Source organism: Scyliorhinus torazame, chromosome 6 (genome assembly GCF_047496885.1).
Source record: "Scyliorhinus torazame isolate Kashiwa2021f chromosome 6, sScyTor2.1, whole genome shotgun sequence".
Classification (NCBI taxonomy): domain Eukaryota; kingdom Metazoa; phylum Chordata; class Chondrichthyes; order Carcharhiniformes; family Scyliorhinidae; genus Scyliorhinus; species Scyliorhinus torazame.
Genome location: NC_092712.1, coordinates 110,766,807 through 110,838,895, shown reverse-complemented (window position 1 = coordinate 110,838,895; position 72,089 = coordinate 110,766,807).

Genomic DNA, 72,089 nt, shown 5'->3' with positions numbered 1-72,089 from the left:
GTGGAGGCGACAGAGAGGGGTGCGGGGAGCCCTGGTGGGGTCCCCTATCAGGAACAACCATAGGTTCGCCCCAGGAAGAATGGATGGAGGATTTCAGAGCTGGTACCAGTTGGGAATTAGGAAGGTGGGAGATTTATTCATAGATGGGACTTTTGCGAGCTTGGGAGCACTGGAGGAAAAGTATAAGTTACCCCGGGGGAATTTCTTGAGATATATGCAGGTGAGGGCGTTTACTAGACAACAGGTGAGGGAATTTCCGTGGCTCCCGACACAGGGGATACAGGACAGGGTGCTTTCAGGGGTGTGGGTCGGAGAGGGCAAGGTGTCAGAGATTTATAGAGAGATGAGGGAAGAGGGGGAGGAGTCGGTGGGCGAACTAAAAAGAAAGTGGGAAGAAGAATTATGGGAGGAGATAGAGGAGGGTATGTGGGCTGATGTCCTAAGCAGGGTAAATTCCTCTTCCTCATGCGCCAGGCTTAGCCTGATTCAATTTAAGGTGCTACATAGAGCACACATAACGGGGGCAAGATTGAGCAGGTTCTTTGGAGTGGAGGACAAATGTGGGAGGTGTGGCGGGAGCCCGGCAAACCACGCACATATGTTTTGGGCGTGCCCGGCACTGGAAGTGTATTGGAAGGGAGTGACGGGAGTGATTTCGCAGGTGGTGAAGGCCCGGGTCAAACCAGGCTGGGGGTTAGCTCTATTTGGAGTTGCGGAAGAGCCGGGAGTGCAGGAGGCGAAAGAGGCCGATGTCGTGGCCTTTGCGTCCCTCGTAGCCCGGCGCAGGATCCTACTCATGTGGAAGGAGGCGAAACCCCCCGGACTGGAGGCCTGGGTAAACGATATGGCGGGGTTTATTAAACTGGAGCAGATAATGTTTGCCCTGAGAGGATCGGCTCAAGGGTTCACCAGGCGGTGGCAGCCATTTCTCGACTACCTAGGGGAACGTTAGAGGGAAGACAGATGACCAGCAGCAGCAACCCCGGGGGGAGGGGGGGGGGGGGAGGGGGGGAGGAGGCCATGTTGAGTATAGGTCAATAGAGTATGAGGTTTTGTTACTTGTATTTTATTATTATTATTATTATTGTTAAAAAGTTTTTAAAAATTCTGTTTTGTTATTGTTATCGTTTCGTTTGTTTTGTAAGCGGGAAAAATGTTGCTCAGGAAAAAAAAAAATTTCAATAAAATATATTTAAAAAAAAAGAAAGCAAATGGAATTTTGACTTCATTGCTGGAGGGATGGAGTTTAAGACTAGGGATGTTATGCTGCAATTGTATAAGGTGTTAGTGAGGCCACACCTGGAGTATTGTGTTCAGTTTTGGTCTCCTTACTTGAGAAAGGACGTCCTGGCACTGGAGGGTGTGCAGAGGAGATTCACTAGGTTAATCCCAGAGCTGAAGGGGTTGGATTACGAGGAGAGGTTGAGTAGACTGGGACTGTACTCGTTGGAATTTAGAAGGATGAAGGGGGATCTTATAGAAACATATTAAATTATGAAGGGAATAGATAGGATAGATGCGGGAAAGTTGTTTCTACTGGCGGGTGAAAGCAGAACTAGGGAGCATAGCCTCAAAATAATGGGAAGTAGATTTAGGACTGAGTTTAGGAGGAACTTCTTCACCCAAAGGGTTGTGAATCTATGGAATTCCTTGCCCAGTGAAGCAGTAGAGGCTCCTTCATTAAATGTTTTTAAGATAAAGATAGATAGTTTTTTGAAGAATAAAGGGATTAAGGTGTTCGGGCCGGAAAGTAGAGCTGAGTCCACAAAAGATCAGCCATGATCTCATTGAATGGTGGAGCAGGCTCGAGGGTCCAGATGGCCTACTCCTGCTTCTAGTTCTTATGTTCTAAACTGACGCCGGCCCCGATTTCGGTGATGGAGCCTATTCTCCGCCCGATTGTCGAACATGATTTCGGCATCGGGCAACAGACAATCCTGCCTTGGGTCTTTTCCTGCTGTTTTAAAAGTAATTCATCACAAGGTTGCTGTAGCTTGGACTTTTTAATGCGTTTGATAAATTGCTAGATATCTGTGGTGGCTGGAGACATACACTGGAGGCACTGGAGGCTTCCAGTAGTTAACAAAGGAGTTTATTGGTCATGGCGCCGAGGAGCCAGGTTTGATCCCAGCTCTGGCTCACTGTTTGTGTCGAGTTTTCACATTCTCCCCGTGTTTGCGTGAGTTTCGTCCCTGTGGTATTATAGGTATTATGGTACCAGAGAGGCTAAAGTACCATTGGTAGAACCTTTATGCTTGCTATTGGCTAGAGTGTATAATAGGTCCGCCCTGATAGGCGGGGTATAAGAACCCGTGCCGCCCCAGCAGCCCTCATTCTGTACCTGAGCTGCTGGGGGAAACATCTAGCTTATTAAAGCCTTCAGTTGGATAACAACCTCGCTTTAGTGGTCATTGATCGTGCATCAATTTAATAAGCTAGATTTTTAAGAAGAAAGGATGGAGCTCTGAATCAAGCTGGAGTGTCTGCAACTCAGCCCCCACACGGCGAACTCAGTGGCAATCTTTAAGCACTGGCTGGCGTGTTTTAAAGGGTATCTAGAGACTGCCGAAAACGCACCCAAGGGAGAGCAGAAACTGCACGTCCTACACTCAAGGGTGAGCCCGGAGATTTACACCCTCATCGAGGAAGCGGAAGACTTCGATGCAGCAATTGAGCTGCTAAAAGGACACTATATTCGCCCGGTAAACCAGGTCTATGCCCGGCACCTGCTTGCAACAAGACGGCAAACTCCGGGGGAATCATTGGAGGTATTCTACCGCGCACTCCTGGTGCTGGGAAGAAGCTGCGGCTGTTCGCAAGTTTTGGCGAGCGAACACACGGACACTAGTCCGGGACACTTTCGTGGCAGGTATGCTTTCATCACAAATCCGCCAGCGCCTGTTAGAGAAGGACACCCTGGGTCTCAGGGAGGCACGGGCCCTTGCAGGCTTCCTGGACGTTGCCTCCAGGAACGCCCGCGCCTACATTCCCGACTGCGTGCCAGCCCCCTGGGCAGCGTGAAACCCCGCAGCGGCCGACTCCGAGACTTCCCCCGTTCCCCCGCAGGCCTGCGCTGCAAGGCGGCCTGGCAACCCCGAGGGGCCCCGCTGCTACTTTTGCTGGCAGGCCAAGCACCCCCGCCAGCGCTGCCCGGCCCGCACATCCACCTGCAAGGGATGCGGCAAAAAGGGCCATTTCGTGGGGGTATGTCAGGCCCGAGCGGTGGCCGCGGTCTCCAGCGGCAAATCCGGACTGCCACCACAAACGTCTCCATGGGCCCCGTGTGGCCAGTGGTCGCCGTCACCCCAATATCTCAGGGCCACGTGCGGACCCCAGGCGCCGCCATCTTGTTCCACGGACGCCACGCTTGAGGGATGGGCGCCGCCATTTTGTGCACCCCTGGCCATGTGCGACCTATGGGAGACGCCATCTTGGATGAACCCCCAGGACCCCAGCTCGGCCGACCACACACTGCCTGAACAGAATTCCCAACTACTGCGATTGGCCTCGGTCACTCTGGATCATTATCGACCTCGAACACTCTCAACCGCTACGACCACCGTTTTCATCAATGGGCACGAGACGTCCTGCCTAATTGACTCTGGGGGCACGGAGAGCTTCATACACCCCGACACGGTAAGGCGCTGTTCCCTCCTCATCCACCCTGTTCATCAAAAAATCTCACTGACCTATCGTTCCCACTCAGTGGAGATAAAGGGGTTTTGTGTAGCAAACCTCTCAGTCCAGGGAAGGGAATTCAAAAATTTCCATCTCTACGTCCTTCCCCACCTCTGCACGGCTACACTCCTGGGTTTAGACTTCCAGTGTAACCTTCAAAGTCTGACCTTCCAATTCGGCGGCCCTATACCCCCCCTTACTGTTTGCTTGCTATTGGCTAGAGTGTATAATAGCTTCGTCCTGATCGACGGGGTATAAGAACCCGTGCCGCCCCAGCAGCCCTCATTCTGTACCTGAGCTGCTGGGGGAAACATCTAGCTTATTAAAGCCTTCAGTTGGACTACAACCTCGCTTTAGTGGTCATTGATCGTGCATCAGCCCCCACAACCGAAAGATGTGCAGGGAGGTGGATTGGCCACGTTAAATTGCCCTTAATTGAAAAACATTAATTGAGCTCTCTAAATTTATTTTAAAAAAGATGTTTATTGGTCAAAGGCAATTAAATATCAGGCACAGAACGCAATACAACAGGTCTTAATTCTTCGGCTCCGGGATCCACACTGCCCGGGCTCTTTCTCCCAGGGCCCCATGCAAACTCCCTATTGAGAAACGTTCACATGCTCCTGTGTGATTGGCCGTCCATTGAGCCCGCCCCTTTAAAGGGGTCGTGCTGCCACAATAGCCTTTTACAATCTGAAGAGTTGAACACGAGGTTGTATTAATATGGCTTTTCTTAGTTTTTTAGACTGTAGATTGAATTATTAATGAAAAATATCTTCAAAGGAGTTGTGTACATTTCAATCAATAATTTGGACACCTAAAGGCAAATTTGATCAATTTCTTTGTCTCAGTTGTTCAGTTTCAGAATGAAGATGATTTCCAAAACCATTTTTATTTAGTAAGAAGGTAATTCTTACTGAAGCTGAAATATTTTCCGTGAAGTTGCTTTCTATGGTGCACTTGTAAAAACTGGTAAGAGTCACTGTGGACATATCGGATTTCCTTAATTTCCTGAGGCAGTATAGGTACTGTTGTGGTTTCTTGGTCGTAGCGCAACATGGATGGACCAGGACAGATTTTTGGTGATGTTCACACCTAGGAATTTGAAGCCATCAACCATCTTCACCTCGGCACCATTGATACGGACAGAGGTGTGTACGATACTTTGTTTCCCGAAGATAATGACCAGGTGCTTTGTTTTGCTGACGGTGAGGGAGGGATTGCTGTCGTTACACCATGCCAATAGGTTCTCTATCTCCCTCCTGTGCTCTAACTCATCATTGTTTGAGATTTGACCCACTATGATCGTGTCATCAGCAAACTTATAGATGGAGTTGGAGCCAAATTCTGCCACACAGTCGTGTGTGTGTATAGGGCGTATAGTAGCGGGCTAAGTACGCAGCCTTGCGGGTCCCAATGAGGACTATCGTGGAGGTGGTGTGTGGTAAACCACTGTATTGTATTGTATTGTTACATGCCTGTGCTTGTCCGTATTGGCTCCGCCTGTGGCTCCTCCCTCGGGCTCATGTATAAAGGTGGCCAACCTCCAGCCCTGCCCTCATTCTGGTACCGGCTGCCGGCAGGTGTCTTTAAGCTGATTAAAGCCACAGTTTTTCTCCCGACTCCTCGTCTGTCGTCAATTGATGGTACATCAATTTAATCAGCTTAAAATTTTCAGATGGATCCATCGCTAAAACCTGATTGCCTGGAGCTGGACCCCAAGCAGCCGACGCCACTATTACCTTTGAACACTGGCTACACTGCTTCGAATCGTACGTCAGGTCCTCCGCGATCGCCGTCGCCGAGACCCACAAGCTGCAAATCCTCAACTCCCAGGTGAGCCCGCAAGTATTCCTTATCATCAGGGACGCTGACTCGTACGGGGATGCGATAGCGCTGTTGAAAGGACAGCATGTTCACGGAGTCAATGAGGTGTATGCTAGGCATCTCCTTGCCATGAGGCGACAACGCCTCGGAGAATCGCAAGCCGAATTTCTGCGGGCATTGCGTATACTCAATCACCGCAGAGGTGGATCAGGAGCCGCCTGCACGTGGATAGGCAGGATCGCTGCCATCGCGGTGGTCGCATGGGCCGGCAGGATTGCTGGTAGATCGGTGGCCTCGTGGCAGGGCACGTCCGTAGGAAGCATTGTAGGCGGCGGGGCACTTCGGTCAGGTAGCGGGCATGCAGCTCTTTGCAGTGCCCGTCTGTTGCGCCGTAGCAGGGAGCCATCAGCCATGCGGACAAGGAACGATCTTGGGGACACTTGTTTGATCACAACAACTGTGGCTGAGCAGTCACCCTCAGGCAACTGAACACGAACATGATCAGTTGGGGCCAGCTCGGGTAGATCCGTGGCACGAGCATGCACTTTTTGTAGTACCGTGAGGTGGTCAAGGTCTGGAACATGGATGGCTGGAACTGTGGTCCTCAGAGTGCGATTCATGAGCAACTGCGCTGGAGACAACCCAGTGGACAGTGGGGTTGCTCTGTATGCCAGCATCGCCAAGTTGAAGTCGGAGCCCGAGTCTGCAGCTTTGCACAGCAACCGCTTTACAATATGGACCACTTTCTCGGCCTTCCCGTTTGACTGCGGTTTGTGGGGACTGGCGGTATCGTGACGGAAGTTGTAGGACTGTGCAAAATCAGACCATTCCTGGCTGTAAAAGCAAGGACCGTTGTCGCTCATTACCGTGAGTGGAATCCCATGCCTGCCGAACGTTTCCTTGCAGGCTTGGATTACCGCCTTCGACGTGAGGTCGGACAGTTTTACCACATCTGGGTGACTGAAGAAGTAGTCGACCAGGAGTACATAGTCACGCCCCTTGGCGTGGAAAAGGGCTACACCTACATTGGATCACGGAGAGGTTACGATCTCGTGCTGTTGCGGCGTTTCCTTGGGTTGAGCTGGTTGAAACTTCTGAAAGGTAGGGCAGTTGAGAACCGTGTTGGCAATGTCCTGGCTGATGCCCGGTCAATAGACCACCTCCCGAGCTCTGCGTCGGCATTTCTCGACCCCAAGGTGACCCTCATGGAGTTGGCCCAGCACCATAGCACGCATGCTCTGAGGAATTACGATCCTGTCGAGTTTCAGAAGGATTCCCTCTACCACTGTCAGGTCGTCTTTGACGTTATAGAACTGGGGACATTGTCCCTTCTGCCAGCCATTGGTAAGGTGCTGCATCACACGCTGCAGCAGAGGATCCTTGACCGTATCCTCACGAATTTGGACCACCCATTCGTCAGAGGCCGGAAGGTTGGTGGCACACAACTGCACTTGCGCTTCTATGTGGCAGACAAAGTCACTTTGTTCACACGGTGTGTAATGGACCTGGATAGGGCATCTGCAACGATCAGCTCTTTGCCTGGCGTGTAGACAAGTTCGAAGTCGTAATGGCGTACCTTAAGAAGAATTCGCTGTAACTGAGGTGCAATGTCATTTAAATCCTTCTGGATTTTATGGACTAGTGGCCTATGGTCCGTTTCTACCGTGAATTTTGGCAGGCCGTAAACGTAGTCGTGAAACTTGACTATCGCTGTCAGGAGGCCCAGACACACCTTCTCAATCTGAGCGTACCGTTGCTCAGTGGGCGTCATGGCCCTGGAGGCATACGCCACTGGAGCCCAGGACGAGGAGACATCTCGCTGAAGGAGCTCCACCCCAATGCCATCCTGGCTTGCATCAGTCGATATCTTGGTTTCCTTGGTTGGGTCGAAGAACGCTAGAACCGGGGCTGTGGTGAGCTTTGCTTTCAGCTCACACCATTCCTCTTCATGCGTGGGCAGCCACTGGAATTCCGTCGACTTCTTGACGAGATGGCGGAGGGCCGTGGTGTGGGATGCCATATTGGGAATGAATTTCCCGAGGAAGTTGACCATTCCGAGGAAGCGGAGGACCGCCTTCTTGTCCTCCGGGGTCTTCATGGCATTGATCGGCAAGACCTTGTCGGCATCTGGCCGCACACCCTGCCGCGAGATGTGGTCGCCTCGAAACTTAATATCCGATTGACCAAATGAGCACTTGGCCCTGTTGAGCTGGAGACCATGTTCATGAATTCTCTGGAATACCTTCTTGAGGCGAGCGATGTGTTCCTGGGGCGTTGTGGACCAGATAATTACGTCGTCAATGTATACTCGCACCCCCTCGATGCCCTCCATCATCTGCTCCATGATACTTCGGAGGCAGATATGATCCCAAAAGGCATCCGGTTGTAGCAGTAACGACCAAACGGGGTGTTGAACGTGCACAACTTGCGACTGGCCGCGTACAGTTGTATTTGCCAAAAACCCTTGGAGGCGTCGAGCTTAGTAAAGAATCTGGCATGAGCCATCTCACTGGTCAACTCCTCACGTTTTGGTATCGGGTAATGCTCCCGCATGATGTTGCGGTTTAGATCCTTGGGGTCAATGCAAATGCGAAGCTCCCCTGACGGCTTCTTTACGCAGACCATGGAGCTGACCCAGTCTGTTGGCTCTGTGGCCTTCGATATGCTGCCCTGGTCTTGGACGTCCTGTAATTGCTTCTTCAGACGATCCTTGAGGGGGGCCGGCACCCGGCGTGGTGCATGAATTATAGGGGTGGCGTTCGGCTTGAGCAGGATTTTATATCGGTATGGGAGCGTGCTCATTCATTCGAATACACTGTGGTACTGCGTGACAATGTCATCTATGTCGGCTTGCAAGTTTCCACCAGGCGAGGCCGTCGCCGGTGATGATGACAAGGTGTGGACTCGCTGAACCTGGTTCAGGAGCTTGCAGGCTCGAGCACAGAGCAGGGACGCTCTGTCAGGCCCGACGATTTCAAACCGCAGTGTTGCCTTAATCGCCTTGTTGGATACCCCTAGTTGACAGGAGCCACTGGCAGCTATGGCATTGCCATTGTAGTCAAGGAGCTGGCAGGCTGGTGGAAGAATGCTTGGTTTGGCGCGCATGGTGTCGAGGTCGGATTTTGAGATGAGGTTCGCTGATGTGCCGGTGTCCAGTTTGAACCGGATGCGAGCCTTGTTCACTGTGAGAACAGCAGACCACTCGTCGTCGGGATCCACACTGAGGATCGAGAGGCGTTTCGCCGTTGTGGTGGAAGGCAGCGCATGTGTAGTTATGATGCCCACCCGGTATGGGGACTTGAGGCACTCAGCATCAGGGTCTGTTGGGCTGTCGGGATCGGAATCTGGCATGCCTTGTTGTATTGAGCGGACACTTCTGCGCCGCAGCTGGGATCGCTGGCTGCTGAGCGGTGGAGCAGATCTGCAAAGGGCTGCATAGTGGCCAAGCTTGCCACACTGTAGACACCGGCGTCCTTTTGCCGGACATTGCCGCTTTAAATGGGCGGAGCCACAATTTGAACACGTCATGACGCCGACGTCAGCGCATTCCGTGCGCCATCGCGCATGCGCAGTCAGGTTGTCGGGCTCGTCGTCCACTCAGTCGTGGCGCATATGCGCAGAGACCCGTGAAAAGCGCGTGAAACGGCCACTCTCCTCGATGCTCAGGCCCTGCATTTGTGCAATGGCCTGCACCCATTCCGCCTTGTGGGAGGCCAGTTTTGCAGTTTCTGCCGCCCTGATGTGGGAGTAACGATTCTTAGCATGCTCATGGACAACGCATGTCTCGATAGTGACAGAGAGGGTTAACTGTTTGACTTTCAGGAGCTGCCGCCGAAGGGAGTCGGAGTGGACCCCGAAAACGATCTGATCGCGGATCATGGAATCAGCAGTCGGGTCATAGTTACACGACTGCGCTAGGATGCGGAGATGGGTCACGAAGGACTGAAAAGGTTCATCCTTACCCTGAAGCCTCTGCTGGAAAATGTACCGTTCAAAGCTCTCATTCACCTCAATGTCGCAGTGGCTGTCAAACTTCAGCAGGACGGCTTTGAATTTTGTTTTGTTTCGCCGTCAGCAAATGTAAGGGAGTTGTAGATGTGGCTGGCGTGGTCCCCCGCGGTGGAGAGAAATAGCACGATCTTCCTGGCATCCGATGTTGCTTTGAGGTCAGAGGCCTCTTTTGCTTGAAGATTTTCCAATTGGCGCCGAGGTTGCCGGAGATGGGGAGCTGCGGAGGAGGCTGGATGTCTTCCATTTCACCGGATGGCTGCTTGCTGGTCAATGCTGATTCACTCGAGGTAGGTCCATCAAGATCAGTATCATTCTGGTACCATGATGTGTTAGGCAGGTTGGTTTGATGTGGACTGCACTCGATGTAGGGAAGCGAGAAACAGACCTCTAACATTGTAGAAGATCCAACATGGTTTTATTGAACGATAGAACTAACATACATATTCAGCTGTGGGTCAACACTATACTGAACTGACTGGAGACCTTGTGCTAGCCTGACCAGACTTACTAGCTACCGCATGGTGTTTGCACTGTGCTAGCTCGTGGACTCTGACTGTCTCAGTGGCTGGGTCCCGAGAGAGCGGGAAACCTAGTGCCCTCTGGCTTTATAGTGGTAGTGTCCTGTCTGGTGATTGGCTGCACTGTGTTGTGTCCTTACTGGTCCTGGTCATCCTGTGTGTCAATCACTGCCTGTCTGCATCTCATTATATACATGAGTGGATATTATGACACTGCCTATTCGACTCCAGGAGCACAGAGAGTTTTATTCACCCAGATACGGTACGGCGCTGCTCCTCCCAATCTTACCCGTGAACCAGAAAATCTCCCTGGCTTCCGAATCTTATTCCGTGGAAGTCTGTGGGTACTATGTTGCAACCCTTACAGTACAGTGCGTTAAGTTCAAAGGGTTCAAACTCTATGTCCTCCCACAACTCTGCGCTGCCGTGCTACTAGGTCTTGACTTCCTGTGTCGCCTCAAAAGTCTTACCCTGGAGTTCGATGGACCCCTCCCCCCTTCACTGTATGTAGCCGCTCGATCCTTAAAGTCGCCCCACTCCCCGCTCTTCGCCAACCTCACCCCGGACTGTAAGCCTGTTTCCACTAGGAGCAGACGATACAGTGCTCGGGACAAGGCCTTTATCAGGTCGGAGGTCCAACGACTCCTGCGGAAAGGGATCAGAAGAGGCCAGTACTAGCCCCTGGAGAGCCAAGTGGTGGTCGTCAAAACTGGGGAGAAGCACTGGATGGTCATCGAATACAGTCAGACCATCAACTGGACTTGAAGTCTGCGTACCACCAGCTCCCTATCCGCCTGGACGACCGCCAATACACTGCCTTCGAGGCAGATGGCTGCCTCTACCACTTACTCAGGGTTCCCTTCGGCGTCACCAATGGGGTCTCGGTCTTCCAGCGGGAGATGGACCAAATGGTTGACCAGTACAGGCTGCGGGCCATGTTCCCGTATCTGGATAATGTCACCATCTGCGGCCATGACCAGGAGGGCCATGACGCCAACCTCCAAAAATCCCTCCACACCGCCAAGCTCCTTAACCTCACTTACAATAAGGAGAAATGCGTTTTCCGCACAACCCGCCCAGCCATCCTTGGCTACATTGTGGAAAATGGAGTGCTAGGGTCCGAGCCCGACTGCATGCGCCCCCTTCTGGAACTTCCCCTCCCCCACTGCCTCAAGGCCCTGAAGAGATGCCTGGGGTTCTTCTCCTACTATATCCAGTGGGTCTCCAATTATGCGGACAAGGCCCGGCCACTCATTAAATCCACTGTTTTTCCCCTGACGGCTGAGGCCCGCCTGGCCTTCAACTGCATCAAGGCAGATATTGCGAAAGCCGCGATGCACGCAGTAGACGAGTCCATCCCGTTCCAGGTGGAGAGCGACGTGTCCGACTTTGCTCTGGCCGCTACCCTCAACCAGGCTGGCAGGCCCGTGGCTTTCTTCTCCCGTACCCTCCAGGCCTCCGAAATGCGACACTCCTCCGTCGAAAAGGAAGCCCAAGCCATTGTGGAAGCTGTGCGACATTGGAGGCATTACCTGACCGGCAGGCGATTCACTCTCCTCACTGACCAACGTTCGGTTGCCTTCATGTTCAATAACACACAGCGGGGCAAGATCAAAAATGACAAGATCCTGTGGTGGAGGATCAAACTCTCCACCTATAATTATGATATCTTGTATCGACCTGGGAAGCTCAATGAGCCCCCAGATGCCCTATCCCGTGGTACATGCACCAGCGCACAAGTAGACCGACTTTGTGCCCTCCACAATGACCTCTGTCACCCAGGGGTCACCTGGTTCTTCCACTTCATCAAGGCCCGCAACCTGCCTTACTCCATCGAGGAGGTCAGGACCATGACCAGGGACTGCCAGATCTGCGCGGAGTGCAAACCGCACTTCTATCGGCCAGACAGAGCACACCTGGTAAAGGCCTCCCGCCCCTTCGAGCACCTCAGTGTCGATTTCAAAGGGCCCCTCCCCTCCACTAACCGTAACGTGTACTTCCTCAACGTCATTGATGAGTACTCACGTTTCCCTTTCGCCATCCCATGCCCTGACATGATCTCTGCCCCTGTCATCAAGGCCCTGCACGGCCTCTTCACTTTGTTCGGTTTCCCCACCTATATCCATGTATTCGGGGTTCCTCTTTCATGAGTAACGAGTTGCGTCAGTTCCTGCTTAGCAAGGGCATCGCCTCAAGCAGGACTACCAGCTACAACCCCCGGGGCAACGGACAGGTGGAGAGGGAGAACACGACAGCCTGGAAGGCCTTCCTTCTTGCCTTGCGGTCTAGAAGTCTCCCTGTCTCCCACTGGCAGGAGGTCCTTCCCGATGCGCTCCACTCCATCCAGTCGCTCCTGTGCACTGCCACCAACGAGACCCCTCACGAACAAATGTTTGTCTTCCCCAGGAAGTTGACCTCAGGGGTCTCGATCCCGTCCTAGCTGACAGTCCCAGGGCCCGTCCTCCTCCGGAAGCATGCGAGGAGTCATAAGTTGGATCCACTGGTCGAAAAGGTCCTTCTCCTCCATGCTAACCCCCAATATGCCTACATGGCACACCATGACGGGTGGGAGGACACAGTCTCCCTTCGGGATTTGGCAACCGCAGGTTCCCCAGTGACCATCACCACTACCCCCAACCCTACACCGTCTACCCCCAGAAGACGACATGCCCCTGGACACGCAGGCCTCAACACCTCATCTGACACCAATATCCACACCACAGCCGGGACTGAGGCGGTCACAGCGGAAAGTCAAAACCCCAGACAGACTCGACCTATAACTCAACCCGTCCACTTCACCACCACCGGACTCTTTTTTTAACAGAGGGTGAATGTGGTACACAAGATTGTTTAGTACTGTTGTATTGTTACATGCCTGGGCTTGTCCCTGCTGGCTCCGCCTGTGCCTTCTCCCCTCAGGCTCATGTATAAAGGTGGCCAACCTCCAGCCCTGCCCTCTGTAGCGCACAAAGACTCACGAGAGACGAATAGAGATGAAGTCGATGAGGCTTTATTAAGCGTGGCTTGTTCCCCGCAGTTCAGTAGCAGACTGGCCTGCGGGGAAGAACTCCTGGTTCTTATACTCTGCCTTCAGGGCGGAGCTAGAGGTCAACAGCCAACCAGGACCCGGGATCTGTCAGCCTATGACATCACAGCTTCACAGTCCCACATGACCCCTAATGCATACTACCACATTCACCCCTTGTTAAAAATGAACCCGGCGGCGTGGTGCTTCGTATGGTGGTAAGGGTTTACAAGGCTGGTCCTGGGAGGAAAACTTTTGCATGTCGTCATCACAGCATGTACAGAGGTTTTTTTTGTTTTGAACTATTTACAGTAAAAGAGGGAAAAAGGGAAACATTCTCGTTACAGTCCACAATATAGTAGTATTACATCGATGCCACGAGTCGGTCGGGCGGTCTGGTCATCCTCGTCGATCGCCTCGGCCCCGGTGGTGGTGCTTGTTCCCGTGTTGTCGTCTCCAGGAGCCTTACGGTTTCTGCTTCCGCTTCACTTCTGGTCGGACCTGGGAGGAGGACCGATTCCCCCGGGAAGGGGGCGCTCGCGGGGTGCGCCGGTGGCAGGGAGGCGGTGATTGGTGTCGGGGGGGCGTGCGTGTTGCCGGCGGGCGCCAGATCTCGCAGGGAGACCGTGTCCTGTCGGCCGTCGGGGTACTCCACGTAAGCGTACTGCGGGTTCGCGTGGAGGAGGCGAACCCTCTCGACCAACGGGTCCGACTTGTGCGCCCGCACATGTTTTCGGAGCAGGATGGGTCCTGGGACCGCCAGCCAGGTCGGCAGCGGCGTTCCAGAGGAGGACTTCCTGGGGAAGACAAGGAGGCGCTCATGAGGCGTTTGGTTAGTGCTAGTACACAGTAGCGACCGGATGGAGTGGAGAGCGTCCGGGAGGACCTCCTGCCACCGTGAAACTGGGAGGTCCCTGGACCGTAGGGCCAGTAGGACGGTCTTCCAGACCGCGCCGTTCTCCCTCTCTACTTGCCCGTTCCCCCTGGGGTTGTAGCTGGTCGTCCTGCTCGAGGCTATACCGTTGCTGAGCAGGAACTGGCACAGCTCGTCACTCATAAAGGAGGACCCCCTGTCGCTGTGGACGTATGCGGGGTAACCGAACAGTATGAATATGGTGTTAAGGGCTTTAATGACTGTGGCCGCTGTCATGTCAGGGCAGGGGATGGCGAAGGGGAAACGGGAGTACTCGTCCACCACATTCAGGAAGTATATGTTGCGGTCGGTGGAGGGGAGGGGCCCTTTGAAATCCAGACTAAGGCGTTCAAAGGGACGGGAAGCCTTGATCAGGTGTGCACCATCCGGCCTGAAAAAGTGCGGTTTGCACTCCGCGCAGATGTGGCAGTTCCTTGTGACTGTACGGACCTCCTCCACAGAGTAGGGGAGGTTGCGGGACTTTATAAAGTGGTAGAACTTAGTGACCCCCGGGTGGCAGAGGTCCTCGTGGAGGGTTTGGAGGCGGTTAATTTGTGCGTTGGCACATGTGCCGCAGGATAGGGCGTCGGACGGCTCGTTCAGCTTTCTGGGACGGTACATGATCTCATAGTTGAAGGTGGAGAGCTCGATCCTCCACCTTAAGATCTTGTCGTTCTTAATTTTGCCCCGCTGTGCATTATCGAACATGAAGGCTACCGACCGTTGGTCCGTGAGGAGAGTGAATCTCCTGCCGGCCAGGTGCCTCCAATGTCGCACAGCTTCCACTATGGCTTGGGCTTCCTTTTCTACTGAGGAGTGGCGGATTTCTGAAGCGTGAAGGGTTCGGGAGAAAAAGGCCACGGGCCTGCCCGCTTGGTTAAGGGTGGCCGCTAGAGCTACATCGGAGGCATCGCTCTCGACCTGGAAGGGGAGGGACTCGTCGATGGCGCGCATCGTGGCCTTTGCGATATCCGCTTTGATGCGGCTGAAGGCCTGGCAAGCCTCTGTCGACAGAGGGAAGGTTGTGGTCTGTATTCGGGGGCGGGCCTTGTCTGCGTACTGGGGGACCCACTGGGCGTAATATGAAAAAAACCCCAGGCAGCGTTTTAGGGCTTTTGAGCAGTGCGGGAGGGGAAATTCCATGAGGAGGCGCATGCGTTCAGGGTCGGGGCCTATTATCCCATTGTGCACTACATATCCCAAGATGGCTAGCCGGTTTGTGCTAAACACGCACTTGTCCTCGTTGTATGTGAGGTTTAAGGCTTTAGCGGTCTGGAGGAATTTTTGGAGGTTGGCGTCGTGGTCCTGCTGATCGTGGCCGCAGATGGTTACGTTGTCGAGGTACGGGAACGTGGCCTGCAACCCGTGTTGATCAGCCATTCGGTCCATCTCTCGTTGGAAGACCGAGACCCCATTTGTGACGCCAAATGGGACCCTTAGGAAGTGGTATAATCGCCCGTCTGCCTCGAAGGCTGTGTACTTGCGGTCACTTGGGCGGATGGGGAGCTGATGGTAGGCGGACTTGAGGTCCACGGTGGAGAAGACCTTATATTGGGCAATCCGATTGACCATGTCGGATATGCGGGGGAGAGAGTACGCATCTAGTTGTGTGTACCTGTTGATGGTCTGGCTATAATCTATGACCATCCTTTGCTTCTCCCCTGTCTTTACTACTACCACCTGTGCTCTCCAGGGACTGTTGCTGGCCTGGATTATGCCTTCCTTCAGTAACCGCTGGACTTCGTACCGAATGAATGTCCGGTCCTGGGCGCTGTACCGTCTGCTCCTAGTGGCGACGGGTTTGCAATCCGGGGTGAGGTTTGCAAACAAGTATGGGGGCTCAACCTTGAGGGTTGCGAGGCCGCAGATAGTGAGTGGGGGTATTGGGCCGCCGAATTGAAACGTTAGGCTCTGCAGGTTGCACTGGAAATCTAATCCCAGTAATGTGGGCGCGCAGAGTTGGGGAAGGACGTAGAGCCTGTAGTTTTTAAACTCCCTCCCTTGCACCGTTAGGGTCACTATGTAGAAGCCTTTGATCTGTACGGAGTGGGATCCTGCAGCTAGGGAAATCTTTTGCGCACTGGGACGGATGGTCAAAAAACAGCGTCTTACCGTGTCGGGGTGGATGAAGCTTTCCGTGCTCCCGGAGTCGACCAGGCATGGTGTCTCGTGCCCGTTTATCAGCACCGTTGTTGTCGTCGTCTGGAGCGTCCGGGGCCATGCTTGGTCCAGCGTCATTGAGGCCAGACGTGATCGTAGTGCTTGTGCGTCTTCCTCGAACCCCGTGGAGCCGTCGACACTGGGGTCCATTGTTGCCGTCCAAGGTGGCGGCGGGGGTGAACAAAATGGCCACCCCCATGCATCGCACATGGCTGGGGGGTCACAAGATGGCGGTGGGGGTGGACAAAATGGCCGTCCCCATGCGTCGCACAGGTCTGGGGGATCCCAAGATGGCGGCGCCCCTCCTCCCCTCGTGGTGGCCGGGACCCAAAATGGCGGCGCCTGCGGGTCGCACATGGGGCGCTGGGGGGGTTGGGGAGCGTCAGAAACGCGCAGATCGCCTTGTTCTCCGGGGACAGCGGTAGTCGGGACCCAAACTGGTTGCGCCTGCGGGTCGTACATGGGGCGCTGGACAGCGGTGGCCGGGACCCAAACTGGTTGTGCCTGCGGGTCGTACATGGGGCGCTGGGGGGGTTGGGGAGCGTTAGAAGCGCGCAGGAATCCTTGTTCGCCGGGGACAGCGGCGACCTCCTGGGACCGGCACACAGCCGCGAAATGGCCCTTTTTCCCACAGCTCTTACAAATCGCTGCGCGGGCCGGGCAGCGCTGCCGGGGGTGTTTCGCCTGGCCGCAGAAATAGCAGCGGGCTCCCCCGGGACGACTTGGCGTCTGAACCGCGCAAGCCTGTGGGGTGGGGGGGAGGGGGGGGTTTGTCGCGACGGGGGTCCACGGAGCCCAAGGGGCTGCCGCGCGGTCGGGGACGTAGGCGCAGGCGTTTCGCGCGGCCACATCTAGTGAGGCTGCAAGGGCCCGTGCCTCTGAGAGTCCTAGCGACTCTTTTTCTAAAAGTCTTTGGCGAATTTGGGAAGAGTTCATACCAGCCACAAAAGCATCACGCATCAACATGTCCGTGTGTTCCATCGCGTTTACCGGCGGGCAGCTGCAGGCCCGTCCCAAAATTAGTAGCGCGGCGTAGAAATCATCTATCGATTCTCCGGGACTTTGCCATCTCGTTGCGAGTTGGTAGCGTGCGTAGATCTGGTTCACTGGGCAAACATAGATGCTTTTTAGTACTGCGAACGCCGTCTGGTAATCCTCTGCGTCTTCGATGAGAGGGAAAATTTCCGGGCTTACCCTCGAGTGCAGGACCTGTAGTTTCTGGTCTTCTGTGACCCGGCCGGGGGCCGTTCTGAGGTAGGCCTCGAAACAAGTCTGCCAGTGTTTGAAAACTGCTGCTGAGTTCACTGCGTTGGGGCTGATCCTCAGGCATTCCGGGATGATCCTGAGCTCCATAGTTCTTTTAAGCACGCTTAATAAATTGTAGCGCACAAAGACTCACGAGAGACGAATAGAGATGAAGTCGATGAGGCTTTATTAAGCGTGACTTGTTCCCCGCAGTTCAGTAGCAGACTGGCCTGCGGGGGAGAACTCCTGGTTCTTATACTCCGCCTTCAGGGCGGAGCTAGAGGTCAACAGCCAACCAGGACCCGGGATCTGTCAGCCAATGACATCACGGCTTCACAGTCCCACATGACCCCTAATGCATACTACCACACCCTCATTCTGGGACCGGCTGCCAGCAGGTGTCTTTAAGCTGATTAAAGCCACAGTTTTTCTCCCGACTCCTCTTCTGTTGTCAATTGATGGTACATCATGGTGTTGTTGTTTATCCTTACTGATTGAGGTCTATAGGTCAGGAAGTTGAGGGTCCAGTGGCAGAGGGAGGAGCCAAGTCCTAGATTTTGGAGTTTTGATATGAGCTTGGCTAGGGATTATTGTGTTGAAGGCGGAGCTGTAGTCAATGAATGGCATTGGGGGCCTTGTTGTCGAGACGCTTCAGGGATGAGTGTAGGGTCAGGGAGATGGCGTCTTCTGTGGACCGTTTGTGGCGGTATGCGATTTGCAGTGCATCAAGGCATTGTGGGTGTATGGAGTTGATGCATCTCATGGCCAGCCTCTCGAAACACTTGACGGTAGTCATTGAGGCATGTTGCCTGGTTCTTTTTTGGCCTGAAGCGTCTCTGATGTTTTTATAGCAATTTCAAAAATTCCTTTGTACTAAAGCATGCATAATATATTCCATATTTTAAATGTTTTTTATTCAGGTATCAGAATCTCTTACATTAAAAAGGGAAAAGCCTCCACAATTGCATTTATTAGAAATGCTGAGCTCAGTTTGTATAAATGGTGATTTCAGGGCTTCTAGTTTCAATTTTCGTAGAAATCAGAACACATTTCTGTGTAATTCTTGGATAAGTTGGATGAAGCAAATTCTGTCTCTTAAAAAAGAAAATAGTTGCCTTTATAGAAACATAAAAATGTCAAATTTATAATGCAGAAGATGACCATTTGGCCCACCATGTCCGTGCTGGATGAAAAAGGGCTGTCCAGCCGTAACCCACTTCCAGCTCTTAGTCTGCAGCCCTGTAGGCTTTTAATAATTTTTTTTGTCACAAGTATGAAGTTACTGTGCAAAGCCCCAAGTCGCCGCATTCCGGCACCTGTTTGGGTAAGCTGGTACGGGAATTGAACCCGTGCTACTGGCCTTGCTCTGCATTACAAACCAGCTGTCTATCCCACTGAGCTAAACCAGCCCCTTTTGTGGATGTCCAAGTATTTTTACGTGTGATGGATGTTTACGCCTTCTTACATTTTCAAACGTAAGCTGCAGATCACCACCACCCTCTGGGTGAAAAGAGTTCTTTTTAATCCTTCCACCAATTAGTTTAAATCTCTGTCCCCTGGTTATGGACTTGTCTGCTGAAAGAAATAGGTGCTTCCTCTTCAGTCTACCTTCTTCTTCTCCAGCTAGCATCAATGTCATTGGTGGGCTGTTGATCCACAGCTTATGCATGATTTTATTACAGGGCAGGGCAAGCAGGCAGGCAGGCAGGAGCAGGGATCGGACACCATTGGCATTATTCCAAATCGCACACAAACTATTTAGTCAACTGAACTAGGCAGACATGTTTCAGTGATCATGGCTTTGGCATGAACAAAAATGATCAGCAGCCACTAGAACTTTGTGCACAGCATGGAATTTGTGTTACCAACACCTTGTTCCAGGGCAGACATCGGCAATGCGATGATGCCATCTAAGATCTGACCAATGGCACCAACTTGACCTGATAACCACTGTAAGATGCACGCTGTCCAGGGCTCCTCACACCACACAGATTACAATTGTGATACCAACCACTCGCTAATCAATAGTAAAGTGAAGGTGCAACCATAGAAAATACACAAGTCCAAACACAATGGCATTCCGCCCATCAACTTGCCGTGCACGAGGGACGATGACAAATGTCAGAAGTTATCAGAAGCTCTTGATGAACAGCTCAGCACATGCACTGGAATGACAACCACTAACATTAGCCAACAAACTAAGCAGGCATGAAAACGGAATTAAACCACAGGACAAAAGGACATATCTATATCCTCAGCACATGACTGTATGGCAATGAAGCTTGGACAACTTACATCTACCAAGAAAAAATACCCTGTAAATTTCATCTTTGGTGTCTATGATACATCCTTGGCATCAGATTGAAAGGCAAAGTTACCAATGAACCAGCCTTTTCTAGAGCAAATATATCAAGCATGCTAACACTGATCGAGCAAAGAAGACTTTGCTGACTTGAGCATGTGCACAGTATGGTGTAGCGCAATGAAGTATGTTAGACTAGTCCCATCAAGGGTTAACTATAACAATCCTTGATGTCGTGGAAAGAAGTGACATGCACTCTTGTGACTTGAGTCTTGAGACATTTTTTTAATTGTTCGTGAGAAGTGGACATTGCTGACGAAGTCAGAATTTATTGCTCTTCCTTAATTGCCCTTGAGAAGATGGTGATGTGCTGCCTCCTTGAACCAGTGCGTTCCATATATTGCACGAACACCCACATTGCTGTTTAAAGGGATTTCCAGGATTTTGAACCAGCAATCGTGAAGTAATGCTGATATATTTCCAAGTCAAGATGGTGCGTGACTTGGAAGGGAATCTGCAGGTGATAGTATTCTCATGCATGCATCAGCTGACTTTATCCTTCTAGGTGGTAACAGTTGTGCGTTTGGATGGTGCTGTCAAAGGAATCTTGGTGAGGTCATGTAGTGTATTTTGCAGATGGTGCCACTGTGTTGATAGTGGAACAAGTGAATGTTCATGTTATTGGGGGTGCTAATCAAGTGGGCTGCTTTGACCTGGATGGGTTTGAGTTTTTTCTGTGTTGTTGGAGCTGCACTCATCCAGGCTAGTAAAGAGTATTCTATCACACCACTGACTTATGCCTTGTAGATGATAGACAAGCGTTGGCAATCAGGAGATGAGTTACTTGCTGCTGAATTCCCAGCCTTGAATCTGCTCTTCTCACCACAGTATCAATATGGCTAGTGCAGTTTAGTTTCTGGTCAATGGTAACCCCAGGATTACCAATGATGGTGGGGGATTCAGCGAAGCAATGCCATTGAATGTCAAGGGGAGATGGTTGGTTTTTCTCAAGTTGGAGATGATCATTGCTTGGTAGTTGTGTGGCTTGAATGATACTTGCCACTTATGAATATGCCCCATTTGGCGCTAAGGGCCAGCTGATGGTAAATGCCAAGTTCAAATCCCAGAAAGTAAACTTGATACAACAACCCTCAACTGTTTTGCAATTTGTATAATATCAGGAGAGGTTTGAAATCTAGAGATTGATGCCCCAAATCTTTGTGATGATGTTAATAAAGTAAATGTTTATTAAGAAATGGAAATTTAAAAAAAGGAAAATAGAAGTATTAAATCAGATAATGGCTTTACACGGTATTACTATTTAAATAGTTCCAAACAATCTTAATTTAACGACCTACAGAGCTAACATTCACTAATCTATTCCATAGCGCCTTATGGGTTTTAATATCTATAAAAGTCCACTAACTGTTACCACACTGGGCTTTTATATCTCTTGGGGTTAATTCGGAGCTAAACCAAAAGCTTGCTTTTCAAATCAGGCGTCCTTCACACGCGCACACACACACATGCACACACACTGCTTGCTGGCAGGTAAACAGCTAATCCTGCTGTTAGCTGAGATCTAAAGAAATAATTCCCTGCTGTTCCAGTATCTCCCGAAAAAAATTTCCCATTGATCTTTTGCTTATCTGACTTACTGGGCAAGATGCTCCGCTTAGGAGACTATAGGAGAATTTCAATCAATTAATGTCCCCCCTGAGAACGCAGATTGGGAAGCAATTCTGTATCCCTTGCCATGCAAATTCATACCATTTTGAGCAGGTGACCAGATAGTGGAGTCTCACGGCCGGCCACCCCGCCCGCACCGCAAATTAGCCCATACCTCCCCCTTCTCTTGGGAGGACAACATTTCTGGATGATTACTGTGAGGTATAAATGTGATATTGCATTCACGTGAGGGTGAATGTTCAGGAGGGACTTGGGAAGTGCTCCTTCAATGTGGAAGGATGGGTGCACCTTCAAAGTGTGTTGGACTCAAGAGTGATGTGTAGGAGAAGGCAGGGCATTGGCAAGGTGGGGTGAGGGATGGTGTTGGGTAATTTACACATCAGGAAATAGCTGAATGTGTCATGTCATTCACCTTTCCTGCCCTGCTTCGGTCATTAAACCTTTTACTGTACTATATCCAGGAGCATGGCATCACACTTCCTGCTGCTGACCTTCTCTGACACTTCCAACCATTCCACCTTGTTTTCGGAGGCTGGTTTCTTCCTCCCCTCGGCAGGGAACAAAATCTCCCTGCAGGCTCTTACAGGCCACAATATCATGTCCAGAGATTCATCGCTTCAACTTTCACTTCAGAGGCTGTCGTAAGACATCACCAACATGGCTTCAGATAAGGGGCAGCATTCTCCGGCCGTGCCTGCCCGGCGACCAGACAGCCCCGCCTGAAGTCAATGGACTTTTCCACTGTGCACAAATCACCCGTGGCAATCTTGCGGCGGGTAGGGCAGAAGAATCCAGCCCCAGCTGTCTGTTGCTGAAGAGCAGTGCAGATTCATGTACTGTGAATCAAGCAAGAGGGTAGCCAGGGAAAGGGTTGGCCCACTGAAGGATAGACAAGGGAACCTATGTGTGGAGCCAGAGGAAATGGGCGAGGTACTAAATGAATACTTTGCATCAGTATTCACCAAAGAGAAGAAATTGGTGGATGTTGAGTCTGGAGAAGGGTGTGTAGATAGCCTGGGTCACATTGAGATCCAAAAAGACGAGGTGTTGGGTGTCTTAAAGAATATTAAGGTAGATAAGTCCCCAGGGCCTGATGGGATCTACCCCAGAATACTGAAGGAGGCTGGAGAGGAAATTGCTGAGGCCGTGACAGAAATCTTTGGATCCTCACTGTCTTCAGGTGATGTCCCGGAGGACTGGAGAATAGCCAATGTTGTTCCTCTGTTTAAGAAGGGTAGCAAGGATAATCCAGGGAACTACAGGCCAGTGAGCCTTACTTCAGTGGTAGGGAAATTACTGGAGAGAATTCTTCGAGACAGGATCTACTCCCATTTGGAAGCAAATGGACGTATTAGTGAGAGGCAGCATGGTTTTGTGAAGGGGAGGTCGTGTCTCACTAACTTGATGGAGTTTTTCGAGGAGGTCACTAAGATGATTGATGCAGGTAGGGCAGTGGATGTTGTCTATATGGACTTTAGTAAGGCCTTTGACAAGGTCCCTCATGGTAGACTAGTACAAAAGGTGAAGTCACACGGGATCAGGGGTGAGCTGGCAAGGTGGATACAGAACTGGCTAGGTCATAGAAGGCAGAGAGTAGCAATGGAAAGATGCTTTTCTAATTGGAGGGCTGTGACCAGTGGTGTTCCACAGGGTTCAGTGCTGGGACCTTTGCTGTTTGTAGTATATATAAATGATTTGGAGGAAAATGTAACTGGTCTGATTAGTAAGTTTGCAGACGACACAAAGGTTGGTGGAAGTGCGGATAGCGATGAGGACTGTCAGAGGATACAGCAGGATTTAGATTGTTTGGAGACTTGGGCGGAGAGATGGCAGATGGTGAATGGTAGAACCCTCAAGAGTATTGAAAGTCAAAGAGATCTAGGAGTACAGGTCCACAGGTCACTGAAAGGGGCAACACAGGTGGAGAAGGTAGTCAAGAAGGCATACGGCATGCTTGCCTTCATTGGCCGGGGCATTGAGTATAAGAATTGGCAAGTCATGTTGCAGCTGTATAGAACCTTAGTTAGGCCACACTTGGAGTATAGTGTTCAATTCCGGTCACCACACTACCAGAAGGATGTGGAGGCTTTAGAGAGGGTGCAGTAGAGATTTACCAGAATGTTGCCTGGTATGGAGGGCATTAGCTATGAGGAGCGGTGGAATAAACTCGGTTTGTTCTCACTGGAACGAAGGAGGTTGAGGGGCGACCTGATAGAGGTCTACAAAATTATGAGGGGCATAGACAGAGTGGATAGTCAGAGGCTTTTCTCTGGGGTAGAGGGGTCAATTATTAGGGGGCATAGGTTTAAGGTGAGAGGGGCAAGGTTTAGAGTAGATGTACGAGGCAAGTTTTTTACACAGAGTGTAGTGGGTGCCTGGAACTCGCTACCGGAGGAGGTGGTGGAAGCAGGGACGATAGTGACATTTAAGGGGCATCTTGACAAATACATGAATAGAATAGGAATAGAGGGATACGGACCCAGGAAGTGTAGAAGATTGTAGTTTAGTCGGGCAGCATGGTCGGCACGGGCTTGGAGGGCCGAAGGGCCTGTTCCTGTGCTGTACATTTCTTTGTTCTTTGTTTGTCTCCATTTCTGCTACTTTGGGTTCTGTCTAAAAACCTTCATCATGGTTCAATTCGGATCCCTATGCAGCCCTAAATATTTCAGCTAAAATGGACTACAGTCAGAAGTCATCATGTCCAATTGAATGAGAAAGCTGCAAGTCAGGTGCAAGTGCATTGGTTGGGTTAAAAAAATCCTGAAAAATGCACTGCTGAAACTTCCAGGTTCCTGTTGAGCTGTTGTGCTCCTGCACTGCAAGTCGGTCAGAAAGTTAATATTCAACCCCACGTTGGCTAACAATTTTGCCGAGCACCAACCTGCAAATAAGGAAGAGGACAGGATCAAGGATAGATCCTTTGGGACTCCAGTCGTAGTGGGGTTGGTGAGGAGTTGTGGGATGGGGTGAGATAAAAGGCACGATTCTCCCTATTGGAGACTATGGGTAGGATTCTCCATCGGCTGACAGCGAAATCGGGAAGGGTGACTGGGCGGAAAATCAGTCGATGCCGCAATCGTGGCCGACGACAGTTTCGCACAAAATCGCAATTCTCGGGTGCATCGACAGAGGTGTCAATGCGTTTCACTCCGCATGTACTGTAAATGTCGTTTGCATATCATTAGATGGCCTAACCCGGTATTTTCTGGGGCCGCCACGATCCTCCGCCTCTGTTTGGCGAGGATCACTTGTGCTTTTCAAAGTTGGGAAACAGGGGACTTCTATGACGGTCGATGTGCTGAGCAGTCGCACATTAGATGGCTGTCCTCCAGAATACAATAAAATAGGCACTTTTGAATGAATTTAGCCCGCATATTCAGACTCATTCCATCCACAAACAAGTAAGGGAGAGGAAAGGTGCAGTATGCCAGCGAATGGGAGCTCAAGAGGCCACAGAGAAGGTAGAACTGGTGTAAAAGGTCAGCAACAGTGAGTGAGCGAGTCGGCGGACCTACAAGGTGAGGGGCTCCCGGCCACTCCCGAGAGAGGAAGACCGAAGTCCCGACAATGGCCTCCCCACCGCCACCTGGAGATGGATGGAAGATATCCCTGACTAAGGAACTGACGGCGATGAGGGAGACGATTAAAGTCGAGATCTAGGTGGCGGTCAAGGTGGCAGTGACGGAGACACTCGTCAACATGCAGATGGCAATTGAGGGAATGGGGAAGAAGCTGGAAGATCAGGGAAAGACGATCCAAGAACCTGAAAAGGCGTTGACGGACCAGAGCACCAGGATTGTTGCTCTGGAGGCCAAACTAAAAAAAAGTTCACTGGCGACCCAAAGGAACCTGAAGGGGAAAGTCGAGGATCAGGAGAATCGGTCTTGGCGCCAAAACATCCAAATTGTGGGCATGCCAGAGGAGATTGAGGGCAGGGACATGACAGACTACGTGGCCCAGATTCTGGGCAACTTAGTCGGGAGGGAAAGCTTCCCCAAGCCGGCAGAGATCGACAGGACACACAGGTCACTCCAACTGAAGCCCAAGACCGGGGAGCAGCCAAGGGCGATAATCGGCTAACTATACAGATACCAGGATGGGGAGAAGATCCTGCGTTGGGCAAGGCAGACAACGGCGAGCAGTTGGGAAGGACACAGAATACGGGAGTACTAGGACATTGGGGCAGACCTGGCAAAGCACAGGGCCTAGTTCAACCCAACAAAATTAGCCCGGTACAAAAAGGGAATAAAATATGGGATGCTATTCCCATCCAGGCTCTGAATGACATTCGAAAGCAACAAACATTACTTTAATACCCCGGCAGAGGCAGACGGGTTCATGCGGACGAATGGCCTAGACAAGCGGCAGACAAGCTAGCATTGAGGAAGATGCAGAGAAAGAAAAGAGAAAGAAAAGTGATGGTCATGAACAAAGTTTGCGCGGGACAGTACTGCCTCGCTTTGAGCAGGGAGAGAACAGCAGAGGTGATCGTCTCCCTGGATGCAGAAAAGGCCTTCGATAGCGTCGAATGGAAGTACCTCATTGAGGTACTGGAGTGGCTTGGGCTGGGGACTGGGTTCACCTCCTGGGTGAAACTCCTGTACAACGCCCCCAAGGCGACCGTTCAAACACCACCAACTCTCAATACTTCCTGTTGCACAGACACCAGGCAGGGATTTCCGTTGTCCCCGCTCCTGTTCGCCCTGGCAATTGAAGCCTTGGCGATAACCCTGCGAGACACGAGAGGCTGTAAGGGTATCCTAAGAAGAGGCAGAGAGCACTCGCCTCACTCTATGAGGATGAGCTACTTCTCCGTATCTCGGACCTGCAGAATGACTTGAAAGAAATCGTGAAGCACGTGGAAGAGTTTGGGGCCTTCTCGGGCTACAAACTCAACGTGGGCAACAGTGACATAATGTTGGAGGAGATACCGGACGTGGACAGTATGGAAAAAGGGACCTGCGGGGACATATACGGACAACTTTTAGAAAGGGCGAGAGCACCACTGGACAGAGCAAGGCAGAAGTCAGAGGAAGAACTAGGGACAGAAGTAGGGTGGGGACTCTGGAGCAAATGACAGCGCACGGCCAACCCTATCTTCTCCTGCGCAAGGCTAATCCTCATGCAGTTTAATGTGGTGCACAGAGAACACCTAACCAGAACCCAAATGAACAGGTTCTTAATGGAGGTGGAGTACAAATGTGAACGGTGCCAGGGAGGCCCGGCCAACCATGCCCACATGTTCAGGGTATGCCCCAGACTTGCCGGGATATGAACAAACTTCTTCGAGGTGATGTCCAAGATATTGGGGGTGAGGTTGGAGCCGTGCCAGAGAGTTGCAGTCTTCGAGCTATCGGACCAGGCAGAATTTCATATGGGGAAGAGCGCCTTGCATTTGCTCCCGAATCGCCCTCCAGAGGATCCTGCTTGGCTGGCGATCAGCAGCACCACCCACAGTTGGAGGAGATCAAATACAGCATCCAAGGGTCGGACGAAGGCTTCCACAAAGTGTGGGGGCAATTCAACAGCCTGTTTCAGGACCTGTTTGAAAGGGAGGGAGATTAGGGATGTATAGGAATCACCAGGACTACATTAAGCAAATATAAACAAGACGGAGTCAATGGGGGAGGGATCCAAGGAAATGCCAGGTGGATACTCTGGGAGAGATTGACGCAGGGGCCGGAGGGCCCCCCCAACAAAGCTATAAGAGCAACAAGTGATAAATAATCTATCTACGGTGGAGGAAAGGGCCTAAGACAGGGCCCGAAAATAGTAAAGGGGAGGGGGGAAACAAAGGGTTGGGGCAAAAGGCGTGCCAAAAAGGAACAGCATGTAAATTGTAAATAACAACCAGTGTATTAATGTAAACATCAATAAAAATATTTTAAAAATATTTTTAAACCACTCGATGAACGCCATATCACTCCTCCCCCCAACGAGCCCCACCCGCCAGCAGGTCAGCACGTGGCCCACCGGAGGGCAACGCCCACAGTAGCCCCTACAGGGGGTGCCGGATGGATGTCGTGGAGCATGCCACTGACAAGAGCAGCACCAGCCAACGGTACCCAAGCAGCAAGGATGGGCACTAGGGCCAGAGACCCCTACGGTTCCGGGCACGGGGATATGCACCATGCCGACATGTTGGCCTTTCACCCCCTGCAGAAGTTAACCAGCAATGGTGCCTTCCTCCTATATGCCGCAGCCCTGGGGGATGCAGTGAGACTGTACGAGCTGGATCTGTTCGAGAAGAGGATCATGCAGCAGCGGAGCCTGCCCCAGAGGAACAGGAGGCAGCCAGTGAGGATGGAGAGCCAGTCACCAAACAGGATGAGGAGGAAGTAGGAAGGAGGCACTGCATGAGGCTTTGTACACTTCTCATTAGAGGACCTATTGGACCGGGCATGCTGTCGAAGACTCCGGCGATGTAGGGGGACAGTACGACATATCTGCCAGATCATGGGGCACCTGGCATTGCAGGGGAATGGGGGAGGACACCTGCTCCCGGTGGCCATCAAGGTGATGGTGGCCCTGAACGTCTACACAACAGGGTCCGTTCAGGTGCCGTGTGGGGACCAGACCTAGGTGCACTGGTGCATCCACGGCGTTACAGAGGCCCATTCTGCCTGGTCGGCACAATACATCAATTGCAATGTGGACCGAGCCCAACAGGATGACCGGGCAGTGGGGCTCGCCACCATGGCCGAGATGCCCTGGGTCCAGGGGGTGATCAATGGGATACATGTCCTCCTATGAACACCTGCAGATGACAGGCTGGTCTTCACAAACGAAAATGGGGTTCCACTCAATGAACATGCAGCTACGCATCATACACGCCTGTTCCCGATACCTAGGCAGTGTGCACGACGCCTTCATCCTGCCACACTCGACGTTCCTGGCCTCTTTGAGGACTCCCCACGCCCCAGCTGAAGGGTTGGCTTTCTGGCAACAGGGGTTAGCCACTGAGGACGTGGCTGATGACGCCTTTCTGGAGGCCACAGACTGATGCGGAGAGCCGCTACAATGGCACCCATGCCGCAACCAGGGGAGTGATCGAGCGGTGCCTTGGCACCCTGAAGATGCGGTTCAGGTGCCTTGTCCGTTCTGGAGGGATCTCCAGTATAGCACTAGGACTGGCCTTCTGCGTCCTCCACAACATTGTGCAGTAAAGGGGCAACGTGCTGGAGGAGGAGGATGAACCACAGGCCTCGTCAGATGAAGGAGATGCGGAGGAGGGTGGGGATGGGCAGGACATGGGGTCTGGGCAGGCATGGGAGGCTGCACAACGTTTTCACCATACCATATAAAAGCTCGAAAACCTAGGACTTGGCTCCTCACTCTGCAACTGGATCTTCGACTTTCTGACCCATAGACCACAATCAGTAAGGATAAACAACAACCCCATCTCCACGATAGTCCTCAATTCCGGGGCCCCGCAAGGCTGCGTACTTAGCCCCCTACTATACTCCCTATGCACACACGACTGCGTGGCAAAATGTGGTTCCAACTCCATCTCCAAGTTTGCTGGCGACACGACCATAGTGGGCCGGATCTCGAATAACGATGAGTCAGAATACAGGAGGGAGATAGAGAACCTAGTGGAATGGTGCAGCGACAACAATCTATCCCTCAATGCCAGTAAAACTAAAGAGCTGGTCATTTACTTCAGGAAGCAAAGTACTGTACACACCCCTGTCAGCATCAACAGGGCCGAGGTGGAGATGATTGACAACTTCAAATTCCAAGGTGTGCTCATCACCAAAAATCTGTCCTGGTCCACCCACATCGAAGCTACCACCAAGAAAGCACAACAGTGCCTATACTTCATCAGGAAACTATGGAAATTCGGCATGTCCACATTAACTCTTACCAACTTTTACAGATGCACCATAGAAAGCATCCTATCTGGCTGCATCACAGCCTGGTATGGCAGCTGCTCAGTCCAGGACCGCAAGAAACTTCAGAGTCGTGAACACAGCCCAGTCCATCACACAAACTTACCTCCCATCCATTGACTATATCTACATCTCCCACTGCCTGGGGAAAGCGGGCAGCATAATCAAAGACCCCTCCCACCCGGCTTACTCATTCTTGCACCTTTTTCCATCGGGCAGGAGATACAAAAGTCTGAGAATGCGCATGAACAGATTCAAAAACAGCTTCTTCCCCTCTGTTACCAGATTCCTAAATGACCCTCTTATGGACTGACCTGATTAACACTACACCCCTGTATGGTTCATCCGATGCCGGTGCTTATGTAGTTACAGTGTGTACCTTGTGTTGCCCTATTATGTATTTTGTTTTATTTCCTTTTCTTTTCATGTACTAAATGATCTGTTTGAGCTGCTCGCAGAAAAATACTTTTCACTGTACCTTGGTACACGTGACAATAAACAAATCAAAATCCAGGGCCAATCGCACTGGATGCTCTCATCGCCTCCAGCTTCACCGACTAGGGGGACTGGTCAGCGTCGCAGATATCCCATCCCACCCCAACTGTCCACCCCAGCCGGCCACTCCCTTCCATGAACACCCTCCCCACCCTGCAACCCCCTCCATGTTTCTTCCTTGCCTCACCATGTGGTGCGGGCCCTGGGATGGCAGTAACAGTGGGTCTGGCCCATGGGATGGAGGATGATACCAACCCGCTTTGCGGTGAGCTCTGGTGCTCCACATCGCTCGACAATGTCTGACTCCTGTCCATGGTAGCACTTTCCACCATTTACCTGGGTGATCCCTGCATGCCAGTTGGCCATTCCATCACACGGTCCCATCAAATTCTGGGATGGCGGAGCTGGGGATGGTGTGGTGTGGGAGTAGGATGGGGTGGGACACCAAGTGGTGGGCGCTGGCTGAACTTCAGTTCCTGGGCTCAACCCATCCTCAACGTCCTCCCATACCCTCCCATAGCTCCACCCCCCCACCTCCCCTGCGGCCAGCCCATCCCTAACACCCTCTGACAGAGCTGTGCTGCATCCGTGTCTACCTTTCTGGCCTTCGGGTCCCAAAGCAATGTCTAGGGGGGTCCCCAGGCAGTACATCATGAGTGGAAGTGGCCTACTGCAATTCCAGCCTGTGGCCTGGGTCCCTTTTGCCGGCTGTCTTCTGGGGCAACTAGACCCGGATGGACCTGACCTGGCTGTGGCATGGTGCCGTCCTGCTCTACCTATTGCCCATGTGATGCACCAGGGACGGGAGTTGGGGAGGGGGGGGGGGGGGTGGGTGGAGTCCGAGGCACTGTAGAGTGTAGGGTTCCTGCACCTCCCCTGCGGGAGTCACCGGCACGGGCCCCATCGCCTCCTCCTCCCTCAGAGTGCTCGATGGCCCCCGGGATACTCCATGGGTTGGGGGTGCAAGTAGAGCTAACCCGCTGAAGCTCCCCCTGGCATTGCCAGTGCTGGAGGATCACCCTCGTCTCGACTAGTGTCTCCATGCTCACGGCCACGGAGCCCAGAGAGTGGACCACCTCCCTCTGGGACTGCACCACATTACGCTGCGACTGTGCCAACATCTTCTGGGTCCATGCCACATCAGGCAATGATTATGACATCTCCCTCTGGAACTGGGTCAGGTCCCTCTGTGTTTATGCCACATTGGCCAGTGCCTGGGCAATGCCGTCGATGCTCTTAGTCATGGTCTGCTGCGATTATGCCACGCTCAGGAATGCCGCTGCAATGTCCAGGTGGCTCTGGTACATGGCTGCCTGTGATAGGGCAGCCCTGTCCTGGGCCTCATCCACCGCCCGCACAGTTTGCCCCAGGCCTTGGACTTCTTGACCCATGGTCAAAACCTTTGCCTTAAAGGCCTCCACCGCGGACGTCACCCGAATGGTGTTGGCCTGGGTGGCACGCATGACCGGCACCACCTCCTGCTCCTGCACGCGGTTGGACTCCTCCAACTGCACCTTCAGGTGCTGGATGCTCGCCGACAACCCCTCATGTACTCCCTTGCTCTGTGACTGCATCGCCACTATAGATGGGACCGTCTGTTCCAGAGGCCCGAAACCCATCTGGATGGCAGCTAGTCCCTGGGGTCGGGCCACCCTCCAACTGTCCGCCCCCTCAGGGATTCCTACCTCCACCTGATATACCGCAACTTGTGTGTGGTGTGCACCAGATAGTGTCCCAGGTGTCTCTTCACTAAAGTGCCCAACCGAGGTGAGTGTCTCTGGGATAGTGGAGGGTGTTGGAGACAGCTGTGGTGGAAAGTCGGTGTCCTCCCCGGACTCAAGCTCTGGAGTGTCATGGGATGCCTGTCAAGGGCTCCCGTCCACATTCATGTCCTTATCCTCGCTGCTCTCAACTTGTGGTTGGGGTCGGGGACACCAGAAGGGTGTGCGCCATAACCAGCGCAAGATACAAGACAAGACACAAGATTGCATCGTGGGGCAGGGGGTTGATAGTCAAGAAAGGGTGTGGGGGAATGGGTGACACACGTGCCATGGGGAACTGCACTCTGCACGATCACAGTTCCTCACCTGACGCCAACCTCTGCCTTACTGACAGCCCTTTCTTTGGACCCAACGACCATGTCCAGTGTCCTCTGTTCCGATGCGGTGAGGGGCTACAGGTCCAACGGTCCATGTCCATTCTTCTCCCTCTCTCGGTGATTCTGAGCAGCCTTCTCCTGCAAGCGAGCGGGATGGGGGAGCAGAAAGTGCACAGTATTAGACAGTCCGACACATGCAGCCCAGGAGGTGGGTAGCTGGCGGCATCAGTGGCCAGAACACGCGGCCATGGTGTCCGGTATCGGCACTGCCATGTGGTGCAAGGTTGGGGTTCGGTCATGGGGGGGGTTGGGATTACGGTCCTGTGGTTTGGGGGTTGGTGCCAGTGGCACAGCGCTGCCTACTCACCCTAGCTGCCCTGAGGAGGTTGTGCAGTTTTTTCGGCTCTGCTGGCCATTCCTTGCGGTGCTGCCCACGGCGCTGATGATCTCTACCACCAGCATCCAGGCACGGCAAATGATTGTGGCTGGCGGCCTCCTTCCCACCCAGGGCACAGGGTTACCCACCTCTTCTCCACAGAATCCAGCAGGTCTTGGTTTTGGCATCTGTGAAATCGGTGGCGCTCTTCTTGCTGCCCTCTTGTTGGCTGGGTTGGTGTGTATGTGGGGTGCAGTGTGTATGTGCGGCTGCAGCTTGTCAGCCTCCTGAGTGTCAATCCCGAACCCGACCAATCCGGCACCGTTTCCCATTGGAATCTATCGTGTTCCATGCGGTGCCGGTGCTGATCCTTTAATGGTCGGTGAATTTGTCCAGGTTCGGTGCCAATTTTGCTGTCGTAGAATGCCACTAATCCTGCCACAACTTCAACAAGTCTCAGGAATGGAAAATCCAGTCCTATGTTTTCCCGCCGGAGCTGAATTGCACTTGTTTTACTAACACCCATGTGGTCACAAAGCAGGATGCAATTCCATATTCCTTGCCATGCAAATTGGCGTGGAATACGAGGGGAATCCCAGGGGTGCTGATGGGCCAATAGAGGAGTCCCCGCACCGCATAGCAGCCCCTCATCCCTGTACAGCCTAGGTGCCCCTCCACCCTGCAAAATGGGGATGACCCGACTTGCTCCACCCCCCCCCCCCCCCCCCCCCCCCCCCCCCCCCCCCCCCCCCGGGACCCGTGAAATCGGGAGACTCCCACGCCTCAGGGACTGCTGGATTAGAGGAATGCCCTGCACTAGAGACCCCTGTAAATGGGGGAAGCCCTCCACAGACTACCCACAAAGACCCCCCACACCCAGAAAAGAGACTGGAAGCTCAAGCGCAGGGTCTGTGGGAAACATTATAGCTATAATACTTGCCTTGCAACTCCACATGACTATTCATCCAAGGTGAGTAGCTATGCCTGCATCTGGTTCCCACAGATTCACTGCCGCAATCCAGTCAAGACTTTCGAATTGTGGTTTGTGATTGACAGCTCATAAAAACCATCTGCCACTTTGACCCATTCCCGCCCCTTCACGCTTCAGTGGCCTAAGTGGTGAAACCCCACTGTTTGTAAATATTGCCCACAAAACAGAGACGTAAGTGAAGTGAAATCATAGGCTTGAGTGATTGGAGTGCACATAGTGCAACTTACATCTCTTTGATGTCGGCAACATATTTAGAGGAGACCAACGGCACATTTAAATATCACTACCTGGATCACACCCAGCGAGGAAGTGGGCGCCGTGGGTTGGGTGACTCAAATGCAGCTTTGCGCCGTGTACAAAGCCCATTTTGGGACACACCCGTGATACTCCCAATGCAAAGGGATTGATGCTACGTGACAGGAAAATCACGCTCCTATCCACACTTGCCGTTTCCTGTCCATTAGTCAATTCTTTATCCATGCCAATATACTACCTCCAACACAATGGGCTCTTGTCATATGACTTAACCTTTTGTCAGGTACCTTATCAAATGCATTCTGGGAATCCAAATATAACACATCTACTGGTTTCTCTCTCTCTACTCTGGCTGAGACTATATTGAAATACTAGTCAGACACTTTGTTTTTAGGAGCAGAATTAGGCCATTTGTCCCATCGAGTCTGCTCCACCATTCAATCATGGCTGATATTTTTCTCATCCCCATTCTCCTGCCTTCTCCCCATAACCCCTGATCCCATTATTAATCAAAAACCTATCTATCTCTGCCTTAAAGACACTCAGTGATTTGGCCTCCACAGCCTTCTGCGGCAAAGAGTTCCACAGATTCACCACCCTCTGGCTGACGACGTTCGCCTCATCTCAGTTTTGAAGGATCGTCCCTTTAGTCTGAGGTTGGGCCCTCTGACTCTAGTTTCTCCTACCAATGGAAACATCCTCTCCATTTTCACTCTATCCAGGCCTCTCAGTATTCTGTAAGTTTCAAATGAGATCCCCCCTCATCCTTCCAAACTCCATTGAGTACAGACGCAAAGATCTCAACAGCTCCTCATGTGACAAGCCCTTCATTTCGGGATCTTGTGAACCTCCTCTGGACCCTTTCCAAGGCCAGCACATCCTTCCTTAGATACGGGGTCCAAAACTGCTCACAATACTCCAAATAGGGTCTGACCAGAGCCTTATTCAGCACATCCCTGCTCTTGTATTCCGGCCCTCTTGAAATGAATGCTAACATTGCATTTGCCTTCCTAACTGCTGACTGAACCTGCACATTAACCTTAAGAGAATCCTGAACTAGGACTCTTCAACTAATCCCTTTATGGTTCAAATTTCCTGAGCATTTCCCCATTTAGAAAACAGTCTATGTCTCCATTCTTTCTATCAAAGTGCACACCCTCATACTTTTCCACATTGTATTCCTTCTGCCACCTCTTTGCCCACTCTCCTAGCCTGTCCAAGTCCTTCTGCAGCCTCCCTGCTTCCTCAATGGGACCTGTCCCTCTACAGATCTTTGTATCATTTGCAAAGGTAGCAACAATGCCCTCAGTTCCTTCTTTCAGATTGTTGATGTATATTGCGAAAAGTTGTGGTCCCAATACTGAACCCTGCGGAACACCACTAGTGTGGTTCAATCCTGCTGCCATCCTGCTAAAGACCTGTTTGTCCTCACTCTCGGACTTCTGCCAGTCAAACGATCCTCTACCCATGCCAGTGCCTTGCCCCCAACACCTACGGCCTTATCTTTTTTAGCAGCCTTCTGAACAGCTAAAAGGCCTTCTGGAAATCCAAATAGATCATGTCCACTGGCTCAGCTAGCTTATAATTTCCTGTCTTCTGCCTCACTCCCTTCTTAAACAGGAGTGCTACATTAGCCATTTTCCCTGACCCTCCCTGACCTCAATGATTCCTGAAAGATCATCACCAAGAATCACCAATGCCTCCACAATCTCCTTCAGGACTCTGGGGTGCAGTCCATCTGGACCGGGTAATTTATTCATTTTGGAATCATAGAATCGTGACAGTGTAGAAGGAAGTCATTTGGCTCATTGAGGCCAGATATATCCTCTGAAAGAGCACCCTACCCAGGCACATGCCCCACCCTATCTCCATTACCCATTTCTCCCACATCAACCTTTGAACCATACATTTACCTCTTTAGCCTTCTTGACCCTGTATTTCCCTTTCATGAAGCCACGTTGACACCGCTCGATTAGATTATGATTTTCAAAGTGTGCTTATATTACTTCCTTAGTAATTGATTCCGCCATTTTTCCTCAGCCTATTGTGACCTGCTTTTTGCTTCCCTCCCTTTTTGAATAGAGGTGTCACATTGGCAGCTTTCTAATCCTCATGTACATCTCCAGAATCCAAGGATTTTTGGAAAATTTCAAACAATGCATCCACTTCCACTGTATCTATTTTTTTTAGGATCCTAGGATGCAAGGCATCAGGCCCAGGGGACATATCTGCCTTTAGCCCCATCAGTTTGTCTAATACTACTTCTCTCGTGAATGTGATGATATTTAATTCCTTCCCCATATCCTTTAGTATTAATGGGGTGTGTGAAGTATCTTCCACCGCAAAGATTGGTGCAAAATATCTGTTTAACTCCTCTGCCATTTACTTGTTTCAGAGATCACTACTTTTGAGGTCCCACTTTTCATTTTACTTCCTAACTCTTTATATTCTGCTTTTAGGACCTCATCCCTTTTTTTAAGCTATGTCGTTTATACATATATGTACCATTGGCTGTTCACTGCCCCCTGTAGAATGTCCTGTAGCCACTCTGAGAGATCCTTGACACCCGCACCAGGGAGACAAAAAAACATCCTGGAGCTTCATTTGCGGACACATAAATATCTATCTATTCCCCTTACCATTGAATCCCCCACAACTATTCCATTTCCACACTTTTTACTCCTCCCCTGTTCAGTAGGGCCAACCGTGCTGCAACAACATTTTCTGTCATTGATTTCCCTTAAGGCCATCCCCCTCAACAGTATCCAAAGCGGTACATCTGTTTTGCAGGGGAATAGCCACAGGGGCTTCCTGCACTGCCTGCCTGGTCCTCTTGCTCTGCCTAGTGGTAACCCATTCCATTCCTGCTTGAATCTCTTAGCCTGCAGTGTGACCACCTCTATCTTTGTGTTTTCCATAATACTCCCTGCCTTGTGCATGCTCTTCGGTGTCCTCAGCCACCGCTCCAATTCCAAAACCTGGGCTTCCAGGAGCTGAAGCTGGAGAGACTTTCTGCCCACATGCTGGCTCCAGGCACTGGAAATGTGCCCAGCCTCCCACATAGAGCAGGAGGAGCAAACCATGGATTTGAGCTGTCCTGACATGACTTACCCCTTTGGATTAAACCTTTAAAAGACTCTTAAAATCAAATAATATCAAGTACTTTAGCACCCTTCTTTACTCGACCTCATTAATATAGAATATAGCCATTACAAACTATAAACCACAAAATAAATACTCTATACAAATACAAATTATAAGCATTAATAGTAGTATTAATACTCACTGTCTGTCCTCACCCAATCAGCAATTTCCATTTGCCCTGCATTCCTTTTTATCCTGACGTTACTTCAGGAGCTCCCTCTATGGATTGAGTGAAGATACACTGGGCTGCTCCTTTTAAAGATTTCCCGCTGCTCTGCTCAGCTGCTCCTCACCAGGTTTGCGCTCGCTTTGACCTCCGGTGCTCTGCACTGTGGCACTGTGAGAGTTACTTGAAGTCACTCTTTCCCCTTGGGCTCCAAATTCCCCAAGACCTTACTTTTATTTTAAAAATAGTAGAAGTATTCACCAATCATGAAAAGAAGGGTCGGATCACCTAACTCCCTGTTTCATCTCTGCAACAAGACACTGCTCTCGTGCCAACAAGGCAGCACTGAAAGAACCCTCCTTTTACGGCCCCTAATTCAAGGCTTCTGAAACTGGATTAAACCAGTTGTCTAATTAATTAGCTTCAGCTGAGAGCCTGTAAACTCCTTCACCAAATCAAAAGAGCAACTTTTAGTTAATTGCTGTATTAAAGAACAGACTAGATTTTAGATTGAAATTAGCCATTAAATTAAATTATTCCTTCAAATGTAGCCCTTTGAGTCTCCCTGCTTCACCAAACATCAGCTGCACTTCTGTTGCAACAAGGCAGCAATCCAGTGCAAACGTCTCAGGAACCACTGACTTTATCTTGAAGGCAGGACTTTATTAAAATAAGTTTTACACATGTGGTGAATGTATTATACCAATAATCCACCACTGTATCAGTACCATGCTGTGCCTTTGTATTTGCATCAATGCTATGTTGTTGCCCTTGTGGGCTCCACCTATGGGCCATTGTATGGCATCATCCATGGGGAACATGTTGAGACATGTATGGGCTCCGCCCATGGCTCCTCCCCTTGAGGGAGGGGTATAAAGAGCAGTCGACCTGTAGGTGGCGCACAGTATTGTGTCAGTCGCAGGCAGGCACTGTTCTATGTTGATTAAAGCCACGGTTTACCTTTACTCTTGTCTCGAGTGAATTGATGGTCACATCAATTTAATCAACTTAAACGCAACAATGGAATTGGCCCTCAAACCTGACCGACTGGAACTCGATCCGCAGGCCGCGGAGGCGAAAGAAACTCTTTCGCACTGGCGTTGATGCTTCAAGGCCTATCTCGCAGCCGCCTCCACGCCTTCCGTCACTGACGAACAGAAGCTGAGCCTCCTCCATGCATGGGTGAGCCATCGGATCTCTGTTCAACTTGACGAAGTCTCCTCCTATACAGATACCCTCGCGAAACTCGAACGCCTCTATGCGCGGCCCGTGAACGAGGTCTATGCGCGACACATCCTCACCACTCGCCGCCAGCATCCCGGGGAGTCGCTAGATGACTACCTACGCGACCTCAAAGCCCTTGCACGCAACTGTAATTACCAGGCCGTTACGGCCACTCAGCATATGGAACACGCCATCCGAGACGTCTACGTGGCAGGAGTACGGTCTAATTATGTGTGACAGCACCGACTCGAAAAGGGGGACCTGGACCTGGATGAGACGGTAAAGTTAGCCTCCTCTCTGGAAGTAACGTTCCAGAGCCTTACCGCGTTCCCGGCTGACCACGCGACCCCCTCGTGGACCCCCACCACAGACTACCCCAGGCCTGTGCCGCGCGGCCGCCCGCCCACAATGGCGGGCTACCTTGTTATTTCTGCGGCCAGTCCCAACACCCCAGGCAGCACTGCCCGGCCCGTAATGCAAACTGCAGCAGCTGCGGGAGAAAAGGACATGTCGCCAAAGTCTGCCTGGCCAGGTCTAAGAACACTAACTCACAGGCCCGATCCTCAGACTCACAGGTCCGCAGACCCCGCAGCGTGGTAGCATGTCTGCCAACTCCGCCCCCCTCATCAGCCTCGTGCTATCCGTGGGAGCAACCATCTTCCAGTCCTCACAGCAGATGCAACTCACGGGGGCCGCCATCCAACAGGCAAGGTGTCTCGTACCCATTAACCCGGACGGCCATCATTGAGCTCTTGAGGTGCTTGGGGCGCAACTGGTCCAAGGTGACTGCGCTGAGTTGAGGGTAACCAGCGGCGTGGCCGGTTGTGCTGGGGCCACCCCCCGGTGACTGTCCAAGCAGGTCGGACGCGTCGAGCGGCGTAGCAGATGGCGTCCAAGATGGCGGCCCCCGTTGATCAAGCATGGCGGGCGTCGAGGAAGATGGCGTCCCCCATGGATCGCACGTGGCCAGCCGCGTGGGGGAGGATGGCAAAATGGCGGCCCCTGTGAGTTGCACGTGCTGTGCGGAGTCAGAGTCGGCAGGCACGCTGCCATATTGCGAGGTCTGCGGGCCTTAGAGTCGGTAGTCTGGGTCTGAGAGTTTGCGTGCTTAGGCTTGGCAAGGCAGACCTTGGTGAAGTGCCCTTTTCGGCCGCAACTGTTGCAGTGCGCGTTGCGGGCCGGGCAGTGCTGTCGAGGGTGTTGAGGCTGGCCACAAAAATAACAAGGCAACCCCCCATGATGAGCGGGTGGGTGCGCAGCACAGGCCTGGGGTAGTCTCTGGTCGGGAGCCCACGAGGGGGTCGGGTGTTCAGCCGGAAATGCAGTGAAGCTCTGGAAAGCGACCTCCAGTGAAGTCGCCAGTTTCATCATCTCGTCCAGGTCCTGGGCCCCTTTCTCGAGCAGTCGCTGCCGCACGTAATTTGATCTGACCCCCGCAACATAGACGTCTTGGACGGCGAGCTCCATGTGCTGAGTGGCCATAGCGGTCTTTTAGTTGCAGTTGTGCGCGAGGGCTTTGAGGTCGCGCAGATAGTCGTCGAGTGACTCCCAGGGGTGCTGGCATCGAGTAGTGAGAATATGTCGCGCATAGACCTCGTTCACAGGTCGCATGTAGATGCGCTCAAGGATTGCGAGAGCAGCGGTATATGAGGTGCCTCTTCGAGTTGCACAGAAATGTGGTGACTCACTCATGTGTGGAGGAGACTCAATTTTTGTTCGTCTGTGATGGATGGCTTCGGCGACGCGGCAAGGTAGGCCTTGAAACACCGCAGCCAGTGTGAAAAAATTTCCTTTGCCTCTGCGGCCTGTGGATCGAGCTCCAGTCTGTCAGGTTTGAGGGCTCACTCCATAATCGTTTTTGTTCAGATAGTTAATTAAATTGATGCGACCATCAATTCACTCGAGGACTCGTGTCGGAGTAAAACAGTAGTTTTAATTAACTTTGCCTGCCTGCGACTGGTACATACTGAGGACAGTCCCACAGGCCAGCTACTCTTATACTCCTTCAAAGGAGCGGAGCCATGGGCTGAGCCCGTACATGCTCCAACATCCTCCAACATCTCCCCCTGTGGGTGAAGCCATACAATGGCCCACAGATAAAACCCACAGGGTTAATAACATAGAACATAACTGGTGAATTAACTGTATTTACATTCACCACAGTGGGCACCACCGACACGGCCTCCACCAGACCGACTACGTCACAAGACTGTGCCGCGCGGCTGCCCGTCCAGATCGGGGAACTACCATGCTACTTCTGCGGCCAGGGTCAACACCCCCGGCAGCGTTGCCCAGCCCGCACCGCGACGTGCAGCGACTGTGGCAAAAAGGGACACTTCGCCAGAGTCTGTCTGGGCCGACCTAAAGCCCAGAAGTCAAAAGCTTACCAGGCCCGACCCACGGACTCACAGGCCTACAGACCCCACAATATGGCTGCGTGCCTTCCGGTACCGCTCCCTACAGATGCGTCATCAGCGTTGTGCGATTCGTGGAGACGGCTATCTTTGCTGCCAGCTTCAACAACGACCGACACGTGCGACCGATGGGGGCGGCCATCTTGGTCGCCATCTTCGACTCAGCCCGATACGTGCGACTCGTGGGGGCCGCCATTTTGTGACCCAAATACCTCCGACCACGCAGGCTACCCGCAGCTTGGTGCAGTCACCCTCGACCAGTTGCGGCCAAAGAACCTGAAAAGTTCTATGATGGTTGCCCGGGTCAACGGGCACGAGACCCCCTGTCTTTTCGACTCCGGGAGCACGAAGAGCTTCATTCACCTTGACACGGTAAGGTGCTGTTCCCTGCACATCTACCCCGCACCCCAAACAATCTTCCTTGCCTCTGAATCCCATTCGGTACAGATTCAGGGGCACTGTATCACAAGCTCACGATACAGGGCTCTGAGTACGCCTATTTTAAACTGTACGTCCTCCCTCACCTCTGCGCCCCCCTACTGCTTGGACTAGACTTCCAGTGCAGTCACCGAAGCCTGACCATAAAGTTCGGCGGACCCTTACCCCACCTCACGGTATGTAGCCTCGCGACCCTTAAGGTCGCCCCCCCCTCGCTCTTCGCGAACCTCACCCCCGGTTGTAAGCCTGTCGCCACCAGGAGCAGGCGGTACAGCGCACAAGACATGATTTTTATCAAGTCAGAGGTCCAGCGACTCTTGAGGGAGGGGGTCATCGAGGCCAGCAACAGCCCCTGGAGAGCACAAGTGGTAGTTGTCAGGACTGGGGAAAAGAACCAGATGGTGGTGGACTACAGCCGAACCACAAACCGTTTCACGCAACTGGATGCGTACCCCCTCCCCCGCATTGCGGAGATGGTCAGCCAGATCGCACAGTACCAGGTGTTCTCCACGGTCGATCTGAAGTCTGCCTACCACCAGTTCCCGATCCGCCCAGAAGGTCACCACTACACTGCTTTTGAAGCAGCCGGCCGACTCTTCCACTTCCTCAGGGTCCCTTTCGGCGTCACCATGGAGTCTCGGTCTTCCAGAGAACGATGGACCGAATGGTGGACCAGTACGGGCTGCGGGCTACATACCCGTACTTGGACAATGTTACCATCTGCGGCCATGATCAGCAGTACCATGACACCAACCTTCAGAGGTTCCTCCAAATCGCCCAATCCCTCAACCTCACATATAACAAGGAGAAGTGTGTTTTCCGCACAACCCGGCTAGCCATCCTCGGCTATGTCGGGGAAAACAGAGTCCTAGGGCCCGACCCTGACCGTATGCGCCCCCTCACGGAACTCCCCCTTCCCCACAGCCTCAAGGCCCTCAAACGATGCCTGGGGCTATTCTCCTACTATGCCCAATGGGTCCCCAACTATGCGGACAAAGCCCACCCACTTATTAAAACCACTACATTTCTCCTGACGGCTGTGGCCCGCTTGGCCTTCAGTCGCATCAAGGCCGATATCACTAAGGCCGCAATGCACGCGGTGGACGAGTCCCTCCCCTTCCAGGAAGAGAGCGATGCATCAGACGTCGCACTGGCCGCCACACTCAACCAGGCGGGCAGGCCAGTAGCATTCTTCTCTAGAACCCTCCACGCTGGCTTTGAAAGCAGACCAAGGTAGGCCAGCAGCACGGTTCGCGGTAAATTGTTTACTATTTTTGATTAGAATTATTGTCATAATCTTTATACAAGGAATTAGACCTACAAAGTTTTGAAAACTGAAGCAGCAATATTGACTATTTTTTGGGAATTGAATTTTCCAGAACAAAGGTTTATTTTTGTAATTTAACTGTCTAACCTACTTGGTATATCACTTAACTATTTGAAAAATTTTGATCATAAGCACACTCTAAAGTCATTTTTATCTATTTTGATAGGCTGCGAGTATATTATTCGGCCATTTAAGCTTGTTCAAAAATCTTTTCTCTTCTGTTTATCAACTTGTTGTCATTTGCAACAATATGGGGGAATCAGAAGGAATTTACTGTTCCAGTTGTCATGTGGTTTCTTCATGCTAAATGACACAAAACTCTCAGTTATTTTCCTTCACCAGAGTGACAATAATTTCCAGTTAGAAGGTAACGCTTCACTTATTGGAGCTTTCCAAATGGCTTTCTTGCACCTGACAGTTGGTTGAAATAGGGAGGTCACAGAAAATGTGCCTATGATTTGTTTCACAGCAATAATACTGCTCGTATCTTGTTGATCAGTGCTTTAAATCACAGGGTGGATTGCTCCAGAATTTTAATTGAATTGAACTAATTCAGTGCCACAACATATCAATGTACTGATTCAGTTGCGTTAAAATGCCATGTTTTTTTTCATGACCCTTAGCATGCCTCATCCCAATTTTACTTGAGCAGAAAGGTAAGAATGGAAGAGACAATATAAATTAAATGGTACAATTTCTAAAGGGTGCATAAACAGAAAGGCTGGAAACGTAAAGTCATCAACGTACCAGAACAAATAAATGCTGAGTGGGGCTGGGACAAAGAATCTTCCACATTCCCTAATAAAATTACAGATATAGCTGGGACCTATATGGGTTCCCATAGCAACTATTTTATGCAGGATTCGAAGGAGAAGTTGTTCAGTATAAGAACATGATGTGGAGATGCCGGCGTTGGACTGGGGTGAGCACAGCAAGAAGTCTTACAACACCAGGTTAAAGTCCAACAGGTTTGTTTTGATGTCACTAGCTTTCGGAGCGCTGCTCCTTCACCTGAGGAAGGAGCAGCGCTCCGAAAGCTAGTGACATCGAAACAAACCCGTTGGACTTTAACCTGGTGTTGTAAGACTTCTTACAGTATAAGAACAAGCTTCAACCAGGCGGTTATGATGGATGTGAACTGGTTGTGCCTCCATTTAAAGAAAATCTGGAAGACCGTCAGGCTATCCTGGTGGGAGACAGATGTCGAGGGTTGGGACCTTTGTTGTGAAAAGGAATTGGCTAGACAAGGAAACTGAACGTTGTTGAAGTAACGGAGGGCAATCAGAAGAGCAGCAGGTGGAAGTGGAAAGTGGCTGGAGAAAGAAAGATAAAATAGAGTTGAGAAGAAATCAGTACTTTCGGGCTAGAGCAGGCTGAGATGGTGGTTCTATCAGGGCAGTCCTATTTCTAGATGTTGGGAGAATGATAGAATTGGGCTGTGTAGGGTTGGGGGTCTATGAAGTTGGAAGGCATGGACGAAAGATCTCCAGTGGAGATAAAGTCACGTAGTAGTCTGTGGAGTGATGGATTGATATTTAGTGGTGGGATGTTTTTTTAATTCATTTTTACAGGATGTGGGCTTCGCTGGCTATGCCAGCATTTCACAGTAACTTCATTGCAGTGTTAATATAAGCATACTTGTGGCAATAAAAGTTTATTTATTATTTTATTATTATTATTTGTTGCCCATCGCTAATTGTCCTTGAGAAGATGGTGGTGAGCTGCCTTATTGAATCGCTCCAGTCCATATGGTGTAACTACACCGTCTGTGCTATTAGGGAGGAAGTACCAGGATTTTAATCCAGCGGCAGTAAAGGAACGACAATATATTTCCAAGTCAGGATGGTGAGTGATTTGGAGGGGAGCTTCCAGGTAGTGGCACTCCCATGTATCTGCTACCCTTGTCCTTCTAGATAGTAGCGGCCATACATTTGGAAGGTGCTGCCTAAGGAGTCTTGAGTTCTGTTGCTATGTGTCAGTGGTTGAGGGAGTGCATGTTTGTGGAAAGTGTGCCAATCAATTGGACTGCTTTGTCTTGGATAGTGTCGAGCTTCTTGAGTGCTGTTGGAGCTTCACTCATCCAGGCAAGTGGGAAGCATTCCTTCACACTCCTGACTTGTGCATTGTTGGTGGTGGACAGGTTTTGGGGAGTCAGAAGGTGAGTTATTCATGCTGTGTTTGGCTTCCGTTGTCTTGCAAAGGAATCCACCAAACACCTTGACTTGTCCAAACCAGGACCTTTATTGAATCACATGTGGTAAGATAGCGATCTGTTACAGAGCATGTTATCGTGGAATTTCTTTGTACTCCTCTGGAATTACACCTAGCACGACTGTTCACTGTATGTCTTACAACCATCTCCTACAACCATTTTGTGATGGCCGGGTGTGCCCCCACTTATATTGGAGTCTCTTGTCACAGGACCACTGTCTTGAGACCGCATGGCGTGTCTGCACCACCACTTACTGGTTGGAGGTCACACACCATCCATCTATCATACTGCTTACAGGAATATTACCACAATTCATTACAGGATTCCTAGCCTCTGACCTGCTGTTGTACTCACCGTATTTATATGGCTCGTGCAGTTCAGTTTCTGGTCAATAGTAAACCTTAAGCTGTGGGGATTCAGTAATGGTCATGCCATTCAATGTCAAAGGGCGATGGTTTGATTCTCTCTTATCCCGTCAGCAGTCCGTCAGCCCGGGAATGCTACCAAGAGGGTAGGGTTCAGGTCCTGTTTGGACCCATTGTCACCCGGACTTGAAAGATTCCAGTTTGATGGAAGGCAGGGCCACATAACCGGAGCTGGAGTGTGGAGGCCAGTCGCTGACCCTGCGCTTCCTGGGACATGGCTGGCTTGCTGGGTGCTGAGAGCCGCTTGAAAGGTTGAGACCGGTTTGGCAGCGGCAGGCCATGGGCTACAGCCCCGGCAGTACATCGCAATGAGAGGTTGGTGGAAGCTGTGCGGATTGGAGAGTGGATTGAGGCCTGCACGATAGGCCCGTCTGACCGGGTCTGTGCTGTGCAACAGGAGTAAATGTTAAGAAATGGGTTAAGAGTTCAGTAATGCATTAAGAGACATTGCAATTGACTTCCGGGTGCGGCGATGACCAGCTGAGTCGCACGTTTCGGCAGCTCCCGGTGAAACGGACTTTTGGGCTCTTGATAGGAGCCCCAACGGCAATTTTGATGGCTAAAAACACTGCGGTAAACCAGAAGGGAATCCCCCCTGGATACGGATGAAAAAAGGAGGAGAAAGTGGCCGGATTGCAGTGGATCCTTTAGAACAGCGGCAAGGAAGGCAAGCAAAAACCAAGATGGCGTCGGAAGGTGGCAGCTTAACATGGGGCCCTGAACAACAAGAGTTCTTGAAATGCTGTGTGGAAGAGCTCAAAAAGGAAATGAAGAAAGAGCTGTTGGCCCCGATACTACAGGCGATCGAAGGGCTAAAGGAGGAACAAAAGACCCAGGAGCGGGAGCTTCGGGCCGTGAAGGCAAAGGCAGCCGAGAATGAGGACGACGTACAGGGCCTGGTGGTGAAGACGGAGACGCATGAGGCACATCAGAAACGATGTGTGGAAAGGTTGGAGGCACTGGAGAACAACGCAAGGAGGAACAACCTGAGGATTCTTGGTCTTCCTGAAGGTGTGGAGGGAGCGGACGTCGGGGCATATGTGAGCACGATGCTGCACTCGTTAATGGGAGCGGAGGCCCCGGCGGGTCCGTTGGAGGTGGAGGGAGCATACCGAGTAATGGCGCGAGGGCCGAGAGCAGGAGAAATTCCCAGAGCCATAGTGGTGAGATTCCTCCGTTTTAAGGATAGAGAAATGGTCCTTAGATGGGCAAAGAAAACTCGGAGCAGTAAATGGGAGAACGCGGTGATCCGCGTTTATCAAGACTGGAGTGCGGAGGTGGCGAGAAGGAGGGCGAGCTTTAATCGGGCCAAGGCGGTGCTTCATAAAAAGAAGATAAAATTTGGAATGCTGCAACCGGCAAGACTGTGGGTCACATATCGAGGGAGGCACCACTACTTTGAGACGGTGGATGAAGCGTGGACTTTTATTGTGGAAGAAAAACTGGAATGAGCGGGTTATTAAAAAGAACGTTTGAACAAAGTGGTGGGGCGAATGTGGGGGGCAAAGAGGGGGGTTAAAAAGGGGGGAAAGAGGAGTTTTATGTACTAATCCTGCGATGTGGTAACTTTTCTCTCTTCCACAGGTGGTGATGGGGGGAGGAGGGGAGGTGGAGGAGATGGGGAGTTGGCCATTGGGGGCGGGGCAAAGGGAGAAGCGCGGGCTTGATTCCCGCGCTATGATAATCATGGCGGGAATAGAGAAGCAGGAAGGAGGGGGCGTCGCACGGTGCGAGCCGAGGTCATGGGGGGAAGCCGAGGTCGGCCAGAGTTTGCTGACTTCTGGGAGCAACATGGGGGGAGTAATTACGCTAGCGGGGGATCTAACGGGGGGGGGGGTGGGAGGGGGGAATTACTGGGTTGCTGCTGCTGGGGAGAGGGGGGAGCTGGTATGGGAGGGGATGGGCGGGGGGGCACCGCCTGGGGGAGATACAGCTGCGTGGGAACCGGGTGAGGAGCTGGAAAAAGGTGATGGCTAATCGACAAGGGGGGGGGGGGGGTAGGAAGCCCCCCAACCCGGCTGATCACGTGGAACGTGAGAGGGCTGAACGGGCCGATAAAGAGGGCACGGGTACTCGCACACCTTAAGAAACTTAAGGCAGATGTGGTTATGTTACAGGAAACGCACCTGAAACTGATAGACCAGGTTAGGCTACGCAAAGGATGGGTGGGGCAGGTGCTCCATTCGGGGCTAGATGCGAAAAACAGGGGGGTGGCTATATTAGTGGGGAAGCGGGTAATGTTCGAGGCAAAGACTATAGTGGCAGATAACGGGGGCAGATACGTGATGGTGAGTGGCAAACTACAGGGGGAGACGGTGGTTTTGGTAAACGTATATGCCCCGAACTGGGATGATGCCAATTTTATGAGGCGGATGCTAGGATGCATTCCGGACCTAGAGATGGGAAAGCTGATAATGGGGGGAGATTTTAATACGGTGTTGGAACCAGGGCTGGATAGGTCGAAGTCCAGGACTGGAAGGAGGCCGGCAGCAGCCAAGGTACTTAAAGATTTTATGGAGCAGATGGGAGGTGTAGACCCGTGGAGATTTAGCAGACCTAGGAGTAAGGAGTTCTCGTTTTTCTCCTATGTCCATAAAGTCTACTCGCGAATAGACTTTTTTGTGCTGGGAAGGGCGTTGATCCCGAAGGTGAGGGGAACGGAGTATACGGCTATAGCCATTTCGGATCACGCTCCACACTGGGTAGACTTGGAGATAGGGGAGGAAACAGGAGGGCGCCCACCCTGGAGAATGGACATGGGACTAATGGCAGATGAGGGGGTGTGTCTAAGGGTGAGGGGGTGCATTGAAAAGTACTTGGAACTCAATGATAATGGGGAGGTCCAGGTGGGAGTGGTCTGGGAGGCGTTGAAGGCGGTGGTTAGAGGGGAGCTGATATCAATAAGGGCACATAAAGGGAAGCAGGAGAGTAAGGAACGGGAGCGGTTGCTGCAAGAACTTTTGAGGGTGGACAGACAATATGCAGAAGCACCGGAGGAGGGACTGTACAGGGAAAGGCAAAGGCTACATGTAGAATTTGACTTGCTGACTACGGGCACTGCAGAGGCACAATGGAGGAAGGCACAGGGTGTACAGTATGAATATGGGGAGAAGGCGAGCAGGTTGCTGGCACACCAATTGAGGAAAAGGGGAGCAGCGAGGGAAATAGGGGGAGTGAGGGATGAGGAAGGAGAGATGGAGCGGGGAGCGGAGAGAGTGAATGTAGTGTTCAAGACATTTTATAAAAAGTTATATGAAGCTCAACCCCCGGATGGGAGGGAGAGAATGATGGGCTTCTTGGATCGGCTGGAATTTCCCAAGGTGGAAGAGCAGGAAAGGGAGGGACTGGGAGCACAGATCGAGGTAGAAGAAGTGGTGAAAGGAATTAGGAGCATGCAGGCGGGAAAGGCCCCGGGACCGGATGGATTCCCAGTAGAATTCTATAGAAAATATGTGGACTTGCTCGCCCCGGTATTGACAAGGACCTTTAATGAGGCAAAGGAAAGGGGACAACTGCCCCCGACTATGTCTGAAGCAACGATATCGCTTCTCTTAAAGAAGGAAAAGGACCCGCTACAATGCGGGTCCTATAGACCTATTTCCCTCCTAAATGTAGATGCCAAGATCCTGGCCAAGGTAATGGCAATGAGAATAGAGGAATGTGTCCCGGGGGTGGTCCACGAGGACCAAACTGGGTTTGTGAAGGGGAGACAGCTGAACACGAATATACGGAGGCTGTTAGGGGTAATGATGATGCCCCCACCAGAGGGGGAAACGGAGATAGTAGTGGCGATGGATGCCGAGAAAGCATTTGATAGAGTGGAGTGGGATTATTTGTGGGAGGTGTTGAGGAGATTTGGTTTTGGAGAGGGGTATGTTAGATGGGTGCAGCTGTTGTATAGGCCCCGATGGCGAGCGTGGTCACGAATGGACGGGGATCTGCATATTTTCGGCTCCATAGAGGGACAAGGCAGGGATGCCCTCTGTCCCCATTATTGTTTGCACTGGCGATTGAGCCCCTGGCGATAGCGTTGAGGGGTTCCAAGAAGTGGAGGGGAGTACTTAGAGGAGGAGAAGAACACCGGGTATCTTTGTATGTGGACGATTTGCTACTATACGTGGCAGACCCGGCGGAGGGGATGCCAGAAATAATGCGGATACTTGGGGAGTTTGGGGATTTTTCAGGGTATAAATTGAACATGGGGAAAAGTGAGTTGTTTGTGGTGCATCCAGGGGAGCAGAGTAGAGAAATAGAGGCCCTACCGTTGAGGAAGGTAACAGGGGACTTTCGTTACCTGGGGATCCAGATAGCCAAGAATTGGGGCACATTGCATAGGTTAAATTTAACGCGGTTGGTGGAACAAATGGAGGAGGATTTTAAGAGATGGGATATGGTATCCCTGTCATTGGCAGGGAGGGTGCAGGCGGTTAAGATGGTGGTCCTCCCGAGATTCCTCTTTGTGTTTCAGTGCCTCCCGGTGGTGATCACGAAGGCTTTTTTAAAAAGGATTGAAAAGAGCATCATGGGTTTTGTGTGGGCCGGGAAGACCCCGAGAGTGAGGAAGGGATTCTTACAGCGTAGCAGGGATAGGGGGGTGCTGGCACTACCGAGCCTAAGTGAGTATTATTGGGCCGCTAATATTTCAATGGTGAGTAAGTGGATGGGAGAGGAGGAGGGAGCGGCGTGGAAGAGATTAGAGAGGGCGTCCTGTAGGGGGACTAGCCTACAGGCTATGGTGACAGCCCCATTGCCGTTCTCACCGAGGAACTACACCACAAGCCCGGTGGTGGTGGCTACACTGAAGATTTGGGGACAGTGGAGACGGCATAGGGGAAAGACTGGAGCCTTGGGGGGGTCCCCGATAAGAAACAACCATAGGTTTGCCCCGGGGGGAATGGATGGGGGATATGGAATGTGGCAAAGAGCAGGGATAACGCAACTGAAAGATCTGTTTGTGGATGGGAAGTTCGCGAGTCTGGGAGCGCTGACCGAGAAATATGGGTTGCCCCAAGGGAATGCATTCAGGTATATGCAACTGAGGGCTTTTGCGAGGCAACAGGTGAGGGAATTCCTGCAGCTCCCGACACAAGAGGTGCAGGACAGAGTGATCTCAAAGACATGGGTGGGGGATGGTAAGGTGTCAGATATATATAGGGAAATGAGGGACGAAGGGGAGACTATGGTAGATGAACTAAAAGGGAAATGGGAAGAAGAGCTGGGGGAGGAGATCGAGGAGGGGCTGTGGGCAGATGCCCTAAGCAGGGTAAACTCGTCGTCCTCGTGTGCCAGGCTAAGCCTGATTCAGTTTAAGGTACTACACAGGGCGCATATGACTGGAGCACGGCTCAGTAAATTTTTTGGGGTGGAGGATAGGTGTGCGAGGTGCTCGAGAAGCCCAGCGAATCATACCCATATGTTTTGGTCATGCCCGACACTACAGGGGTTTTGGATGGGGGTGACAAAAGTGCTTTCAAAAGTAGTGGGGGTCCGGGTCGAACCAAGCTGGGGGTTGGCTATATTTGGGGTTGCACAAGAGCCGGGAGTGCAGGAGGCGAGAGAGGCCGATGTTTTGGCCTTTGCGTCCCTAGTAGCCCGGCGCAGGATATTGTTAATGTGGAAAGAAGCCAAGCCCCCGGGGGTGGAGACCTGGATAAATGACATGGCAAGGTTTATAAAGCTAGAGCGGATTAAGTTCGTTCTAAGGGGGTCGGCTCAAGGGTTCACCAGGCGGTGGCAACCGTTCGTCGAATACCTCGCAGAAAGATAGATGGAATGGAAAAAAGAAGGCAGCAGCAGCAGCCCAGTCTCGGGGGGGGGGGGGGGGGGGGGGGGGCGGGGGGAGGGGGGGGGGGAGGAGGAACCAGAAGGACTCTCAGGGTTGTTAATATATACTGTATAATATGTATAGGTCATTGCGACAGATAATTATATATTGGACTGTTAAATTATATTTTTGGAGAGTGTTACTTGTGATAAGGCAGTTGCCAATTAGGGTTAGTTTTCATTTTTGTTATTTATTATTTATTCATTTTTTGTTTATAAAATAGGTCATTGTTATTTGTGTTGTTATAATATTGTGTAAAGGATGCACAATGTATTGTGTTGGTTGAACAAAAATTTTCAATAAAATATTTATTAAAAAAAAAAGAGACATTGCAATTAGTTGTCTCATTTATGCACGATCAATGACCACTAAAGCGAGGTTGTAGTCCAACCACAGGCTTTAATAAGCGAGATGTTTCTCCCAGCAGCTGAGGTACAGAAAGAAGGCTGCTGGGGTGGCACGGGCTCTTATACCCCGTCTTGCAGGGCGGAGCTACCATACAGCTTGACCAATAGGAAACATACAATATCTATCAATGGTGTTCCAGCATTACTAGGTACCGTAATACTTCTACACAGACTACCACAGTTAAGTATCCAATGATTGACACTGATATGTAATGGGGCTTCAGGTGGCCCTTGTGTCAGGTGATGTGTTAGAGTTTTGGGCAGAGGCTGGTGGAAGTGAAATAAATGGTGTTTGGTGAAAAGGACTCTTTATACAACGGTAACTAAAATGTATAACAATGGTAGCAGAGGATGGTTGCTGTGCAAATGTGAAGGTTTGAAAGATACAACTTTTCATGATCAAACCAAAGAGTGACTGAGAAAGAAAAAATAAAGATACATGGCTGAGCCCAGGATAAAGATGGTTGGATATGACTATCACCCCTTATTTTCTGAAAGGGAATTGTACGACTAATGGAGAAGTGCAGTAGTTATGTGGACTAAGGTAACTGCCTTGGGAAAGAGAAAACAAGGTATGGCATTGGCTCTTTCTCTACCTTGTGACAGTAAAACCCGAAACAAAGTGCTTTCTGAGCTGGAATTGGAAGAGTTAGACTCAGAAGAAGGTCTGGAGACTCTATTACAATATATGGATAAGATTTACAAGAAAGATGATTTGTTAAGTGTGTATGAAGCATGGTCGGAATTTCATTTCATTTCATTCAATTTGATAAGTTCCGGAAAATAGAGGAATTCTCCATGGAAGACTATATAATGGAATTTGGCAGACTATATAAAAGGCTGCAGAAACACAACCTGGAATTTCCAGTCTGTGTTGGCCTTTAAATTAATTGACTGTGCTAGAGTGAGCAACATGGATAGGCTCCTGGTTTTGACAGGAGTTCAGTTTACGGATGAGGATACCTTATTCGATCAGATGACAAAAGCTTTAAAGAAGTTTCTGGGGAAACATTCGATTCCGATGGCTCTGATGACTCAAATAGGTCAGCCTGCAATAAAGCAGAATATGGAAGATACACTACTAACAGGATAGCGAAATTGTACGGCTACGAACAGGGCCCAAGACTATAGAAGGAGATCGCGACAAGGAAATTATGAAGACAGAAGCCCAGTTAGAACTTACAATAGGAAAATGAACCCCAGAAATGGGGCATAATAAATCAATGTTTTCGATGTGACTCTCAATGCCATTATGTCTTCAACTGTCCAAAACGTTATGATAGAGTGTTTGAAGCAACACATGACACTGAAGAGTCAGAAGAGGAAAAAGATAGTGTTCAGAGAGAAGGCATTGTCCTATTAACAAGCAGTTTTATGCCGGTAATGAGGGTGTTGGTTGCAGAATCCTTCAATTGTGCTGTATTGGACAGTGGCTGCACATCTACTGTGTGTGGAATTGACTGGTTAAAATGTTACCTGGACTCCTTGAACGCTGAAAGTCGTAACAAGGTTAAGGAATTTGAAAGTTCCACAAGTTTCAGGTTTGGGGATGATAATACTCTGAAGTCGCTGAAAAGAGTGGTGATCCCTTGCAATATTGCCGGAGTGAATCATTTCATTAGCACGGATGTTGTATCAAGTGAGATACCTTTGTTTCTGAGCAGACCGTCGATGAAGAAAGCACACATGAAACTGGATATGGAACAGGATAAGGCAACAGTTTTTGGAAAGACGGTAGACTTACAATTTACGCAGTCGGAACACTATTGTATTCCATTACTGACAAATAATATTTCAAGTAGAGTGGATAAAGATGTGTTAATGGCAGTTGAAAATGGGACTTCCGCTGATAAAAAAACTTGTTGTATTAAAACTGCATAGGCAATTTGCACATCCGTCTCCTCAGAGGCTGAAAATGTATCAAAGGATGCAGGGGTAAGGGATGAAGACTATACTCAACTGATAGAACAGGTTAGTGATTGCTGTGAAGTTTGTAGGAAGTACAGAAGGACACCAGCACCACCGATAGTAACCCTACCTTTGGACAGGGATTTTAACAACATTGTGGCTATGGATCTTAAGATCTAGGATAAGGCCATTTTTCCGAAAGGATAACTATCAAAAGTTGGTACAAAGGTGACATACTTGCCTGAAGGGTCTAGTCAATGGAAGGATGCAACTGTTATTAGAGCAGGGAAGGCCACTGGAAAGTATAAACATTGGTTGAATGTACAGCATTCAGGGGAGGGAGTTAAGACAATGGATTAGGAACACGAAGTTCAAAAATGGAGGTCAGAGAAACGCAGTGCCAGTTCCAATAGTACATCGGTTAGTGAACAAGTCCGCAGGAAACGGTCGAGAATTTCGAAAGGACATCCCACAGCAGATGGGAAAGATCAAGCAGTATAGAACAAGTTACCAGGCGGGAGAGGGGACGTAGTTTATCAAGGTCTCGGAACATGAGTAAGACTACGACTACTAATAGGAGTAGAAGCCCACATGCACGTGAGATTTTGGTGGTTTCCAATAAATTTATGAAAAGTTATCAAAGATGCTAAACAGCAAGAACTGCATAGTTGGACTAAATTTGGGGTATACACGGAAGTACCGGGTAGGGGACAAAGAGCTCTGTCCAACAGATGGATTTGCACGGAATAGGTTCTTCCAGATGGAACTTATAAGGCAAAGGCCAGGCTTGTGGCAAGGGGATTTGAAGAAAGCTTAGAAGATCAGGATTCAAGAGTAGATTCACCTACAGCAGGAAAGATTAATTTTAAAGATCTTCTTTTAGCCAAAAAGGCATGGGAATGCAAATCTATAGATATGAAAGCTGCCTTCTTGCAGGGGCATCAGCTCCAGAGAGACATTTTTCTCTGTCCTCCTAAAGAAACAGCTAACACAGAAGGGGTATTCTGGAAGTTGAACAAATGTGTATGTGATTTAAATGTTGCATCTAGAGTCTGGTATATTTCGGTAAGGTCAGTTTTGTTAAAGTTAGGCTGTTATCAGTTGAAAGTAGATCCGGTAATGTTTTACTGGCACTATAAAGGGAACATTTCTGGCATCTTTATGATGCATGTCAAATAATTTTTGTGGGGTGGGACTAGTGATTTTGAAGCTTTTGTCATCCCTGGTTTGAGGAAAGAATTCAGGGTCGGAAGTCAGGCTTCCGGTGCATTTAAATATATTGGACTGGAAATCGGACAGACTAAGTTAGGGGCAACTTTACATCAACAATCTTATTTGGAAGCATCTGCCCAATAGCAATTGGTCGTGGCCGGGTTTTCACAAAAAGATGCAAGGTTTCAAAGGTGGAAAAATAGCAACTGCAAAGTTTAATTTGGCAACTGAATTGGTTAGGTAGACAGACTAGACCGGACATGAGTTTTGATGTCTTAGAGTTGAGTACAAAAATGAATGATCCCAAAGTGGAAGACATAATAAGAGCAAATAAAGTGTTTGGCCAAACTAAAAATGCAGGAGTGTGATTTGAGGTTCCTGGTTTTCGGTGACCTTAGGCACTTGAAATTCATAGTTTATAGTGATGCGTCCTATGCAAATCAAGCACAGGAGGTTTTATAATTTTCCTCAGGGGGAACAATGGTAAATGTCGTCCTCTTATGTGGGAAACAAAGAAAATAAGGAAAGTGGTCAAAAGCACTTTGGCTGCTGAGACGTTAAGCTTTGTAGAGGCGGTGGATATGGCCTTTTATATATCTCAGATATTGACAGAAATGTAACTTTGCGATATTGTTAATGAAGGGCGCCTGATTCTGTGATTTTATTTTCTTCCAAAAAAAAGAAGGGGGGAAATTGCTTGTGTGTTTTTGAGTTTCTTCAAATTTGGTTTTCACCTAATTATTTTTTTCTCCAAGGAAGGGGAGACTGTTAAGTAATGGGTTAAGAGTTCAGTAATGCATTAAGAGACATTGCAATTAGTTGTCTCATTTATGTTAAGTATCCAATGATTGACACTGATATGTAAAGGGGCTTCAGGTGGCCCTTGTGTCAGGTGATGTGTTGTTAGAGTTTTGTGCAGAGGCTGTGGAAGTGAAATAAATGGTGTTTGGTGAAAAGGACTCTTTATACAACGGTAACTAAAACGTCTAATAGCGAAGAGACCGGAGAGCTGATCGAGCATTTCTCCAAACAACAGTACCGAGTCAAGGAGGCCAATTACAAGGGAATCAGACCAGCTGTTCCTGACTGACATCGGGCACAAGAAAATAATAGGCTGAAGCTGGATTTTAAAAAAAAATTCCCCCAAGATGACACGAAGCGTGGCGACTCTCTGCAAACTCTCCCCTACAGATCTCTTCCTACATCTTTTATAACTGTTCTTGTAGTATGTTCTATGTTTTCATGTATGGAGCAAACTGCCTTGACTGTGAGCAGAACAATACTTTTCACTGTACCTCGCTACACGTGACAATAAATGAATTGAATAGATAAATCAAATATTGGAGATGTGTAATTGCCTGGCACTTTAGTGGCATGAATGTTACTTTCAACTTATCAGCCTAAGTCTGGATATTGTCCAGGTTTTGCAGCATTTGGACAAGGACTGTTTCACAAATGGTGCCTAATATTGTGCCATCCTGACCGAACATTCTTATTTAAATAGTTATTGAAATTCTTCCTTTTCATATTTATATTATGAGCCAGCTTTCTCTTATACTCCAGTTTTTCCCTCCATATTAATATTTTTGTCATTCTTTGCTTTTTTTTACATTCTTTCCAATCTTCTGACTTGCCACTCTTCTTTGCGCAACTACCTGCTTTTTCTTTAAGGTTGATATTGTTTTAAAATTGTTTGGTGAACCATGGATGTCCGGTACTCCCCTTGGAATTTTTCTTTATCAGAATTTATCTATTCTGTGTATTGTATTTGAAGGGATATTTCACCTGCCACTGAACGTCTATTGATTCAGCCCGGAAGCACATTTGCCAGTTCACTTTAGCTAGCACCACATTCATGCCTTCATAACTGCCCTTATTTAAGCTTGATATACTAGTCTTGGGCACACTCTTCTCGCCCTCAAACTGAATGAAGAATTTAATGATATTATGATCGCTGCTGCCTAAGGGTGTCTTCACCATGATGTTAGTAATTAATCATATCTCATTGCACAATAACATGTCTAGTATAACTTGCCCTTTGGCTCGAGAGCATACTGTTCTGAGAAACTATCCTAAAAACATCCTCATCTGTGCTACCTTTGCCAATCTGATTTTTTGAATCTATGTGGAGATTAAAATCTCCTGTGATTATCACCATATCCTTCTGAACACTCCCATGATCTCTTCTTTTATACTCTGTCCCACAATATTGATACAATTAAGGGGCCTGTACACAACTCCCACATTTGACTTCTTGACTTTATCATTTCTCATCTCAACCCAAACTGCTTCTACATGCTGGTTTCATGAATGTAGGTCATCCCTCTATAATGTGATAACCATAATTAAGTAACAAATCCACTGCTCCACCTTTTCCCAACTTCCTATCCTTCCAAAATGTCACATACCCTTCAATAGTCAGCCTCCAAGTTATGTCATTCTGCAGCCATGCCTTTCAATGTCTGTCAGATCTGACTTATTAATTTCTGTTTGTGCTATCAGTTCACCTATTTTGTTATGAATGCAACATGCGTATAGATACAGAGGGCGGGATTCACTGTCCAGCGACGCCGGAATCGTGATACAAGATTGGGCAGAGAATTGTGTGTTAGCCGAAAATTGAGGCTGCACAGAATTCCATGTCCTGGTGCCTCAACAGCGACGTGAATGCTTTCTACACTGCCGCCAGCGTGGGCATGCAAATCATACAGTAAACACCATTGGCATATCATTAATGGGACTCCCCGGAAATCTCTGGGCCTCCAGCGATGCTCCACCTCCATCAGGAGGAATTCCCAATGGCGAGGTTCAGTTGTGGTATTTAAAATCGGAAAACAGACTCCATGCCTGCTGAGAGAGCGAGAGGATGTAAGTTCCCAAAGGCACAACCGTGGGTTGCTAGTCCTGCTGCTGGCTGGAGTGGGGAGCGACCGCCAAGGCAGTTGAGAGTAGCAAAGGGTGACCAGGAGATGATCCATGGAGTCTGGGTGACCCCCGGGGCAGGAGTATCTAGGTACGGACTGCCATTGCCATGGTTTGCAAGGCAGCCATCTTGCAGCGCACCTCACTGAACGCCCACCTTGGCCCGTAGTTGTGCAGAGCGCCACCGGCTGTATGAATGAGCCTGCAATTTGAGGGCCTGTCACACTAAGCGTGTTGCCGAAGACCCCGGCTGAGCACGGGGACCGCGAGACATATCTGCCGTGACATGGGGACCTGTAACCGCAGGGGCATCGGAGAGGGCACCCGCTCCTGGTGGCCGTCAAAGAGATGGTTGCCCTGAATCTCTATTCGACGGGATGCTTCCAGGCGCCGAGTGGGGACCTGTCTAGGTTCTCCCAGACGTCCATGTACAGGCACATCCATATGTTACGGAGGGCTTGTGTGTCTGTGCGGTGCAATACATCAAGCTGAATATTGGATTGTATTTGTTTATTGTCACGTGGACCGAAGTACAGTGAAAAGTATTTTTCTGCGTACAGCTCAAATAGATCATTTAATACATGAAAAGAAAATACGTAATAGGGCAACACAAGGTACAAAATGTAAATACATAGACACCAGCATCGGGTGAAGCATACAGCAGTGTAATATTAATCAGATCAGTCCATAAGAGGGTCATTTAGGAGTCTGGTAACAGTGGGGAAGAAGCTGTTTTTGAGTCTGTTCGTGCGTGTTCTCAGACCTTTGTATCTCTTGCCCGATGGAAGAAGTTGAAAGAGTGAGTAAGCTGGGTAGGAAGAGTCTTTGATTACGCTGACCACTTTCCCAAGGCAGCGGGAGGTATAGATAGAGTCCCTGGATGGTGAGGCGGATTTGTGTAATGGGCTGGGCGGTGTTCACGACTTTCTAAAGTTTCTTACCATCTTGGGCTGAGCAGTTGCCATACCAGACTGTGATACAGCCAGAGAGGATGCTTTCTATGGTGCACCTGTAAAAGTTGGTAAGAGTCAATGTGGACATGCTGAATTTCCTGAGGAAGTATAGGCAGTGTTGTCCTTTCTTGGTGGTAGAGTAGATGTGGGTGAACCAGGACAGATTTTTGGTGATGTGCACACTGAGGAATTTGAAGCTGTCAACCACCTCCACCTCAGTCACATTGATGCAGATACGGGTGTGTACAGTAATTTGCTTTCTGAAGTCAATGACCGATATGGACCAAGCCCACGAGGGTGCCAGGACAGTGGGGTTCACCAACATGGCTGTCCCCCTACGAGCGCTGCCGTATGAGGGGCTGGTCTTCACAAATCAAAAGGGGTTCCACTCGATGAACGTGTAGTTGGTATGTGACCATGAGCTGCTCTTCATGCTCATCTGTGCCCAATACCCAGACAGCGTGCACGGTGTCTTCATGCTGGCACACTCAATGGTACCCTGCTCCCTTGGGTGAGATGTTGGCTATTTGGCGACAGAGGTTATCCATAGCAGTCATGGCGAATGCCACCTATCCGGAGGCCACAGACCGACATGGTGAACTGCTACAATGCACCCATGCTGGGACCATGGGCGAGATCGAACGGCGCATTGGCATCCTGAAGATGCAGTTCAGGTGTCTGTACCACTCTGCAGGGGCCCTCCAGTATAGCACTGGGAGGGTCACCCCCGTTGTGGTATCCTGCCACATCCTCCACAACATTGCGCAGCAGAGGGGAGACATGTTGGAGGAGGCGGATGAACGGCAGGCCTTGTCCGATGAGGAGGATGCGGAGAAGAGCCAGGATGGGCAGAACTTGGAGCCAAGGCTGCCACTGGAGGCTGCACAATGTGTGCGCCTGGGCTGCTGCGCAGGGGATGCTCCCATCGCCGCTAGGTTCATCGTCTAGAGGGCCTGGCCACCACCGGCACGACCGTTCCATCCCATCCCATCCCACTCCTACACATCCCCCCACGCCCCCTGGTCCAATCATGTCTCCCCTGTGCATGCTCGCTGCACCCACCCTACCCCACAACCCACCTGGCTCCTGAACCCCTCTCCGTGCTTCCGACCTGCTGAATTTTAAGTTTCTGAATTGTCAGATATGTTGAAATGAATTAACTAATTTCAGCGGGCCTGGTCCATGGGATCATAGAATCATAGAAACTACAGTGCTGAAGGAGGCCATTCAGCCCATCGAGTCTACACCGGCCCTTGGAAAGAGCACCCTACCCAAGCCCACAACTCCACCCTATCCCCGTAACCCAGTAACCCCAATTAACCTTTTTGGACACGAAGGGTAATTTATCATGGCCAATCGACCTAACCCGCACATCTTTGGGATGGAGGATGATGATGGTCCGCTCCGCATCATTGGACACAGTCTGACTCCTGACCTCAATAGCACTGTCCACCATCCACCCGCGTGATCCCTGCATATGTGCTGGCCATTCCATCTCACAGTCCCATCGAACCCCTGGGGTGCCTGGTGTGGGGACGAGCTCCGGGGTGGCAGGGGTTCGGGGTGGCGGAGCTGGGGAAATGTGTGAGAGAGGGGAGTAGGAGGAGGAGTGGGGCCGCGTAATGCGACGGTGTGCAGTGGCCACCCTGGGTGCCCTGGCCCGTGCCCACCTCCAACGCCCGGACCCCACATTCATGAGCTCCCCCCTCCCCCACCCGGCACACCCTCTGCTCCCAGCCCAGCTCAGCCCTCCCACCCTTCTGACAGAGCACCAAGGCAGTTTGGAATGTTGGTGAACAGGTGTTTATTGTGCTATTTACAGGTATTGTGCCCTAACCCTTATCGCTAACCTATGCGCTGCACCTGTGCCAACCTAACTGGTGTCTACCTTTCAGGCCTTACGAGCCTTAACACTCTGTCTTGGTGGTTCCTCAGGTGGTACATCAGGTGTGGTGAAGACCTACTGCGATTCCTACCTAGTGACCTGGGTCTCCTCTGGTGGCCATGCTCTGGTGCGACTGGGATTGGATGGGCCCGGCTGTCATCTGGGTCTCACAGGTGTCTGGTGCCAGAGGTGCTGCGGTGTCCCTGCACCTCCCTTCCAGGTATCACCAGCACAGACCCCATCACCTTCTCTTCCCTCGGGATGCCCGATGACCCCCGGGCTACTCCTTAGAACATAAGAACATAAGAACTAGGGGCAGGAGTAGGCCATCTGGCCCCTCGAGCCTGCTCCGCCTTTCAATGAGATCATGGCTGATCTTTTGTGGACTCAGCTCCACTTTCCGGCCCGAACACCATAACCCTTAATCCCTTTATTCTTCAAAAAACTATCTATCTTTATCTTAAAAACATTTAATGAAGGAGCCTCTACTGCTTCACTGGGCAAGGAATTCCAAAGATTCACAACCCTTTGGGTGAAGAAGTTCCTCCTAAGCTCAGTCCTAAATCTACTTCCCATTATTTTGAGGCTATGCCCCCTCATTCTGCTTTCACCCGCCAGTGGAAACAACCTGCCCGCATCTATCCTATCTATTCCCTTCATAATTGTATATGTTTCTATAAGATCCCCCGCATCCTTCTAAATTCCAGCGAGTACAGTCCCAGTCTACTCAACCTCTCCTCATAATCCAACCCCTTCAGCTCTGGGATTAACCTAGTGAATCTCCTCTGCACACCCTCCAGTGCCAGTACATCCTTTCTCAAGTAAGGAGACCAAAACTGAACACAATACTCCAGGTGTGGCCCCACTAACGCCTTATACAGTTACAGCATAACCTCCCTAGTCTTAAACTCCATCCCGCTAGCAATGAAGGACTAAACTCCATTTGCCTTCTTAATTACCTGTTGCACCTGTAAACCAACTTTTTGCGACTCATGCACTAGCACACTCAGGTCTCTCTGCACAGCAGCATGTTTCAATATTTTATCATTTAAATAATAATCGCATTTGCTGTTAGTCCTTCCAAAATGGATAACCTCACATTTATCAACATTGAATTCCATCTGCTAGACCCTAGCCCATTCACTTAAACTATCCAAATCCCTCTGCAAACTTCCGGTATCCTCTGCACTTTTTGCTTTACCACTCATCTTAGTGTCGTCTGCAAACTTGGACACATTGCATTTGGTCCCCAGCTCCAAATCATCTATTTAAATTGTGAACAATTGTGGGCCTAGCACTGATCCCTGAGGGACACGACTAGCTACTGATTGCCAACCAGAGAAACAACCATTAATCCCCGCTCTTTGCTTCCTATTAATTAACCAATCCTCTATCCATGCTTCCACTTTACCCTTAACATCCTGCATCTTTATCTTATGCAGCAACCTTTTGTGTGGCACCTTCTCAAAAGGTTTCGGGAAATCCAGATATACCACATCCGTTGGCTCCCTGTTGTCTACCACAATGGTAATGTCCTCAAAAAAATCCACTAAATTAGTTCGGCACGACCTGCCCTTTATGAATCCATGCTGTGTCTGTCCAATTTCCATCCAGATGTCTCGCTATTTCATCCTCGATGATCGCTATTACTCGCTATTTTTTCCTTGATGATAGATTCCAGGATTCAGATTCCAGGACAGGAGCAACAAAAACAGAAATTATTGGACACTCAGCAGGCCAGACAGCATCTATGGAAAGAGAAGAGAGCCAACATTTGGAATCTGGATGACTCTTTGTCAAAGACCTGCTGTGATTGTCCAGTATTTTCTATTTTTATTTCAGATTCCAGCATATGCAGTAATTTGCTTTTATTTTTGGGACAGGGTTGCGGCCAGAGTGAGCTCTTGGGGCTCTGCCGCTACCTGGCGCTGCCAGACCTGGAAGCCCTCTCTTGTATCTATCAGGGTCTCCATGTTCATAGCCATGGAGCACAGGGACTGTGCCATGTTCCTCTGAGACTCTGCCACATCACTCAGTGACCGTGCAAGGTCCCTCTGTGACTGGTTCAGGTCAGCCAGTGCCAGGCCGATGTCTTCGACACCCGCAGCAATAGAAATTAGGTTGTAAATGAAATACAGGCTTGTATTAAGCAGTTCTTGAATCCAGCTCCGAGTTTTTAGCACAGTGGGCTAAATCGCTGGCTTGTAATGTAGAACACAGCCAGCAGCGCGGGTTCAATTCCCGTACCAGTCTCCCCGAACAGGTGCCAGAATGTGACGACTCGGGGCTTTTCACAGTAACTTAATTGAAGCCTACTTGTGACAATAAGCGATTATTATTATTGAGTTGAAGACTTTCTGGGACAGAAATAAATAGAAAGTGACTATGATTATTCAATCAGTTAAAGGTAAAATGTAACAATTGAGTTTGTTTAAAATAAATCTGCTTTAGAATTTGCAAAATCAAGTTTGAGTTTGTAATTAAGATTTACAAGTTGTCAAGGTCAGAGTAAGCTTGTAGTTTGGCAGCAATCTAATTTGAACTGTTCAAAGCATTTGAGTTAAAAAAATGAATTGTTAAGGTTTCTTTCAAACTTGGTTGAGTGACAAACATCAGAAATTGAAAATTGGTTTAAAGGAGAAAAAGGATAGTCAAAAGAGATGACATTTGGGCAAAGTTGAGGAATGCAACAAATAATTTAATAGAGTAACTTTTGAGTGGTTAGGGAAGTTTTTAAAAAATTATCTAAAGTGATGCAATTGCGGGTCAAGTTTTTTCCACCCACTCCCCACCCCTGTCATTTATATCCCCACACAGCTTTTGATTTTTGGATGTAGCTTCCGACAAATTAAGTTGCAGTAAGTTTTTGATAGTTAGGAATGCAGGAGGTAATGTGTTTGGGTGAGAGTGCATTTGAGGTTTTGAATCAACAAAGAATGTCAATAAAATCAGGCATTGGAAATTGGCTTAATTGGAACAAAAATAAGTTTAAATTATAATGGAGGATCTTGTTTTTTTACTTTAATCAAGGGATTGTGAGCTTATAGTGCTCTGACTCTTTCAGAAGTGTCATGCAAATGTCAATTTAAGAAATATTTGTGCTTCTTAAGTGGCTGCAGTGATGTCATTGTGTGGGTGGAGCTGAAAGCTCTTTTTGGCTCTGTGTTTAGTTTCGCTTTCAGTTGGAGAGCTGTATTCATAGCAAGCAGATATGTATTGATCTCTCTCTGGAATCTAAAGAATGTCTCCAGATCACTTGATGATTTCAAAGTAATACCTGTTTCTGTAAGGAATGCAAACCTACTGCCTTTGTTAAAAAGGGTGTATTGACTTATGGATGTTGTTTGGAAAGTTATTAAGAGTTATCTATAGAGTACTGTATCTTTTTGCAGTGTTATCAGTGTTGGTAGTTGGTAAGATGTTTACTGTAGGTTTATAAAATGTTAACTCGATTGATAGAATAAACAGTGTTTTTGTTTAAAAATACTTTAGCTCTCTGTTGCAACACATCTGTAAAGTGGGCCCTTGTGCACCCCATAACCAAAATCTATTAAAAGTTGTGTGTCAGGTGAACTCCATGATATACTTTGGTGTTCTCTAAACCCTGGCCCATAATAAATTGGGGGCTCATGGGATAAAAGTCTATCTTTCGTGATTGGGTTGGCTTAGTGAACTTAAAGACAGTGAGGGGTGAGTATATTTGTGTTTGCTTTTCAGGTGTGGTACTCCAGTCTAAGTAGGGAGCATATTGTGGACAATGGCTCTTTCAGAGGCTCGGAGGTTTTTGGGGATGGAGAAGTTCACACGCAGTAGCTTATGAGCAGAGTCCAAAAAAAAGGCTTTTAGATTTAGCAAAAACATTGCAGTTAGCTTTACCTGACAGCACACAAAAAGAAGAGGTACTTACGGCAGTAGCTGAGCATTTAAAATTGCCTGAGATACAGTCAGAATCATTAGAAATGGCAAAAATTCAGTTACAGATGAAACAACTGGAACATGAAAAAGAATTAAAACAGCTTGAATACGAAATGAGGGAAAAAGAAAGAATAGCCCGAGCAGAACAACAAGAAAAAGAGAGAGGAAAGGGAAAAAGAGAGAGAGTGTCAACTTCAGAAAATGGCCATGAAACATGGCAGTCAGTTAAAATTGGTGGATGTAAAGGGAAACATACAGTTTGGGGATAGTGATGAGGATAATGAGCTTGAGCATCATAGTCGAAGCCTTAGTGGGGATCTATTTAAATATGTCCACGCATTGCCCAGGTTTGATGAGAAGGAGGTAGAAGCCTTTTTCATTTCATTTGAGAATGTGGCTAAACAAATGAAATGGCCACAGGACATGTGGGTATTACTGATTCAAACAAAGCCGGTAGGTAGGGCTAGTGAAATGTTTGCATCACTATCAGAGGAGGTATCTGGGACAGGTGAGCAGGTGAAAAAATCCATCTTAGGTGCATATGAACCAGTACCTGAAGCCTACAGCCAAAGGTTTAGAAATTTAAGGCAAGAACCTGGTCAAACATACATGGAGTTTGAAAGGATCAGAAAGAGTAATTTTGATAGGTGGATAAGGGCTTTGAAAATAGAAAATTGACAAATTTCCGAGAAATTATACTTTTGGAGGAGTTTAAAAATGTAATTCCTGATGGAGTGAGAACTCATGTGGAAGAGCAGAGAGTTAAAACTGCGTGGTTAACAGCAGAAATGACAGATGATTATGAATTAATTCATAAAACAAAGTTTGGTTTCCGACATCGGTTTCAGCCTGTGAGGGATAGAAACTGGGGAAAAGAGAAATACTCAAGTGGTAGAGGTAAAGATGATCTGATGGGAGATAATAAAGAGAGTGTACCTCAGATTAAAAAATAAATCCAGGAGGGGGGGGGGAAGAGAAATGAAAAGTTTCAAATGTTTTCACTGTAATAAACTAGGCCATGAAAAGTCACAGTGTTGGTGGTTGAAGAACAGCACTGGGAAGGCTGATGTGATAAAACAGGATAAGTCAATGACGGTTTCTTAAAGTTGCAAAGGAAAGCTCAAGTGAAGCGAAGGAGGTGCAAAAGATTGTACAGCCTGATCAAGAGGTGATCGATAAGAAGGTGTCAGATCTCTTTAAAGAATTTAATTGTGTGGGTAAAGTTTACTCATGTGTACCAGGAGTAGGTAAAGAAGTCACCATTTTAAGAGATACGGGAGCGAGTCAATCTTTGATGGTAAGAGATGAGGAGTTATGCAATTTGGGAGGAATATTGCCAGAAAAGGTGGTAATATGTGGCATTCAGGGTGAGAAGAGTCGTGTTCCATTATATAAGGTACGGTTGGAAGGTCCAGTGAAGAGTGGTGAAGTGGTAGTAGGAGCAATAGAAAAAATATCTTGTCCAGGAATACAGTTTATCTTGGGTAATGATATAACTGGATCGCAGGTGGGAGTGATGCCTACTGTGGTTGAGAAGCCAGTGGAAAATCAGACAACTGAAGTGTTGAAAGGCGAATATCCTGGGATTTTTCCGGATTGTGTAGTAACACGGTCGCTAAGTCACAGGTTAAGACGAGAGGAGAAATCAATGATTGAAGATAAAGTTGAAGTGCAATTATCAGAAACGATTTTTGATCAGATGTTTGAAAAAGAACAAGAACAGGTGGAGGATGAGGTGGATATTTTTAGTTCAGGAAAATTGGCGGAGTTACATCAGAAAGATATCGAAATAAAACGGATGTATCAGAAAGCATACATGGATGAGGCATCTGAGTGTATATCAGAGTGTTATTACCGTAAAAATGATGTATTGATGAGAAATTGGAGACCTTTTCATATGCAGGCGGATGAAAAGTGGGCAGAAGTTCATCAAGTGGTATTGCCGGTAGGGTATAGAAAGGAGGTGTTGCGAGTTGCACATGAGGTACCACTGTCAGGTCATTTGGGAGTAAGGAAAACTCAAGCTAAAATACAAAAAAAAATTTATTGGCCTGGACTACATAAAGATGTAGTTAATTTTGTCGATCATGTCACAAATGTCAAGTGATAGGGAAGCCTCAAGCAGTGATAAAACCAGTGCCCTTAATACCCATTCCAGCATTTTACATAGGACATACATACAGTGGAGAAGGAGGCCATTGGGCCCATCGAGTCTGCACAGACCCACTTAAGCCCTCACTTCCACCCTAGCCCCGTAACCCAATAACCACTCATAACCTTTTTGGTGACTAAGGGCAATTTATCATGGCCGATCCACCTAACCTGAATGTCTTTGGACTGTGGGAGGAAACCGGAGCATCCGGTGGAAACCCACGCAGCCACGGGGCGAACGTGCAGACTCCGCAGGGACAGTGACCTAGCAGGGAATCGAACCTGGGACCCTGGCGCTGTGAAGCCACAGTGCTATCCACTTGTGCTACCATGCTGCCCTTGGTTTGAGGAACCTTTTACAAGGGTCTTAATTGATTGCGTAGGACCGCTTCATAAAACGAAATGTGGGAATCAATGTCTTTTGACAATAATGGATGTGCCTACTAGGTTTCCAGAGGCCATTCCAGTACGTAATATTACAGCTAAAAAGATTGTGGAGGAGTTACTTAAATTCTTTACTAGATATGGACTATCCACAGAAATACAATCAAATCAAGGATCAAATTTTACCTCAAGGTTATTCAAAGAATTTATGGATAGCTTAGGAATAAAACAAATTAAATCAACTGCGTACCATCCAGAATCACAGGCAGCATTAGAAAGGTGGCATCAGACTTTAAAGACAATGTTGAGGGCTTGTTGTCAAGATTATCCAGAGGATAGGGATAAAGGAATTCAATTCGTACTGTTTGCAATTAGGGATGCAGCTCATGAGTCAACCATGTTCAGTCCTTTTGAACTAATTTTTGGTCATGAGTGGTCAAGAGGACCACTTAAATTGATTCAGGAAAAATTGGTGAGTGAGCAGTCGGAATTTACATTGTTGGATTACGTGTCAAATTTTAGGGTACGATTAAATAGAGCAGAGGAATTGACTAGACAACATTTAAAGGTTACACAACATGTGATGAAACGGGTAGCGGACAAGAAAGCAAAAGTTTGTAGTTTTGCCAGTGGAGGTAAAGTTTGAGTATTGTTACCAGTGGTCGGTGAACCTTTAAAAGCAAGGTTTTGTGGACCTTATCAGATTGAAAGGAAATTAAGTGAGGTGAATTATGTGGTAAGAAGGCCAGATAGATGGAAAACTCACCGAATGTGCCATGTGAATATGCTTAAAAGGTACTTTGAAAGGGAAGGAGGGCAAAAGGAGGAGGTTTTAATGATTCTAACTCAAAGTGAAGAATCAAATCTAGATGACTGTGAATTTGACATACTTCAAATTAAATTGGAAAATGAGGATGTTCTTAAAAATTGGGATAAATTGTTGAGTTACCTTCAAGAGGAAAAACAAACTGACCTGAAAGAGTTATTGATATCACATGGGCAAGTTTGTGGAGATAAGTTGAGAAGTACTTGTGGTATTATCAGGTATTGCAGTACCCGAGAGGCTGAAGACCATTGGTTAAACCTAGGAGTTTACCATTGGCTGTTTGGTATGTAGCTCCGCCGAGACAGGCGGGTTATAAGAACCGGTGCCGTCCCAGCAGCCCTCATTCTGTACCAAAGCTGCTGGGGAACAGTTCTAGTCTATTAAAGCCTTCAGTTATGTTACTACCTTTGTCTTTGATTGTAATTGATCGTGCATCAATTTAATAGACTACACTTAAGCTGAAAGGATGGATCTCCGAATCAAGCCGGAGTGTCTACAACTCAGCCCCCACGCGAAGAACTCGGCGGCGATATTTAAGCACTGGGTGGTGTGCTTTAAAGGCTACCTCAAGACGGCTGGAGGCACCCCCTCAGGAGAACAGAAACTGCATCTCCTGCACTCAAGGGTAAGCCCTGGGATCTACACCCTCATCGAGGAGGCGGAGGACTTCGATGCTGCGATCGAACTGTTAAAAGGACATTATATCCACCCTGTAAACCAGGTCCACGCATGTCACCTGCTTACAACTAGGCGGCAAAGTCCCGGGGAATCATTGGAGGAGTTCTACCATGCGCTACTGGCGCTGGGCAGAAACTGGCTGCCCGCAAGTTTCGGGGAGCGAGCAGACGGAACTCCTAATCCGGGATGCCTTCATAGCATGTATGAGCTCCTCAGAGATCCGCCAAAGACTCTTAGAAAAAGACACCCTGGGACTTAGAGAGGCATGGGCCCTGGCAGGGTTCATGGATGTTGCCTCCAGAAACGCGCATTCCTATGCGCCCGACCGCGCGGCGGCCCCCTGGGCTGCGTGGCATCCCGCAGCGGCAGCCCCACAGACCTTCCGTGTGTCCCCGCAGGCCTGCGCTCTAAGACAGCCCGCTAACCCCGTCGGGCCCCGCTGTTTCTTCTGCGAGCAGGCGAAGCACCCCCGCCAGCGCTGCCCGGCCTGCACCTCCACCTGCAAAGGGTGCGGCAAGAAGGGCCATTTTGTGGGGGTCTGCCAGGCACGAGCCGTGGCCGCGGTCTCCGGCGACTCCGGACCGGCGCGGCAACCTTCCCTTTGGGCCCCAGGCGGCCAGCACTCACCGCCACCCCCCTATCCTAGGGCCACGTGCGACCCACGGGCGCGGCCATCTTGCCCCTCGGACACCACGCTGAACGGATGGGCGCCGCCATTTTGTCCATCCCCATTGCCATTTTGTCCATCCCCGACAACCATGTGTGACCCATGGGAGACGCCATCTTGGATGGGGCCCCAGGCCCCCAGCACGGCCGACTACACGCTGCCCGATCAAAACCCGCAACTACTTCATCTGGCCTCGGTGACTGGACCAAAATCCACCACGGACACTCGCAACAGCAACGACGATGGTCTTCATCAACGTCCATGAGACGTCTTGCCTGATCGACTCTTGGAGCACGGAAAGCTTTATACACCCCGACACGGTAAGGCACTGTTCACTTGTTACCCACCCTGTAAACCAAAGAATCTCCCTGGGCTCCGGGTCACACTCGGTGGAGATAAAGGGGTTCTGCCTAGCAAACCTCACTGTCCAAGGCAGGAAATTCAACAAGTTCCGCCTTTATGTCCTGCCGCACCTCTGCGTGGCTACACTCCTGGGGTTGGACTTCCAATGTAACTTGCAAAGCCTGACCTTCAAATTCGGCTGCCTTATACCCCTGCTTACTGTCTGCGGCCTCGCGACCCTTAAGTTCGACCCGCCTTCCCTGTTTGCGAACCTCACCACGGACTACAAACCCGTCGCCACCAGGAGTAGATGGTACAGTGCCCAGGACCGGACCTTCATCAGGTCAGAGGTCCAAAGGCTACTGAGGGAAGGGGTCATTGAAGCTAGCAGCAGTCCCTGGAGAGCTCACGTAGTGGTGGTTAAGACCGGGGAGAAACATAGGATGGTCATTGACTACAGTCAGACCATCAACAGGTTTACGCAACTGGATGCGTACCCTCTCCCCCGCATATCTGCCCTGGGAAACAGGATCGCGCAAAACAAGGTCTTCTCCACGGTGGATCTCTAGTCCGCCTACCATCAGCTACCCCTCCGTACTAGTGACCGCAAATACACTGCCTTCGAAGCAGATGGGCGGCTCTATCAATTTTTAAGGGTTCCCTTTTGTGGTAGTATGTATTGGGGGTCATGTGGGACTGGAAGCCCTAATGTCATTGGCTGACAGATCCCGGGTCCTGGTTGGCCGTTGACCTCATACTCCGCCCTGAAGGCGAAGTATAAGAAGCCGGTGCCTTCCCCCGCATGCCAGTTTACTATCGGGCTGCTGGGGAACAGACACGCTTAATAAAGCCTCATCGACTTCACTCTGTTTGTCTCACGGAGTCTTTGTGCGCCACACCTTTGGTTTCACGAATGGGGTCTCGGTCTTCCAACGCGAGATGGACCGAATGGTTGACCGGTAGGGCTTACCTGCAACGTTCCCGTATCTTGATAACGTCACCATCTGCGGCCATGACCAGCAGGACCACGACACCAACCTCCGAAAATTTCTCCAGACTGCGAAAATCCTTAACTTGACGTATAATAAGGATAAATGCGTATTTAGCACCGACTGCCTAGCCATCCTCGGCCACGTGGTGCGAAATGGAGTTATAGGCCCCGACCCTGAACGCATGCGCCCCCTTATGGAATTCCCCTTCCCTCACTGCCCCAAGGCCCTGAAACGCTGCCTCGGGTTTTTCAGTTGTTACTCCCAGTGGGTCCCTAACTACGCAGACAAAGCCCGATCCCTAATCCAGTCCACAACCTTCCCCCTGTCGACGGAATAACGCCAGGCCTTCAGCCGCATCAAAGCAGACAATGCAAAGGCCACGATGCGGCCATCGATGAGTCCCTCCCCTTCCAGGTCGAGAGCGATGCGTCCGACGTAGCTCTGGCCGCCACCCTCAATCAAGCGGGCAGACCCGTGGCCTTCTTCTCCCGTATCCTACATGCTTCCGAAATTCGCCATTCCTCGGTCGAAAAGGAGGCACAAGCCATAGTAGAAGCTGCGCGACATTGGAGGCATTACCTGGCCGGCAGGAGATTCACTCTCCTCACTGACCAACAGTCGGTGGCCTTCATGTTCAATAATGCACAGCGGGGAAAGATAAAAAACAACAAGATCTTGCGGTGGAGGATAGAACTCTCCACCTACAACTACGAGATCTTGTACCGTCCTGGGAAGCTAAATGAGCCTCCTGATGCCCTGTCCCGCGGCACATGTGCCACAGCACAAGTGGACCGCCTCCAAGCCCCCCACAAGGACCTCTGCCACCCGGGGGTCACTCGTTTCTTCCACTTCATTAAGACCCGCAACCTGCCCTACTCCATCGAGGAGGTCAGGACAGTCACCAGGGACTGCCAAATCTGCGCGGAGTGCAAACCGTACATCTACCGGCCAGAGAGGGTGCATCTGATAAAGGTGTCCCATCCCTTTGAACGCCTCAGCATGGACTTCAAAGGCCCCCTCCCCTCCACCGACCGCAACACGTACTTCCTGAATGTGATTGACGAGTACTCCCGGTTCCCATTCACCAACCCCTGCCCAGACATGACCGCAACCACCGTCATCAAGGCCCTCCTGGGTATCTTTACACTGTTTGGTTTCCCCGCGTACATACACAGTGATAGGGGGCCCTCCTTTATGAGCGACAAACTGCGTCAATTCCTGCTCAACAGGGGCATTGCCTCAAGCAGGATGACCATTACAACCCCTGGGGAAATGGGCAGGGAGAGAGGGAGAACGGAACGGTTTGGAAGACCGTTCTACTGGCCCTACGATCCAGGAATCTCACAGTCTCCCGCTGGCAGGAAGTCCTCCCGGAGGCCCTCCATGCCATCCGGTCTCTGCTCTGTACAACTACCAACCAGTCACCTCATGAATGTCTCCTTGTCTTCCCATGGAAGTCCTCCTCCGGGACCTCGCTCCCAACCTGGCTAACAACACCCGGACCCATCCTGCTTCGGAAGCACATGCGGGCGCACAAGTCGGACCCGTTGGTCGAGAGGGTCCACCTGCTGCACGCTAACCCCCAGTACGCCTACGTGGCGTTCCCTGATGGCCGGCAAGATACAGTCTCCCATCAGGACCTGGCGCCCTCCGGAACCCCTCGCGCACCCGAACCATTAACCCCACCCCCCCCTCCTCCACAGCACCTCACAGGAGGGTCAGTCCTCCCGCCACTCTTGCCTAGGCCCTCCCACCCACCGACGCCCCCTACAGGCGCCCCCCTCTTGTGTCAACCGTTTGTCCCACCAGCGCTGTCTAGGGGTGACAAAGCTGCCATGGAGGCCGAAGCCACGCTCCCGGAGTCGCAGACGCCCGGACCCCCACCAGAATCACCACCGAAGCCCTGACGATCCAGGAGGATGACCAGGCCACCCGACCGACTGATTGTTTCACTGTAACTGTAAATGAACACTGAATGTATATATCTTCCATGCTTGTAAATATTCTTGACAACTCTGTAAGGAGGTATCATGGTACCTCCATATCTGATCATAACATGTTAAAGGCAATTGTAACCACTGGCCACCACCCCCGCCGGACTCTTTTTTAACAGGGGGTGAATGTGGTATTATCAGGTATTGCAGTACCCGAGAGGCTGAAGACCATTGGTTAAACCTAGGAGTTTACCATTGGCTGTT